This window comes from Vanellus vanellus (assembly GCF_965231255.1).
Source record: "Vanellus vanellus genome assembly, chromosome: 1".
Taxonomy (NCBI): domain Eukaryota; kingdom Metazoa; phylum Chordata; class Aves; order Charadriiformes; family Charadriidae; genus Vanellus; species Vanellus vanellus.
In genome coordinates this window covers 87,893,563-87,954,156 of record NC_138905.1, presented here as the reverse complement: position 1 = coordinate 87,954,156, position 60,594 = coordinate 87,893,563, and the positions used below count along the sequence as shown (strand labels likewise).

At 46.2% G+C, this 60,594-nt stretch overlaps 2 protein-coding genes across 3 annotated transcripts in view; one reads left to right on the top strand and one right to left on the bottom strand.

Annotated features, from left to right (window-relative positions):
* Window positions 1–11,876, bottom strand: part of ZYX (zyxin) — a 12,456-nt gene extending 580 nt beyond the window's left edge. Inside the window, exons 1-10 of one of the 2 annotated variants that reach the window (XM_082496853.1) lie at window positions 11,670–11,876; window positions 7,657–7,917; window positions 4,423–4,613; window positions 3,290–3,382; window positions 2,487–2,993; window positions 2,019–2,160; window positions 1,765–1,934; window positions 1,431–1,609; window positions 1,027–1,147; window positions 1–604 (exon numbers count right to left, since the gene is read on the bottom strand). The exon at window positions 1–604 is cut by the window's left edge and continues 580 nt beyond it. In XM_082496853.1, the coding sequence (XP_082352979.1) occupies window positions 494–604; window positions 1,027–1,147; window positions 1,431–1,609; window positions 1,765–1,934; window positions 2,019–2,160; window positions 2,487–2,993; window positions 3,290–3,382; window positions 4,423–4,613; window positions 7,657–7,917; window positions 11,670–11,844 (1,950 nt within the window). In that variant the 5' untranslated portion in view covers window positions 11,845–11,876 and the 3' untranslated portion in view covers window positions 1–493. The remainder of the gene's footprint in view (window positions 605–1,026; window positions 1,148–1,430; window positions 1,610–1,764; window positions 1,935–2,018; window positions 2,161–2,486; window positions 2,994–3,289; window positions 3,383–4,422; window positions 4,614–7,656; window positions 7,918–11,669) is intronic. The other variant, XM_082496854.1, reaches the window with a different exon arrangement.
* A 17,755-nt stretch (window positions 11,877–29,631) lies between these two features.
* FAM131B (family with sequence similarity 131 member B) lies at window positions 29,632–58,982 on the top strand (the record flags this gene model as incomplete). The annotated part of the gene is made up of 7 exons (XM_082496872.1): window positions 29,632–29,701; window positions 52,533–52,642; window positions 54,066–54,101; window positions 56,648–56,741; window positions 57,343–57,540; window positions 57,867–58,010; window positions 58,438–58,982. The coding sequence occupies exons 1-7, from the start codon at window positions 29,674–29,676 to the stop codon at window positions 58,980–58,982; spliced, it is 1,155 nt and encodes a 384-aa protein (XP_082352998.1). The 5' UTR covers window positions 29,632–29,673.
* Window positions 58,983–60,594: the final 1,612 nt, after the last annotated feature.

The window sequence follows — 60,594 nt, the reverse complement described above, 5'->3', positions numbered from 1 at the left end:
GAGTGAGGGAGGGGGCAGGGGAAGACATCCTGATAATGAGGTGGCACAAGAAAAAAAAAAATTAAAATCGAAGACAGAAGTGCCGAGATGGAGGCTTCCACCTTCTAAGGTCAAATCATCATTCTTGGCTCCGTGGAACAGAATGCTCAGCCCTTCCCAGCTCCCGCCACAAGGTTGTTCTTGCTACTTCCACCAGGCAGTGGTGGAGGTCTGGTCTTCCTCCTCCAGAGTACGGAGAGAACAGAGATTGTACACTCACCTTGATCATAGCCCCCAGCCTGGAATACGCTGTGGCCAGGAAGTGGTGACAGGAGAAGAGGTTCTTTCTTGGTGGGTGTGCAGAGTGAAGTCTAGGAGCGGTGAATCCTACATGAGTAAAGATCTGCTCTGGCACAGTCTCCATTGGTAGCAACCTGCCTTGTCAGGCAGAGGGGTAAGACAATGGCGGGGAGGGGAAGAGTACTGAGTGCAGGGTATGCCCACTCCAAGCTCCTCAGCGTGCCGTTTTGGCACGACTGGTGTGACATTTGATACACAGCACGTGCCCATCCAGTGGAAAGCACCCATTCTCGTCTGCTTCAATGGACAAGGGCTTCCCACAGTCCTGAACAGGGAAAGAAAAGAGGGAGGGAGCTCAATGACAGCCAACAGCAGGGTAAATTACATTCAAGGATGTAGGAAATGCCCCACTGGATCAGGATAGCGGCTCACAGCCCACTGCTCTTTTTCTGATGGTGCTTAATGGAACATACTATTTTGAGGGAAGAGCAAGCCCCTTCTGTGATCCCAGCATGTTCCCCCAGTATCCACAGCTGCCATATTAGGGATGTTAGAGACTACAACTCTGCAGTCCTTGTTCACGGACCTGTGGTCTGTGAATGCCTCATCTTTTTCTGAACCTGCTTCAAAAGTGCTCCAAATGCACTCAGAACCACCTTAGTGTTTGGTCAGGATAGACAACAAAAGTGCCCAGTTGCTGGTGATGGGCATGGGGGAGATGGAAGGAGTTGGGGCCACCAGGCTTACCTCACACTTGTAACATTTCATGTGGAAATTTTTCTCCAATGCCACCACACGCACTGTCTCATCCTTTCCAGGCTCTGGCATGATAGGCTCACTACAAACTGAGCAGCGTGGAGCATACTTCCTGCAACACACAAAAATACAGAGGAGACCATGACCACCATGGTGATATTCAATGCAAGTTCCTCGCTGCCATACAGTAGTATTAGCAGCAGAGGAATAATAAATCACAAAGAAGTTCAGGTGGAAAAAAGACCTTAATTGCTGCAAGGTACACTGCTGACTCACTTTTAACTTCACATCCAACAGATCACATGGGCAACCCAACCCCATATTGCAGCAAAATTAAACAGGTGTGAGGGAATCTGCCTTCTTTCAGACACCACACGCACATCCTCTCTCCATACCTGTGGTAGTCATCCACACAGTGAGGCTGGTTGGCCTGGTCCACAATAAAAGAGGTCCCCTCAAGAGGGGTATGGCACATCACGCAGGTGAAACACTGGGGATGGTATGAGTTACCAGTGGCCTTCAGCATCCGGTCTGTGATTGTCTGTTTGCAGACACTGCACTTTTCCAAGGTCCCCTGAGCCCAAAGGAAACAAGGAAGACACATTAATACAGTCCCCCACCCCTGGGAGGCTACACCACAGACAGGCAACACGGAAGGAGGAAGGGAAAGCAAGAGAGCATCCACAGCAAGCGCAGCTCTCTCTAGCAGCTTTCATCCTGGTGACTCACCGCATAACAGTCCTCACAGAAGGGCTTCTCATCCACATTGTAGAACTGCTGCCCCTGCAGTTGCTTCTCACATTTGAAGCAGGTGAAGCATTCCACATGGAAGAGGCAGTCCAGGGCCCTCACAGCTGGCTGGGTTCGTGATAGGGGCTTCCGGCAGAAGCCGCAGAGCTCTGTCAATGGAAGAAGAAAGGGATTAGGAGAGATGAAAACCCATCACAGTCTTAGTCCTACTGCTGTCCACTGATGGAACGCACCAGAAGTAGCAGCCTCTGCTGGGGGTGGATGCTCCATATCCTTCATTAGTTTCTGGGTCAACATCTCCAGCTCTTCTACCTCCTTCATGGTCAGACAGGAGTTTCCCCTAGGTGGATCTGCACTGGAGCCTGTGGGTCTATGCTGCATGAAGAGGAAACATTCAATCCCAAAGGACACGTACAGACAGACTCCTTCCCACCCTGTCCCTAATAAACCTACTTCTCTCACCTTTACTTCTCCTCTGTCTCTAGGGAGTGATCCGCCATCCCCCATGCTTGCTTCTTTTCACCTTTACATAAAGTCCTATTCCTCTCCACCACTGTTTCCAGTTATGTTTTTCTCTCAGATGGGTAACAGATTCCCCTAGCCTGGGACAGACCCTCCCTCCTCATCCTCCAACTTCACTCCCAGTGATGCTGTCCAAAGTGCCTGTCCAAAGGCACTGGTCCCACGGCTCTATCCCTTACCGTGTCTTTTGCAGCAGCAGGTTGTTCTGTGGGACATGGCTTCACCTGCACTTGAGGTCTTTCCTTCTGCTGGGCATAGGTGAAATTGGGAGGCTGTGGCCGCGAGGAAGGACCTGAAGGTGAAGGGGCTGTGAACTGAGTCTGAAGTGAGGTAGGATATCTTGTAGAGTTTGAGGGAGCCATGGGAACATTGGCACCTGATTTGGACCCAGACTTAGGAGAGCCAGCAACAGGGGGTGGGGTGAATTTAGGGGTAGGCTGAGCAGGAGGGAGAGAGGGGGGTTGAGGGATTGGTGCTTGAGGCTCCTTGCGTTGCTGTGGGGCTGCCCATGGGGTTGGGGAGGGGGCCAAATCCACTCCAGGGGGCTTGAAAGGTGAGCTTCCACTTGGCTTTGGAGTGAACTTGGAAGGAAAGGAATGAGGGGTATCTCTGGGTGCAGATGGTATTTCCACATGGGCTTTTGGGGCTGATGGTTTCTCCAGAGAACCTGTGGATGCTGGAGGTATCTGTAATGGGAAGCAGCAGAGAGAAACAGGCAGTTATCAGCAGGGTGGAAGAGAAAATATGCTGTCTATAGCAGTAAGTCAGCAGCTATCCCAGATCCACGATGCTAACAGTTCCCACACTGTTATATATTTAGCAGTCCTGATAAGTTTCAAGATCTACACTTTCTGGTCCTTCATGTACACTTCCGCACTATGGTTTATCCAGAATTTTTAATCTTCAGTAGCACCCTTCTCACTACCTCCGTTCAGCAAACCAGTCATCTCTTCTTCCACCTGCAACATTCTGGAGAGCTCACCCGGGATTTGAAGGGGTCATTCTTCTCCATGTCATCCAACATTACGGACAGTGAGTCAATCTCAAGATCAATGCTGCTCATCTTGCCACGTACCTATACCACCATCCATGAGGAAAGAGGGAGCAGAGCACGTTACAGGAACATCCAGAGAACCGGGTGTATCCCCTTACAATAGCACATTTTGATACTTTGGACTATGGTACAGATCCTCTCCTTGCTTTGAGTGGATAGGAAGTTGGTGAGGACGAACAAGACAGTCTTCAAGGTCTACAAACAGTGGGAAAATGCACAGCCCAAAGAAAGTCACAGACAGATTTTGGTGGGAAAAGACATCTGGTAGTCTGTAGTCCAACACCCTGCTCGCAGTAGGGCTGACTCTCAAGCTAGACCAGGTTGCTCAGGGCCTTGTCCAGGTGATTTCTGAACACCCCCAAGGACGCAGATTTCCCAGCCTCTCTGAGCACCTCTGCCAGTGTTGGGCCACCCTTGCAGGGGAACAGGTTTTTCTTCTGTCCAAAAGGAACTTCCCATGCCACAACTTGTGTCCATTGTCTCTTGTTCTCTTGCTGTGCCCCGGCAAGAAGAATCTGTCTTCTCTCCAGCCCTCCTTTAGGTATTGCAGGCTGCAGTTAGATCCCTGCCTTGGCCTCCTCTTCTGCAGGCTGAACAAACCCAGCTCTCACATCGCATGCTCCACACCCCAATGATGGCTATGACCCTTTGCTGGATTGCATCTAGTTCAGTATTCCTCTGGGGTTATTATACTAGGAAGCCCAACTGGAAAGAGTCCTCCGAGACGCAGCCTCACTAGCACCGGAGAGAGAAGAATAATCACTGTCCTTGTCCTGCTGACTACACTCTCACAAACGCAGCCCAGCGGGTGGTTGGCCTTTATTGCCGCAAGGGTGCATTGCTGGCTCACATTCAACTCACTGCCCACCAGGAACCCCAGGTTCTTCATCTGCAGAGATGCAACCTGACCAGTAGACCCTAACCTACGCTGGTCCGTGGGGCGGTAGCATTTTCTGCTTTCCCAGATCTCATGGCTTCCTGCTGCTGAGTTCAGAGAGTAGTGAGAAGCTGTCCCAACTCACAGAGAATCACAAGAAACTACTTCCCTTGACCTCACTCACCTGTGGGGCAGGTATCTTGTTCACAGGCCCTTCATCAAACATCGGTGGCGGAGGAGGAGGAGGAGAAGGAAAAACTTCTTCCGGGGCTGGTGGAAAAGGCTCTTCAAAGGGTGGTGGGGGTGGGGGAAAAGCACAGTTTGAGGAGAAACTTGCCTCCTCTCCAGGTGGGGGAGGAGGTGGTGGTGGCAGCTCTATGGGGAAGAATGAGAATAAAAGCAAGTTTGTATCATTTCTTACTCTTAGCCAGCAAAAACCCCAGAAGGAGTCTTGAAAGTACCATAGCAAGTAGTTCGTCGGTACCTAGGGGACCCCAGCACCCATCAAGGACAAAGGAACTCCGCGGGCTGGCTTTCACCTTGTCCAAAGGCATTTGCCATCGTATAAACTTTGCTCGGTAGCTACTGCAATTAGTCCCCGGAAATAGTTCTTGTATAATCAGGAAACATGTCTTACTATGCCCTTTCCCACTCCTCCTCTCATTCTTTGGTCCCTAGCACGTGCTTCTCTCGCCCGTAACTGTCTCAGACTGCTGAATAGAGAGCAGCATTAGAAGGAATGCCAGTGGACAACCCAATACCTTGAAGAAACTGCACTGTTACAAGAAAATAAGACGGCACCTCGCAGCTGGCTAGTAAGCACTACCAGAAATGAGCGTGGGAAAAAAAGCCAGTTGGATCAACTACCCCTTATTCGTATAGGGAACCTCTGAAGCTGCTTTATTTTTCTGGGAGAAGAAAACAGCTTTCCTTTAAGAGGCTAAAACGTCCTCACGCCCAATACAGATTAGTGCATGAAAAAACTTCCAGAACCCTTTTAAGCAGGCTGAAAAGCACCAGAGTGCCTCAGTCTCCTAGAAGAAAACCCCATATTCATACTTGCCAAAGATATGGAACAGGTAAAAAGACATTTTCTACTACAACACAGTCAAATAAATGTGAATCCTCTTCCCTTCACCATGTATGGGAGAAGTCCTCTTATCATCCAAGCAGCAAAGAACACTGAAGACAAGGAGGTGCAACTTCCACATCCCTTCTTCTGGACACCCGCCTCTCTTCCTAGCTAGCCCCAACCAGCAATAGGGTGAAAGAACAAGTTTTTCACTCCTGCTACACCACACGAAACTTTTAACGGCAGTAATTGAATCGTCTCATCTTTATATCCAGCTGTTGCCAACAGACTTAAAGACTTCTCATCTGTAACCAAAGGGAGATAACACTGCCCTTTCAGAAAGGGAAAGCTGAAATCTTATTAGCCAGTGGAATGCATAAACTGCACTGGCATGTAGCACCACTTCCAAGACTTATTGTGCCATAGAAATTCTGCTGGGAGGGGGGGAGTAGTACTTGGATGGTATTTTTTCTTTGAAACTACAGTTCGGGATCAAGTTTGTATACGCTTGCCTTTTATTTTTTTATCGAAATGATGAAGAATATTGCAGAAACAAAGCCCTGATCTGCTGTCACATTGTTTCAGGTGCACTAAAAGCCTGTTTTTGTTTGTGTGAATAATTCATAAAGAGTTCCCTACAAAGTTACTATACCAGATTGATAGAATGATCAATACTAAACATAATGTACCTACAGCAATACTAAGTTAGCCATCCTGTCATTTAAGACAAAGAGACCAATCGCTAGGGCTTTACATTATATTACTGTTTGTCTGGGGAACGTCTAGGAAAGGGAGAGGATTGAAGAGATGCATCAAAGAAGGATCAAATCAGATGCATTTCTCTCATGACTGAGTTTTAGTGGTTCATCTGTACTTCAGATGTTTTGCTGGCAGCCCTCACCCAATGGTGACGCGGCAGCTTAAGCCAAATGGTTCTTTTGCTGATCTTTCTGTCAAGTTAATTCCTCCATAATAAGCTTTATAAGGAAAGCAAAAGTGGAGGAAACAACACCCAATCCTCCACTTCCACTGTGTATTGAAAAATAATTTTTAACAACCATCTGTCTACTTTTGTACTTCAGGTAATGTATTTGTGTCAGTTTAAGACCTTTTGACAGATGGATCCCTAATTTACACAACTAGAGCAGAAAATCATAAAGCCTAAGATGGGACCTTGGATTACAGACACAAGATTCCAGCCAACAACATACGCGAAAAAGGTCAGACTTAACCGATACCGTTCTAGGGGACAGAAGCATCAACGTGCTGAGGTCCTTGTGACTCGAGAAATGGAAAAAAATTACTTAATAATTTGTCTCCTCTGAGGACAGGACCAAGCTTCCTGCCATCACATCAGCTGCCTACTAACTTAGCATGCTAACCTAGAAAACCAGTGTTGCACAGCCTATGCTAGACAGTGAAAGGGAAGAAATTTAAAACAGCAGTTATCATTGTCTGAACAAGGGTGTCCGGACTGAAGTGCACCCTGACAGAGTTTTGGGTTAATATGCAGCACCAAGCATTAGCAAGAGGTCCCTAGGGAAATTTCCAGTGGCCCCGTGCTGATTGATTCCAACTAGGGAGCCACACAACCAGGAACCTGCTGCTTCTTAGAGGACACAAAACCAACCACCCATCAGCAATTGAACAAAAAAACCATCCCACCACAGGAAATTAAAAAAAAAAAGAAAAGAAAAAAAAAAGAAAATAAAGCAAAAGAAAACCACACTAAAGTGAGAAGTCACCCTACACAGGAAAACACACCCAACCCAAACCACTAGCAAAAAGTATAAAAAAAAAAAAGTATAAAACAAGCCATCCAAACTCTAAGTCTCATTTCCTGTTTATGATAGCCTCCACCATTTTTTCATGCAATTATTTCTTCCTCTTCAGCAGCAAAGATGGCAATTGCAGAGTCTACAAGAAGGACCTCTACAGCCAGAGACAACCAATTTGAGCTGAGATAAATCAACAAGGAGAATAGCATGATTCCTCCCCATCACAGTCAACTTCCCTGCAACATATTTGCTTCCAGACACGCTGGCCAGAAACTGACTGCAGTTACGCAATTACGCACTCAGGGAATACTACGAAAAATCCATTGCATTCCTCCAGCACCAGTGCAACACAGCCTTCCTGGCTCCTTTCCTAATGGAGATACTATGGATTTTGAAATCCCTTTACAATCATTTTATCTCATTCTGGAACCTGCCAGCCTCTACGGCAAGAGTATCCATCACCTCCAGCAGTTACGCCCCTGTTCTCATGTTTAGCCCAAGTTACAGACCTCACACCCTGAGAATTTAGAAATGCATGTTCACATCTGCCACACCGGCCCTCACCTACCTTCTGCCAACAGGGACATGGGTGCTGATGGAATCTCCCCCACCTTCCCCATCTGAGCGCGTTGGGCGCCAGCTGCAGGAGGCGGGGGCAGCGACGGCTCTGATGCACCCCCAGCCTTGAAGGGGTTCACCTTGGGCTTAGGGGCGACCACCGGTGCAAACTTCTTCTGTGGGTTGTAGAAGGAAGGGGTAGAAATATTGATACTGACTGTGGACGTCATGCGGGTCCCTGGGGCGCCTGGGGAGGCCATCTTCTCAGTACCTGTCAAGAGAGAAGAGGGGAGAAACCTATATGAATTCAGCCTTGGGCCAGAGTGGGAATTAATAATAAAGAGGAACACGCGAAACAGAGGGATACAGGAATTTAAGTCTGGCCAGAGGTGCCCGAGCAGAGCACTTCCACGACCAGCCCAGGAGAAAGGAGGAACAGAACCTGGAACGAGCCGCTGCGCCGCATCGCCTGGGCTCGGCACAACACCGACCGCAGAGGGCTTCTTGCGACACAGAAATCCGAGCTCTTCCCCGCCCGAGAACTCCGCACGTAGGCGCGCTGGAGAGGGCGGCAGCCAGGCCACCACAGCCACCGCCGTCCCCCGCGGACACCAAACCCCACTCACCCTACGGGAGGCGCCCCCCCCCCCCCGCCCCGCTCTCCCAGAATTGGAATTACCATTCCCTCCCCCTCACCTACCCGATAACGCCGACCGGTTCCCCCCGACCTCAGCCTGGAACAGCGCCAGTAATGTCCCCCTTCACCCCCACCACACCCCAAAAACCCTCTCACCCCCCCCCACCCCCCAAAAAAAAACCCCCCACCCTTTACCTCCAGCCCCCCGCAGGAGCGCAGGCAGCTGCGGCAGAGCCACAACAAGGCGGGCGAGAAGCTCCCTGGGGGCACATCCCCGGGGCACAGCCACCCCCCCCCCGGCTGCTCTCCGGATCTCACCTCCCCTTTTTCCTCCCCTTCCTCCCCCCACTCCCCCGGTGAGGGTGACGGCGGCTCCCGCCGCCCCTCACCGGCTGCGCCGCCGCCCGCTCCGCCCCCGCCAGGCACCGCCGCCCCACGGACGCCGACGCCGCAGCCACCCCCGATGCAGCCGGGGCTCCCTCCGTCCGTCCGTCCGCCCGCCCCCCGGGGCAAGGCAGCCCCGGTCCTGCCCGGCGCAGGGGCAGACTGTGGGGTGGGGAAGCACCCCGCTTAGCGGCCCTGCAAACCCTCTCCCTCCCCCCCCCCCCCCTCTTTTCTACCACCAGGTTCGGACAGACCCGCCAAGTCGGCTGTTTTAGGAGCGGCGGGTCTCATGAGGTTTCCCCCCTCCCCCCCGAGTCCTGCGATCCGGGCCAGGAATCTCACCCGTGCTCGAAACCCCCGTGAAGCCAGCCAGAGGCTTTGTTGTGGAGCCTGGCATGCCGACAGCCCCCCTAACACCCCAGCACAATAGCGCTTCCGCCAGCGCAGGGACTCCGTGCCAGCGTTTCAAGCTGGCATGGCCAGATCAGCGCCCCTCCACACTGCCGGTCTCTCCCACACGGACAATAACAGCTGCTGGGACAGACAGCCCCGGTGCCACAAACATCCGCCCACCCTTAATTCACCCACGGCTGCTGCTGAGACCTGCGTGCCCCCCTGTTCTAAGCACTCTCACGATTCAGTGCAGTATGGCAAGATAGAGTAGTAACCTGCAAGAGCTTCTCCAAATGACAAGCATGCGACAGCATAGGCAAATTGAGTCCACGCTGCCACACTTTTGGTTCCCTTTGTGCAGGACTGATGTGTTGCACGCACTTTGACAACGTCTTCTGGGCTTTTCAAAAGAAGTAAGAGGCTGCAAGTGTAAGCAGCCAAAAAGCCGTGCTAAGCATCTCCCACGTGATGGGAAAGGGCCAAGACAGAAGAGTAATTAGCAAGGTCTGTCCCCAGTCCCTCAGACCTACTGTAGGGGTCAACAGACTTGTCAGTTGGAAGGGACTGACCAACTCCCTCCAGTCTGCAGCTTCCCAGTGAGCTACAGAAGCTCTTGAAAAGACCTCCAGCCTTCCTTTGAGGACTTCTGCCTCGTGCTCCACTGTTTCACTATGGTGTAATGAACCACCTGGTGGTTCACCAGAACTGGTTCTGGTTCCACCAGAACTGACAGCATTATGAGAAGAACACCACAGCAACGTCACTTCTGATCACGATCCATAGCAGGGTTAGTCAACACAGTCTTGGGACATCAGCTGCTTTCACAAAAAAAGCACTGGCTTTGCTACCAGCACCTGCTTTCTTCCTTAACCCAAAGCAGCCCATTTCCCGGTATGCTATGTCATGCTTAAGGCCCTTTCTGGTCAGAGCTGTATCCATCCAGCAGCTGCCCCTGCTCATCCTCACTTTTGTTTATTGGTCCACCTCCACACAGACCAAACAGGCTTCAAAAGGCTGGCCCTGGGGAGAGCCACCCCTCCCAGCCCTGCAGCAGCATCGTCAGTAGCATCTGAGCCTTACCAGAAACACAGTTTATGTGTGTCCTATGGCACTGTTCGTAAAAGCTGTTGGAGAGGGAGTGTCACACCAGCGGACCTCATCTTAAACCCTTCATGTCCTCACATTTTCCCTGAGGGGAGAGATTTTTCTGCCTGCTGTAACAGCATTTAAGATGACTCAAGTGGAGCTATGAAGAAAGATGTCCCCAAAGGATGCAGTCAGGATACTTGGTCTTCTTGGTCTTCAGGATACTTGGTCGCTTCATTGTTCCTCTCCAACAGAGAGCAACGAGAAGTAAGACAGAACCGAGTAACATCTCCCTCAGCAGCAGGGTCACCTCCCAGAGGGTCACACAGTGGGTCCACCACTTTTTATGCACCCAGACAACTTTCAGCCCTTTGACCACAAGACACCACTTTCAAAAACTCAGCTCCTTTCCTGGGGTAACAAAAAGAGGAGGAATCTAAGGAGGCAGAGAGCTGAGTGTTACTTTTCACCTCTGTTGGTAGGAAGCAGTTTGGCTCCAGCCGCACAGGGAGCCCCAGTAAAAGCTCGCCCAGCACTGGAGTCTGACACACCACATCTGTACTTCCCATATCTGCCAACTTCCTCCCAACCGAGGGAGGTCAGAAAGAGAACTAGAGCAAAAAAAATAAAAATAATACAGAATATGAAGTGAACAGATTAAACAGATTTAGGAGTTAGGCTTATTTTCATCCTCTCATACAGACTAATTCCAGAAAGTTCTCCCAGCCTAGCCCAAAGTTACAAAGCTTCACAGACAGCAAAGTCCTATCAGCTATGCAAGCTGCAAGGGAAAGCCTTAAAAAAAAAAAAAAAAAAAGGCTGGGGGAGGGGGACATTCAGAGCTACAAACTTCTCCCACATATGTTGGGGGAGGGAAGAGGAAAAACTCCCCAAAGCTATGCAAATATACTTAAAACGTTAGGAAGTTCTACGACTTTGCAAGACTCGCGTCTTCACTTTCTCAGGGCGCTGCCGGAGAGACAAAACCCTCGTAAATTAAATACGTTTCATGAGCAAAGAGCCCCAGATTCCTCTCTCTCTCGCACATCTGGAAAAGGGCTCCATAGGTGTCTCAACTCGTCCGTACGCACACAAAAGAGAGCCTGTCCCGGGTAACACCGGGCACCACCCCCTCTTCCCCCTTCCCCCTTTCCCCTCTCCCGGAGCCGTACAGCACCGTTCGAGCTGCCTCCATTTCACCGGGAGGGGACAAAACTCACCAGGCACACGCACAAGCAGACCTCTCTTCTGCGGAAGGTAACAAAAAAAACCCAAAAAACAAAACAAAACAAACAAACAAACAAAAAAAAACACCCAAAACCAACCCCCCCCAAAAAAAAACCAGGAGCGACGACCGTAAACCAATCCCAAAGAGCCCGAGAGGCTTTGTACGAGGCGAGCAGCCTCCCCGCACCCCCCGCGGGAGCGGCAGGAAACCCGCAACCCCGACACGGGCGATCCCCCCCCGATACGCTCAGCACCAGCCCCGCGGCTGCAGACAAAAGCCAAGAGAAAAGACTCACCTCTGGGGTGCGGGAAGGGGATGAAATGCCGCCCCCCCCCGGGGCTGGGTCTCAGCTCCTCTGCCCCCCGCACGGCCGCCGAAATGAAAGTTGGGGGGAGCTGCTGAGCCCCAGCGCTGCGCTCCCCTCCCAACTCGCGAAAAAAAGCCTCGCCCAGGCAAAGTTGTTTGACCATAAAAGGAGAGAGGCTGCGCGAACAGCTGAGCTCACTCGCTGGGGAATGTGGCAATGAGGTAAGGGGCGGGGAGGGGGGGGGGGGGGGGGGGGGGGGGGGGCGGGCATGGGGCAGCGGCGGGAGAGCCCCGGGCTCACGTCTTGTGTGCGCCCCCTCCGGCTTTATGGGGAATGGGGGGAGGGGGGGTGTTATTTCTCTTGCCTGCTGGGGATCACGAAGGAGAAATGTTTGTTGGGGGGTCCCCCCCTCCCTTCTCCATCCCCCTCCTGTGGCCTCGCAGAGTTGGTCCCTCGCCCGACCCGACTCGACCCGACCCCCTCAGGCGGCTGCCCCGGGCTGGGTGGCTGCTCCCACCCTCCGGGACCCCCGCTCCGCCCGCCTTCCCAAACTCCTGAGCTGCCCCCCCCCCCCCCCCCCCCCTCCAGCCCGTGACCCCGCTTCCAGGCACTGAGCTGGGCTTTTGGAAGGTATTTCGCAGCTCCGGTGAGTCAGGGTCCCTCCTGGCCTCTGACTTCCACGAAGCAGCTGCGAGAGCATCTGACTCACGCTCCCCCGGTCGCCCAGAAATTAAAGCAAACATCAGATGACTCCACCGTGCAGAAAAGCAACTTGTTCTCCTTGTACTGGCTGCAAGGCAAACACTGAACTGCTTTATATCAAACCGTAGCCCCTTGAATTGCTTTGTTGGATTGCCTGTGCTGCACACCGCTTTTATTTTTATCCCAGGTTCAGCCCTGCTCCAGAGCAGGGACAGCCTGACCCAGCACAACCGAGCATGTGATTTTTCATCCCCAGTCTTTTCTTCTTTTCCTTGCTTCTAAGCCTGTCAGGGAGGAGGGATACTGGTAAAGACAGAATTCCTGTGCTTTGCGCATTGTACTTTGGAATTTGGCCTTAATATTGGGGTTAATACCCCTACTGTTACAAAGTCCCTGGAGAATTACTGTATTGGGTAATGCTCAGGAGATCTGCGGCTTGTCGGCTCCTAAGACTTACCTATCAACACAGGCACCTTTCAGTACTGGTAATTTACTCACAGGTGGGTGTGAGTAAGCCACAAGCCACACCAGTTAGACTCCCAGTGCGCGCTACTGCAAAACGTTCCCATTAGAGAGCTATGCAAAGAGGTTCATCAAGGCTTAAGAAATCCAGTGTAAAGAAGTCTTTAATTTTACAAGCAAGGTTTGTACAAAGAGCTAACATCTTTTATTTAACCAGCTGATACGGTTGGAAAAATTGGGCCCTCCGTGAGGTTCTTCTTTTTTACATACTGTATGAAAATGTCACCCATAGCAATGTGTAGCACTGAGCATCTCACTCCTTAACGTAGCTGCAACTGTTGAACTATTGATCTATAGCTGTGAATTACTTAGGGATATACAGCTCTTGTACGGGTGCTAAATAATCCCAAAGTTACTGCCACTTTTGTAGGCATAGCATCAGCCCCGTTACTTCCCATGACTAATGCACAGAGTAATTACATAGAGTAAGGGAGGTATCTCTCCGCTGTGCTGTGTCTTCTAACACTGTCACTTTTCCAGTGCAGACAATCTTTTTCCTTCTTGTTCAGGTAAAGTTGTCAATTTAGAGCTACAAAGATTTCATTGTGGAATCAGTAACCAAATTCTGGAACATCACAGCACACCTAACACAATCAGCCTGACTTCTGCCACTGTTCCCGGGTCTAGCCCTGACTCCAGAGAAAACAAAGAATGTCTCCGACTGAGATTTAAAAAGTGCTGAGAGAATATGACAAAAATCTGCTCTGTAATACTTTCTGGTCATATGCCCATAAGTCCAGATGCTTTCATGTTTGATTGTCTCACCAATGTGGTGATGTTAAAAGCTCATGAAGGCTGATGAAGCAAAGTGGGAATAAGAAAAAGAAAAGCAGACCCTCTTAGGCATTTTGTATTAAGTCCTCACTATGAGGAAACAAATATGAAACAGAGAAGTGTTTAGCAGGTTGGAGTTAGAATTCTCAAATCAGCATACACAGGAAACTAATCTGATTTCGTGCTTGCCATATAGTGAATTTAAAGTTTTTGCTTTTGTAATCTTAAATGAACTAAATTCCCTATGTTAGTTCTGATTCCTCTGGAAAGAAAACAAGAATCACCTTATGCTAGCAACCTACCTTCATGCAATTCTTTGCTTTGGAGAGTAGATATTTTTCTGCTGCAAACGAAAATTAGTGCCTTGGGATGTACACAGTCAATCTCATCACTTGAAGCAAAATATTAGTCCTGAATAGGCGTTCAGCTATCTGGGTATAGATATGGATCAGCAGGTATACTCAGCTTCTTGTGCCAGACAACATGTTTGAGCTTGTAATTTCTAGAATTAGCAGCAGTCCTCTGCATAAATCACTTCAGCTGTCCCATGCCATGCAAAAAATGATCTGGTATTTTGGAGTATATTGTGGTGTGAATGCTACCCTGCACCATGGGTGAAATGACAGCCCACTACAAAGCAGATGTTGGAGGGATTTAAAATATGCAGTTCTAGCTGGGCGCTTCTTTGAGATGAGTGACAGGAAGCAAGCCCTGGTACTGGCTGCCAAATCAGAGCTTAGACATTCTTAGAGTTCAAGGAACCTACCTCAGAAAGACTAAGTTTTCATGGAGACATATGTAAAGAATCCCCACTGGTAATTCAGATGTGTAATGCAATGAGTAAATAAAGAATAATGCCATACGGAAGTGATGTGGCAAATTCATGTACTGCACTGAAATGAGGAGTATGCTAGCAGTAGTTAGGTGCCTGTAAAATGAAAATAAAAATAGATGTAAGAGAAGAAAAAGTACGTCCTTGAATGCAAAAGGAAGGATTATTTGCAAGAACACGAACAGGGAATGAAACTTGTCAGGCAGAAAACCTTACCTAGATTAAAGAGGGATCGGGTAGCTGCAGATGGGAATCTTTGTGTTAACAATAGGTTTAGGGTCAGAGGAAAGCAATCTGGATGCTGGACAGGATGCTTTAGTTGTGTTAATATTGTAAAACGTCTGCATCTGTATAATTTGCATCCATATCAACAGATCAATTAGTGCCATTTTATCTCGGTGTGAGTTAGTGAGTAATCAGTGATGCCATGTTTTTCCTCACCAATTAAAAGTTGTGACTCGTATCTGTGTTGCATTTCTGATACTTCTTTAATCATATAACTTCTGTTTAGTCTAACCACGTTTTATTGATTTATGCTAAGACGCTACTCATAAGCTTACCCTGTGCTGTTTTAAATGCTGTATCTGGGCCTACTGGGAGAGTTGGGAATATATAATGGGTCCACTCTGGTCCCCAGGCCAAGAGGTACAGACGAGGTTAGGCCCACATGGTCCAGGGCAGGGCCACCTGCAGCAAATGGTCCACATCCGTATGGACCAGCGGACGTAATGCACCCTGGTAGGAGCTCTCCTAGGATCTGTTATGTCCCCCCACAGCGCAGCCCTCTCCTGGTGTGTTCCTTCATGCCTCCCTCATGCAGGGTGTGCTACATCTGGCATAGGTTGACACCTGCCACAGCTTCTGCTCCCACTCTTTGTGGGGGCAGTGATGTACACAGAGCTGTCTTTCTCCAGACGAAAAAACAGTTCCAAGTTGGAGTGCCTCCAGTCCATTGTGGGATGTGTGTTGACAGCTGGGTGCCAAACAGAAAGAGGTGCACTAGGAACGGCAAGAGCCTCCAGCCCTTATGAGCCTCATCCTCCTGCATCTGTGAAACTGTCACCCAGTCAGGAATAGTATTTGCAAAGGTCACGATTCTGGAGAAGTCCCTGAACAACCAGCTGCTCAGGACAGATAACTAGTGTTGTTCTGCTGCTTCCCTTCAAAACTGAGTCTGCGGTGCGAAGCACACTTTGGAAGTGTCTCTCCCCAAGAAGGGGACCTGTTTAGCAGCTACAGAGAGCCTCCGTGATCTCTGAAAAGCGTCACTGCAGGTATTCAGATCCCACCATTAAAGTATTGCGTGGTACACACACACACATATGTACATACTTCAAAAGGCCATTCTAGCCATACATGTACAATTAGATTACCCTGACTGGAATGCGAGAATAGGCCATAAGCTGTGAACTAAAACACCCAAACCCTTGCTGTGCCAGGAAACACTTTTCAGTGAGGCAAATCAGCCATATACAAATGAGAGGGAGCGAAGTTATCTCTGTGGTATGACTTTGGTCATGCCAGCACGTGACAGGCCACCAGAATGGCCAGGCAGCCAGGGCAGCAGAGGTCTGGGGTGGTGTCTGTCCAGGCAAGAAGCTCCATTTCCAGCAGGGCTGGCAGGCCTTTCCTGGATGGAGCCATGGCAGGTGCTCCTGGGCAGGAGACGCAGCTCCCAGATGGGTTACCACTGCTGTTCCCTTGTCTCCTGCCACCAAGATTTCCTACTGCGCTGCTGCCTGTCCTCTGTCCACTTCTCGGGGGGGTGGCAGGGCTGCAACTCCATGACACGCTGTCATCCCCCTCACACCGCTCCCCATGCCTTCGGCTCACTGCTGCTGGGCTCTGCACCTGAGGGACAAGGGAAGCAAGAAGGCTGTCCAGGAGGGTGTCTCTTCCTCCAGATGGAATATGAGCTGTTCTGCAACTCTGGACAATGGTGAGCAGTCTGTGGAGGCCTGGAGAAGGCAGTGGGAAGCAGCTGAAGCACGGATGAGTGACTGGGGCATGCCCGTGTATGCGGCTGAGTATGGATGGCTGCCAGAGCCCGTTTTGCTCAGGAAGCAACCATTTCCACATTCCAAGCTACCCTTGCCATTTCCTCCACCATATGCCCCACCCCTTGCCACCAGCAAGACAAGCGGTGACATATTTGGCTGTTCTGTGCAAATATTGCTTGTCAGAGCTGACTGTCAAAGAAAAAGATCTGTCAGCCTGCTAATTAAAGAGTTCCTGTGTGTGGTGCAAGCCTCTGCCCACCCCTGAGTGCCATGCTCTTGTGGTGGAAGTCTCCTTTCTTCATTTCGTTACGTGGTGTAGTCTTGTAAGCGTGGCACAAACAAGTCATGCTCCTTCCTGCAAACGAATGCAACCAAATAGATGTAGGTACTCAACAAAGCTGTGTGCACACCTTGTCACATCCTGGGGAGAGTCTGGCAAAAAGCTGCAGGAATAATTTGAGTGTGTATAGGTATGTATGGGGGGAGGGTGTTGTGTCCTTGGGAAAGGGTTCTCCCCCCACATCCTCCCTTTGATAAAGTTGAGAGGCGAAAGCAGGTCCTCAAGAGCCTTGGTCTCATACTTAGCCTCCTCCTATGTCACATAATAGAGTAAATTCTGTAGTGGCTTCCCAGGGAAGCAGTTGGTGCAGCTGCTAGGTACTGGAGGGACCGAGATGCCGAGCTACAGTCTCAGTAACATTAACCTGGGGACATGATCCGGGTCACTCCAGTCCCCATGTGGCCCCTTTCTATCCCAGAGCTATTACTTTCTTGCATAAGAAGTGTGACAGCCAAATAAGCAGGGACAGGGTGTGGAGACTGCTAATTCTCTATTTTGTAGCGTGCCTACAAAGATGTGCCATGCATGTGCCAGGGCATGTTGGACTTGTGAGTACTTTAGGAATACATAAGGAGATTGTCCTGGTCAAGAAGAATGAGGCCTGGTGTAGTCCACACCTGCATTATCTACAGGGCGTGGATCCTGACGCAAACTACCCTCTCTTTTAAGCCTCGCAAAACCAAATAATTGGTTAACTCCAGATTGGAGTCTTGGCAAAACCCAGTATGTACGCAGTGTAGATGATCAAGGAACCAAGGGCCTGGAGCAAAGCAGCAAACAAACCAGACAGTATAGCCATATGGTCCAACAGTTTGCTTGCAAAAAATATTAGGTCAAATGTTATCTACAAACTGCACAGTAAACCACAATTTGAGCACAGTAAAACACAATTTGAGTAGAGCTTTAAAAGGTGAAGCCCCTCAAGCCCTTGCTTTCTAAAAGCAAGAGGTTTGGAGCTATATGAAGTTTTCTGTAGTTCTCATGTTTAGTATATGTGGCTACTGGTATCTCTGCTAGTTAACTTACTGCCAGTATGAGTAAGAGGATGACTACTGACCAGACAAAAAATCTTTGTTTCATGGAGCCACCAGGATAATTGGCAGGGCCTTGCAGCAGAGCCCCTGTCCTTTCAGTGCCAGCTAGGAGTCTGTGACAAGTGACAACTTATGGGAGAGAGCTGGTCTTCAAGCAGCGTATGATTTTCAATAGGTTGAAAATATAAGGGTGTGCCAGGCCTTCCTGAAGATTTGTGCTAAGTTAATTCTGTATCTAGCAAAGTGATCAAGCACTGTATGAAAGCCACTTGGCTATGGAGAATAGGGCAGTAGCAGTTACAGGCCGCCGTTGTCAGTGCTTTGTAGCTAGTCTAAGTGATACTAAGATCAGTAGCCACAGCTATTGTTCAAAATGCAGGAGAGGTCCTCAAAAAGCATTCCATCTCATGTTACCAAGTCATTGGCAATTTCCACATTGGGTTCTCCAGAGGTGTGCTGGGATGACAGAGGCATAGCCTTTCTGGATCAGTTGGCTACCACCACTTTACACCAGTGCAAAAGGCTTTTCCTCTATTAACTGTGAACCATCCCTGCCTGTCAGTAGTAGATGCTTGGGCAAGTGCTCAAGACATTGCATTAAAGAGCTCAGCTGTGGATGTGCATTTCTGGGGATGCATTTCCTTCAACCAAGGCATTCTCCACTTGCCTTGATGAAGGTCAATATGATGACCATGTCTCCTAGGTACTTGGCAAACCTGCTGACTCTTTGCACCCATGGCTCATGAAAAAAGTTATTTGGAACCTTTACCCTTATCCAAAACACTTTAGTTTACATGTAAACAACTTTAGGTATGCATTTGGCCAGTTGAAATTTACATGAAGATCATTTGTGCTCAGGCTTCATATGGAAATACACTTCTTCCCTGGGATTCTTGAATCCCAGGTGATGTCTGGATAGAGCTGGCTAGAAGTTGCAAGCAGCAGGTAGTGAAAGATGCCTGGAAACTAAACCAGCAGAATCTCATCAGGCTGCTAATGAAAACAGGGTGGGTCAGATTAAGAGAAGGCCCTATCAAATCATTTTCTGGAGTGACTGATGGTTTCAGAGAGAGTGTTAGAATTTGTGCCACCAAAAGGAATAAATGGGATATTTACAAAGCTATTTCTCTAGATCGGTGTTGCTTTTCCTGGGCCTCCCACCAACAGCTTTCTTACCAACACCTTGGTATGTAGCGTTCAATCTGATGAAAAGAATTGCTGGGTCCCACCAGCAATAATCCTTTTGCATCCTGTTTGTTTGAGCTTTATAGCCATGGTCTCCAAAACTCTGTCCTCCAAAGGTGGTCATGAAGCCTATAAGAATAGGCTTCATAGAAGAATATAAAAAAAAAAAAAGAGATTTGATAAAGAAGAAAGGATGTGTTTGTATTAAAAACATGATTTTGAAGCAAACCAGAAAAGATTGTGGATTTCTGGAAGGGTGTGGTAAATTTAAAGCAGTGCAAGAGCCATGTATTATATCCAATGTATGGGCAGGTAGTGCATGATGACATAACCACAGCATCCTCAGATGTAACACCCTGAAAGGGAAGGAGCCTTCTTAGTGAGTTCCAGACATCCACTTGCTTTGGCACACACCAGACACCCTGCATTTCTCCAATGCAGTAAAATAGCTCCAATTTTTTCCTGATCCAAGAAAGAGGTCCAAATTTGAATGTACATATGGGATATTGTCTGCATCCATTCCCTCCTAAGTTTCAAAAGGAGGCATTCCACAGGGGCTAGACTACACACTGCAAACAACTCATCTTTCGGAACGGGACAGAGAAGGGTAAAGGGTATGGATCAGTACTGAGAGGAATTCTTTGAAGAATATGGGTGAAAGTGTGGTCTGGTTGATGCAGTTCATTGCCTCTGTCTCCTCAGATGTGGTATCACTGCAGACAGGTATCAGCTCTTGGGTGCTAAAAGCTTAAATTCAACTTACTGAATTAGCTTGTGGTTAAGATTAGAGGGACACTGAATTGTAGACTCTTTCTGACTCTTCCATGTTCCATATTCTCAGGCTCCTGGCTTGGTTTTGAGGCTGAAATTACTCCCTCATTAGACTCAGAATTCATTTTGTCTTTCAGCTTACACTAATGAGAAGTCTACAGTATGCTGCATCCTGTCTGCTTTGCTCTCATACCAGACTATACCAAAGTCCTAGAGTCTCCATCCGTGTTTGCTCTTGACTCAAAAATTGTTGTTTTCCGAATCCCTGCACCTCCAAGCAAGGAATGGAATTTCAAGTTACATAGTTGGTGCCCTGTGCCTGAAGGATTCCACTCTCCTAAACATAGCAATTGTTTATCTGATTTGAGGGACCGTGAGACCAGAACTCCTCATCTACAATTGTTTCAACTCTTTCTTCCATCTGACAGTAAACTAAGGAAGAAGTAGTAAATATGAAAGGTTTATAAATGTTCTCTTACCTACTGCAGATTAAAATGAACTTTGGGGAGATAGACAGGAAGAGCAGCCTTCTGTGAGAGCAAAGAAAAACTAAGATTCCCCCAAAATGCAGAAGACATGCTCTTCCATTAACTGCACCTTATGTTTCAGGGCCTTACTGTATAAGAATGGGCCTACTACACGAGAGTGATAGAAATGGGAAACTTTTTGAAACATCGTGATGGCTGGTCGTAGTAGTATACTGTGAAAAAAAACCCATATATTCAATCAATGTATGTCTTGATTCCATTTTAAATTGCTTTTCTGTCACAAACATGGACAGTACAGGGTTGGGTGAAGATTAAAGATGCTAGGTAACGACAAGCCACTGCCCATCAGGTTCAACAGGGCCTTGAGCAACCTGATCTAGTGAAAGATGGCAGGGCAGCGTTGGCCTAGGTGATCTTTAAAGGTCCCTTCCAACCCAAACAATTCTATGAACAAGTACTTGCAGACATTAAAAACACTAGTGATTCACAGCAGGTGTACCCAACTGCAGTTGCTGGCCAGTCACAAAATCAACCAGGTTTAAGAAAAAACAGCACGACTGCCAGCAGAAAAGCACAGCATTGTTAAAGAAAGCCCTGGCCAGCAGGTATTATCAACCTGATGGTTGCTTTGTTCCAAGGCAGTAGCACTCCCTCATATGTGTGGGAAATGACAGGGTTACTGGTTGCTGGGCCACTTGCTGTCCAGACTGGTGGCTATTGTCTTTCCTGTACATGGACTTCAGGGCCTTTGCCTTAGCCCAGTACCAATACATATGCCTCCAGATACTGTGCTGTGCAACAATAAACATTATTATTCCAGGAGTTTCTAGTGGCCATCTCTTGAATTGCATTGGTGCCACAAGAACCAGGAAGTCTGGGGATTTCTTTTGAGGTTCAGCTATGATCACAGTGGGTTTGAGGACAGGATGCTCTCCTTTCCTGGCCTGCTTCTGGTAGGGGATGCCTGCTGGCCAGAAGCACCTGAGGGTATCACCAGGATGTCAAGGTCTGCAAGACAGTAAGAAAAAAAGGTAGCAAGGCAGCCCCTTTTGAGATCTTGTACCTCACATTTCATTAGAGAACACAGAAAGAAGCAAGGCCCAAAGGTGCTTATTAAGGAGGTTGTCAGCAGGTGAAAACATTTCACCTCAGAAGACTTGGAAACACAGATGGGAATGGAAGGTCACCTCCAAATAAGCACAGAGGCAAGCATTCTGGATCCTACCGTATTTCTTATGGAGTGCAGCACAGTACAGCAGGTAGATGTATTCAGATCCTCCAGCACAGGCCTGCCTTGATTCCAAAAATAGCCTGAGTCAATGTTGATTTGCCAGAGCCTACTCACAGCAGCTGTGTGCTCTATGTTATATGGCAGAGGGTACTTTCTGGAGATCTTTTAAATATGAGGCCCATTCTGTCAGTGCATAAGTGAACAGTTTAAGTCGATATTTTGCTTCTGGATACATTATACTATCATTGTTGCAGACATAAGAATTTGGCAGTGAGGACAGAATCGCTAGCTTTTAAAATAAAAAAAATAAAAAGTATTCAGACTTGATTTTAAGCTTTTGGGTATTTCCGTATGTTTTTATTAAGATTTGTGTAACTCCAAAACCATAATGCAGGAAAAAACCACCCTTATTATTAAAAGAGTTAATATCTACAGTTTCTGCAATCTTCTATTCCCCCATCTCCAATATATCAAAGGGAGAGTGAGGAGATGACAACTGATATTTTGTAAGGCTAAAAATATTGTGCCTTTTTACATAACACTGGGAATTTAAAAAGCACATTAACTGCTTGCAGATTATTTTTAAAAATGCAGTTTGAGCAACATCACTAGTATAGATTCAACTGACATTTAGGAGAAGTAGCTTCTGTATGTTTCACTGTTTGGAAACCAGACATTCAGTAGAGAATGAAGTAAACGTTTTAAAAAAGGCAAAATAAGACTCAGAGTGCATCAAAGATGCCTGCACCCTAATATACACCTCACATTTATGTCATTAGTGGTGTCTGTTTTCCTAGTGCATACCACGTACCCTTTTTGACCCTCCAAAGCAACCTCCTCAGACCTCCCTTCTCGGCACTATCTACCTGATGGTGAGAAACTCACTCATTTTCCCATTTTATGTGCCACTGGAAAAGCCCCAGGCTGTGGTAGAAGAAACCATAATTTCAGAGCACAGCTTAGTCTACCACCAGTCTCATTCCATGTGAGCAGGCATTTACTTGGTTCAGACACAAGGTAAGGACATACAACGATGCAGAACAGATTTATGAAAGATCACTTGAATGGTGTTGCTGAGTGGGTGAAGTCTGTGGCAGATGAAGCAGGCTAGACTTGCTAATTCTTTGATACCGAGCTGCAGTTCTAGAGGGCGATGGTTCAAATGGAAGGTGATGCTTGATTACATGCAGTAGGTCAGTGTGCTACAAAGGCATCAGCGAAACGCTAACAGAGCAAACTGCACCACCACAGTTCCAGATGGTAAATTCCTTTTCTATGTCTTCTGTAAAGTCTAGAAATGGGAACTGTATGAAAGATGAGATCTTATTTAATATATATAGCACAGAACATGACACTTCTGCATCACTCTGGATAAAGATCAAGTATGGATGAAGATGCTGAGAGAGTACTGCACTTGCTAAAAATCAGCAACGTTGTTCTGAAAAACCGCGAAGCTACAAATCCTTGTGAAAAACTAATGGAAGGCAAATATCAAGATAAGGTGACAAAAGAATGGCAAACATTGAGCATTGCACATTTATGTGTGTACCAATACACCAAACCTAGGTGTTATAAAGAAAGGTGATTGTATTTTAAGAGAATACTGCCAAATAAGCAAGGCCACACAACTGGGATCTTGCAGCAAAGTATGGGAGCACTGTCTGTTATTAGCTTACAGCTAGCCCCGTGCTCACCTGCTCTTTATGGGCTGGGATGACATACCTCTCCATTGTAGAAATTCTTAAAAAATGTCTCATAAATATATTAAAAAAAAAAAAATTCAACCTGTGTTGAAATGAGTGTGTTTTTAAGGTATCTGGCTAACATCAGAAGTATTTCATACCTCTGAGTAAGATCGTCCTTAATTTAGGATGCTCCATCAGTGTTCAGTTTCCAATAGATGATGCCAGGATATCCAAAGCGTGTGTCTCTACTTCGGCAGGACAGGCCAATTTGAGAATTCACCGTGCACGGTAAGTGGAGAAATAATGTTTCACTGCTCACCGTTACCTGTCTTCAGCAATATGGGACAAAATACCCAGGATGATTTTTTTAAAAAAATACATTATTGAGGGGGTGGATTTATTAGTTCTGTCTCAGCAGTGAACTAATATGCTCTCATAAAGTTTTTTATGACCTCTGGGTACACACAGAACAAGATCACATTTCTCGGATGTGAGCATAGGTAAGCATGAGTTTATATCTCAACATGTAATGCAAACATATCCTACTTCTATACCTCCACCTATTGTCCCTTCTAATCTTCAGTTGATTCACACAGCCACAAACATTTTCCCATCTTGAAAGGACTCAACCTTCCACTTATGTCAGGTAAGTTACACCACTTTCAGGATCTGAACTACATTGGCACTGCTTTTTTCATTCTTTGAGCCTCATAAAAAGCCTTTCTGTTTGTCTCCTGCACTGAAGGAGCTCTAAACAAGAAAGAACGGTATGAGTCATTTTGCTATCTCATTTACTTTTCGGTCCACATGAAAATCCTATCAGTGGCTAATACAGCTTGATGTAGAATTAACTCTTGTGGCATCTACTCCATTACTTCTATGAAGCAATTACAGAGATCTCTGCCAGAAGCAGCATTTACTGGGGAATCCATACTGCCAGTGGCAGGAGGCCAGCAGAGTAGCATATTGGAGCAACAGTCCCCAGAGGACGATTTCTGCCTCTATAGATCTGATACAGATACTATTTTTGTAAACATCTCCTACTCATGAACTTCATAGGCCTCTGTATATTTTCCACAGCTGAAGACACATCTTGCAAGAAGCATGTAGGAATTTTCTCTGCGTCTTTCTGCGATAGTAGTCAGTCAGGCCACAGGATTTTAAATAAGGATTTTTAAAAGGATCGGAGGAGGAGAAGGTGGTGAACAATCATTTCTCAGAGCCTTTTCATGGGAGAATAGACCTGGTTGCCAGTGAGACCTCTGGGGACAGGAACTAATCTTAGCATGAATGATAGACAGAAGAAAGACATTTTAAATTATTTGGTGGTTGGTGGCAATGTTTACTTGAAAGAGGAACATTAGGTGGCAAGATTTATATTGGTAATTTTTTTCATTTAAACTGGTTTAAATGGCAGCTACAGGAGACAACAGGGGCACATTACCTACTGTGATATAATCTGCATCCCTGATAATTAATTGATGAAAAGAATAAATTTAGTAAGCAGGTAGGGCAGTGACAATATCTCTGTGTTTTATAAGCAGTGTTTCTTAGGAAGAAGCTGTTCCAGCATTTATAATTTATAAGATATTTATATTTATATACAGCTATAGGGAACATATGGAAAATAGGTTTAATAGATTTATCAATGGCTTACAGAAAAGATAAACAATACTGAACGGGTGTCTCTTTAAAAGCAACCAGTTAACAATTTACAGCATAAGTCTGTCTTCAGGGTTACGGTGGAGGTGCCTCAGTGTGGATTTGGAACAAGCTGTTGAAAATCAGAGCTTATTCTGAAACTGCTTTGCCCTGTGCTATTACCAGCCCCTATACTGGGCACGAGGTCACTATCTTTAGCTCTCCTGGAAGTATGTTTTTCTCCCCCACCCATCCCTGCCCAGACTTAGAGTGACCACTTTGCCTGTGTACAGGGGTGAAGGGGTAATAAACTGCTGGAAGCATGGATCCTTGGCTGTTCCCAACTCACCTTGGCATTCAGCCCCAAAACCAGGCAGTACTTATCTAGGAGCACATGCTTAATGAATTGATTATGGCATCTCCATCAATTTCTCTGTTGCATTCATGGCAAAGGTGCAGAAGTGGGGGAGGAAAAAGGTCAAGAAAGCCCTTCCACCAGCAGCATCCACCTCGTTTGGGCAGCCCTGAAGCTCTGCTCTGCAAACTGAAGTTCCTAATGCAGTGACCTACAGCCCGTGACAGCTCTTCCTTCTCTCTTGCCCAGCATCTGTCTCACAAGAGGGTCTGTTGAGGAGGAAGTCTACAGCTCGGCAAGAAACAGAGGGGCACATAATTTCACTCATCATACAAATAATTTAGGAGGCTGCAAGTGGCTGTCTCCTGTTGCTGCTTCCTTCTGAGATACCCAGCTATGTAAAGAATCTATCCGCGTTTCTCTCTCTACTTAAATGTCTCCATCTCCTAACCCTGCATGAAAACTTCCATTTACAAAGATCTTTCAGAGCAACATTTAAATCAGCACTATACAAAACATGTTTTGTACACAGTTTCCTACATGAAATTATAGCCTCATTGTTTAAGCAAGTACCTGCAGTACTTAGAGAAAATATTCAGAGCCTGTCAGAAAGTGTATTTCAAAGAAAACGAAACAATTTATGTTTTGTCATTTACCTCCTGTTTCTTGCAGCAGCAGTGGGAATACCATTGCTCACGAAGAGCAAGGACAGAAACTGTGGGGGACACTTAGATTTGTGCTCTGTTTTAGTCCCTTGTTAAAAGATTCGGTCCTGTCACTTCCCTCCTACATGATAATTTTCATGAAGTCATATTCTCATGAAATTGTGTATTTCTTCAGACTGTAAAATAGCTACCTTTAGTTTTCTTACTACCTATAGTTTTCTTACGCTACTGCATGATAGATGTTCTACTTTAACCAAATTTAGGAAGTAGAAGTTAGGTATTGGCTTATTGAAAACTAGAAATCGTTCACTGATGATGAGCTCCCCGTTGCAGGGAAACTACTGTATGGAAGAGCCAAGCAGCTGTGTGAAAACTGAGAGCTGATAGTCTGACAGTCTCCCCAACTTCAAATGAGAATGAAATTTGCTTTAAATATGTAGATTTATGTACACAAGATCCATAATGAATAAATGTATGAGTAAGAACCAAAAGGTGGTGAAGAGTCTATCCTTTGATTAAATCAACTCTGTTAAAAATGGCAGACAAAGCATGGCTGTAGGTGCCAAGACAGGTAGTGCTTCCAGCAGCTAAGTGATATTGATTCCAAATAAAAAAAGGAGAGAGCTTGTGGCATCAGGACACGTGAGACAGCCACGAGACAGGCCAATAATTCTGTGGAGTGAATGAATGGACACCCAGGTATAATCCCCCTCCTTTCTAGTCCTCTTTCTCTGCTGTGCACGGCTGACACTTGCCTGGCAGCAGCACGGATGCCTGCCAGATCCCCATGTAAGCTACCACCTCGCTAAAGCAGCGTAAGACAAAACCATCAAGAACTGGAAAGCTGCTTTTCAGGCACAGTAGGTGCTAGGACTTGCTCCCCTGCCTGTGGAATCGCACCCCGAGGCAGACGTCAGAACAGACTGATGTAGGTGATATTGTAGCTTAATGAAAGGAAAGCCAAATGTGAGCTTGCTAGGACCTGCGGTATAACTTTGAGCTTGACACAAAGCGATAGACAAGCTAAAGCATCACGCAGGGGGGATAAAGTACGAGTCAATGTGACTTACCTGAAATCTTCAGTGAAAAGGAAACCAGGGCAGAGATCACTCACCGTGCGGAAAGGAGGTTCACGGAGGAACAGTTTTAGATTGGGTGGGTGGGTGAGGGGGAGAAGTGGATTAAAATGAAACCAGAGTCTCTCTGACCAGAGGAAAAGAAACTGCCCACAGCTGTGTCAGTAATACATCTTCTCAGGCGAGGATGAGATACAAATGCTGTTTGGTGGGCTTTGGAGTGAAACTCCTGAGGACAGCTGTCCTGATCAATCTGCCTACACCCTACTGTCAATGACAACAGTTGGCTGGGCAGCCACTAACTTACGAAACCTTTATCTGAGATAGGCCCTGTGTTATCTTAATACACCACTCTTCCCATTCCCATTTGCTTTTGTTTCCCCTCTCCTTGCGTATAGACCTGGAAGTCAATATGGATGCTGAAACACCTCTGGTTAACTTAAAGTTCCATCAGATCTATGGTTTCTCATAATGTTTGTAATTTAGGTTTCAAGAGTGCAGATGCATCAGGAAAAATACCTTTAGTGAGTCATTCAAAAGGACTACATGAAAACTGATAGGTTTGGAAGTATATGTGGGAGGAGGAAGGAGGAGTAAAATAGGGAAAAAGTTCTAGCTGTGGAAAAACTTCATCCTCAGCAGAGTTCTAATATGCTGCATCCAATGATAAGCATTATAGCACCAGAGGAGACTCTCGCTGGCCTCAGGCACCCAGACAAGAGGAGGCTATGATCTCTTACGCTTCAGCAGTGTCATAGTCACCATACTCAGTAAACCTTCCACACCATGAAGGCGGGAAAAGATAGAATAGCAGCTTATATTCAGACATCACTATCTTTTATTTCTGCCCGTGTCCTTCCTATGTAAATTTCAGTTTGTAAACTGACTGCGAGTAGACTTCCTGCTTATTGTTCCAGAGGCTCAGGCAAAATATGTTCTATGTGAAGTCTTTTTTTTCTAATTTTTTTTTTCTCTTCCTTAGGCTGACTGTAAGCTGTGAATGGGAAAACAAATGAACTTACTTATTCCCATTACTGCTGTTAATCAGGGATATTCAGCTGTTTTGAGCAACTTCTCAGCAACGCTGATAGAAACTGAATTTTCCAGGCCTGAGGATGAGAACAAAACGGCTCATTTGGGACCACCGGAATTCAATTTGCTGTTACTAGAGATGGGGTGGAAGGAAGCCGGCGAGATCAGCGAGGCTTTTGGGGTTGGGGTGAAGGAAGCAGAAAGCGAGAGGGAGAAATCCCGAGCATTTCCGAGAGCGAAGGTGGAAGGCGCAGGCCGGGGGAAGAGCCCGCGGTGCTGGGGGGAGCAGGCCAGGAAGGCGCTGCCTGTTGCTGCCGCTGTCAGGTGAGGCAGAATTTGGGCTACGGAGGGCGCAGACCTAACAGCATCTTCCCCACTTTGCGGAGATCACCACCTCGCTGCCATGTCAGCGGGGAGGACGTGGGAAGGCCCTCCGCGACCTCCCACGGGGACGAGCTTCCTTCTTTCACCGGTTTTGCGGGGCGGGTGGGGAGAGGGCAGTCTCGCAGGAAGCCCCCATCTTCCCCGGGGCTCCGGAAGGGGCAGAGCAGACAGGGGACCACCGTCCGTCCTGCGGGCCCAGCCCGTTACCAGGGCCGCAGCCGCCCGCCCCTCGGCGGCTCCCGCAGTCCCCGCAGGGCTGCGGCCGGGCCGGGCCGCTCCACTCTGCTCCGCGGGGGCCGGGCCGGGCCGCCCCGGCTCCACCGAGCAGCGCAGAACGAAGGAGCGCGCCGGGCCCTCCCGGGGGAGGCGGCCGGGCGGCCGCTAGGGGGCTGCCGGTAATTGAGCCGGCAAGTGTAGTTACCGGGAAACTGCGCCGGCCGCCGCCCCCGCCGCCTCCTCCTTCTCCTCCTTCTCCTCCATCCCCAGCGCCACCGCACCCCTCACTTCTTCTTCCGGGGACCCTCCCGCCTCCCCCCGTCCTCACCTGCTCACCCTCTCCCCCCCCCCCCCCCCGGCCTGCGGCACCACCCGCCGCTCACCTGTGCCGGCCCCCCGCCCCGCTCCCCTCCCCCGGCGGGCGGGAAGGAGGGGGCCCCGTCCCGCCCGTGTCCCCCCCCACCCCCGGGCGCCGCCCGCACCTGTCCGCCCGCTGGGCGGGCCCTCGCCTCCGCCCCGCCGCCGCCGCCGCCAGCCCCGTCCCGCGCTCCCCGAGGGCGGAGGGCCCCGGTCCGGCCCGGCCCGGCCCTGCCCTGCCTCCCCGGGCCGCGGAGACCGGCAGCCAATCGGAGCGGTGCTGCCGGGGCCGGAGCTGTTTACCCAATCTCAGCCCGCCTCCCCGTCGGGGAGCCGCCGAACGGGGGGGAGCGGGCGGAGGAGTGGCGGGGGGGGGGGGGGGGGGGGTTGGGGGGGGCACGGCACGGTGGAGGCAGGGACGCGGCCGTGGCGAGGGAGCCGCAAGGGGAGCGGGAACAAAGCGCGAAGGCGCGGCGGGGGCAGATGACGAGCCCGGCCCGCGGGCTCCCCTCCCGCCTGCGTCGCCCCGGCGAGGGCACCCCGCGCTCGTACCTGACCATGACCCCCCGCCGGTCCCGGCTGGGCCACCCCGGCGTTTCCCGCTGAAGGCGACCGGCTCCTTTCCGACCCTCCCCCGCTCCCTTCCTCCTCCGCCTCCTCGCTGCTGAGGCTGCCGCCTCCCCCCGGAGCCCTGCCGGAGTGATGGGCTGCATCGGATCCCGCACTGTGGGTAAGGCGTTGGCGGGGACGGCGACAGAGGATGCTGGGGCAGCCGCGGCCCCCGCCCGGAGAGCGGCACGACGGCCCCGGGCACGGCGGCGTGACCGGTGGCCCCTCGGCAGACCCCCTTTTCCCGGCCGCCCAGGGCCCGTCCAGCGCCATTAGCTGCGCGCCACCGTCCCCCCACCTCCCCCTGCCCCGGTCCCCCGTGGCGCGGCGCGGCGCGGCGCGGAGCGGAGCCCTGGCCGCTGGCCTAGGTGCTGGCGGCGGGGACGTGGGGAGCGGGGCTGCGGGGCACGCCCGGGGCTTGCGGGGGGGGGAGGGAGGGGAACGACGACGACACACGACACGGGACGACACCACACGTCTCCCCGTGTCACGCGTGGCGGAAGGTCGCGGAACATGTGGGTCAGTGCGGTGCCTCCGGAGCAGGGGGTGGGTGCGGGGCGTGCCTCCCCAGCGCGGGATCGGGCGGCCGGCGGCTGCGTCCTTCGCTCGGCAGCGGGTTATTGTTACCCGAGAATGCATAACGTTGCGTGATCTGCACGTCTTCTCCCTCTCCCCCTTCCCCCTGCGTAGACTCCAATGGAGAACGGCAGGCAAAACTGCCTCCCTTCCCTCTCGCAGAGCCATTGCGAGGGGGGACAGAGTGGGAGGAATCGCATCTTTCCACTCAGCCACGCACATCCTATGGCACAGGATCCCAAGCCTTTAGGCTATGTAACCTACCTCTCCCCTCCTACACACATGCGGATACCAAGAGATCCCTTGATCCCCCAGCGCAGGTCTCTACAGGTAAAAACGGCATCCTGTGGCACACTTTCCTCCCCGCAGGAAAATTTCTTTCTCTGCAAACCACATGTACAGGCATCAGTTACATGGGGACGTGTCATTCAAGCCACCAAAACAATCTCTGAGAGAAAAACACGGCTCATCTGGTAGTGCATGTCTCTCCCTCACGCCTTTCCACAAAGCTCACGGGCACCGTGACGTCTGTGGGAAAAGGAAACCTCTGAGGGCAAGGGAGTTGAACCACCACTCCAGAATAAATATGAGGGACCGTGTCAAAGCCTGGTGCTGTGAAAATTCTTGGCTCAATGGGAAAGCCCTTTGTGAGCACTTCCAGGGAACCATCTACTCCCGCAGCAGCAAACTTTAAACTACAGACTCCAGTTTCTGCTTTGGGATTTACTTCCCACGTCTAGCCTATGTTTCTTACCAGTCTCAAATGTCCTCGTGACCTAAAGAAATCTCTTACGTCTTCTGTAATGTCCACATGGCAAAGACCACTGCAATATTTCCCTAAGATGCTTCAAGCTCACCTGGATCTATGTCTCTACAGCATATAGAAACATGTATTGCCTCCCTCTCCTGCCTCTTCTATACCCTCCACACATACACACTGTCAAGGGCATTATTATCCTGTTGGCTGGCAAATTATCTATGCCTGTTTTATCAATGTGTGTCAGAACTAGCAGCATTAATTCTTGGCCCCTCTTGCCCACAACACTGTTCAAATAAAGAACAAACACACATCTAGTAACATCCCCTTTCCACTCCAAAATGCGGTTAAGCTGTCATACTTAACCTCACAGGTATTTGTTCCTATGCATGGCAGCATTTTTATGATCTGTGACCTGGAATCTGTATTACAAAAAAGCCTTGTATAACTGAGCTATTGCAAGTATCATTCTCATATATATCTAAAAGAAAAAAAATATTTTTTTATATATATTTATAAATGCCAAACAGATATGTGGGCATAGATGAAAATATAACAGTGCATCTGTGCATTAAAATGATGATGGGGTAATGATAATTGAAAATTCACTTTGTCTGCAAATTGCACTCCTTAAATATAGACCTTAATGGTACAGATACTGGACTTTCCATACTATAGTGACTTTTGGTTTATGCAATATATGCTTATTCTGGCTGGCGAGAGCACAGTGGACATTAGGGACCTATTTATACAGTTAACAGGAATTTTTCTTGACCTCATGTTATGGGGGTATGTGTTAAAGGGGATTGCATAACTGTGATTCTAATTTCCATGGGAGTCAGATATGAATGTAGTAATAGTGCCTGATGCCAGCTTCATGTGAAACTTTTACCCTGTTTTTCTTCAGTAGGGGCTTCATCTGTTTCAAGTCCTAAAGGTTGGACTGGGTGAAGGTGGGATCCTTGAGTTTTAATTGGGCTCCCCCACCTGAGGAGATTTGTTCAGAACAATTCTTATTTGGCAGCCTAGATTTCTCACTCCAGCCTTCCTGGAGTTATGGGGAGGATTCTTCCAACCTATTTTGGGAAATCAGTGCTTTTAAGTGCTAGATCCGAGCTCTAGGATGTGGTTGGAAGCTAACACCCTAGCATGAGTAGAGGTTTGTGTTCTTGCTATATAGAGTTATCTGGTTAGATTTTTGCAGAATTAGTTCAGTGTACAGGCTCTGTATTGCATTTCCAAGACCAGGTAGGTCCTAGAGATGGAAGAAGGGTGGTATGCTTGTATTGGTTTTACCTTGGAATCTGCATGTAGCAGATTTTGAACTCAGAATTTGAGAGGTTTTAATTAGTGATAGAAAGCTTGTAATCAGTCACATTTAGTTTATTCACCACACAAGGGCCGGTGCAGGATTGTGCCCTGAGCTTGCTCCGGGCCTTTTTCCATTCCAGTTTTACGCAAGCCACATGATTTCTCTATCTCCCGCAGGGACATTTTACTATGATCTAGTTAGATGTCATAGTTTGCACATGTTTAGTGATGTGCAACTTTACGTTTTCTTTCCTAAATATGAGTTTTGTGGTTATTTCTCCCTGGAGAAAAGTAATTGAGAGGGTCATAACAGAGCAGCCTCATATGTGTGAAATTGAAATGGAGTCATATAACATCCTTCAGTCTTATAGAGGACACCAGAAATCATAATGGCAATGATCAGGTTAGGATTTCCTAGGGTATGAAGAAAGCTGAAACTTGATCTTAAAAGCCCAAACTGATACCCAATCACCTTCTCCACAGATGCACCCACTCACACCTCAATGTCATATGTGTGTGTTGTGTTACGTGGCGTGATAGCAATTACACAGTGAGCATTGCAGCTGGCTTCTGCCTCTGATAATAGCTACAAGTCAGGTCTGTGTGTTGGTGATAATTACCCCATCATAGTTCCCAGAGAGCTGCTTAGTGAGTCTCATCATAGCTGGGACTCAGTTTCCGTCAATGTAAAGGAGTTTTTTACTGAGGTTGCTGGACAGTTAAGGCTGCAAAATTCAGCTGGGAACTTGTAGCTATTTGAGTGCCAACTCAATGCAAAGATCAGCTTGATTACCGTCAGTAACTGAATTAGCCAAATTTAAGATTTCAGGCCTGCGTAGATGTCTGAATGCGTTGCAAGTGTACCTTTGACCACGGCTCCTAATACTGGCTGTTCTGACTAGTGTGACAAGATCTCTCTTAATTCCTTGAATGGATTTAAATGAATAGAAAGCTCAAGCCTATTGAGCTCAGGATTGCTCTCTGTTTCTTCCAGTGATGTCTCTGATTTCTCTCATGGCTTTGCACAGAAGCCTACAGCAAACATGTTTTGTGAAGTGACATAAAATGGTGGTTCCAAGTAATTAAAAACTAGTAGTACTTCTGCAGTTTGGAGGAAGAGAAGCTGGAGATGCTCACACTGGATATCAGGAAAAACTTTCTGGTCGTGAGGAGTGTCAAGCATTGGGAGGGTTGTGCAGAGAGTGTTGTGCAACCCAGAGAGGTTGTGTAGTGTTGTCTGAGATTTTCAAGACCAGGCTGGATAAAGCCCTGAGTAACCTGGTCTAACCTCATGGCTGACTCTGCCCTGAGCAGGAGCTTGGACCACAAGAGGTGCCTTCCAACCTGAATTATCCTGTGATCCTATGCTTAGGATCTAAAGCCTGGAATGGTTGCCTTTCTGAGTCAGGTTAGACCCGTTGCTTTACTACTGTTCTGCCAGAGGACCCCATGTTTTCTACATGTTGTTAGTACTTGCTTATACCTTCCCCCCATCACATTCCTTTAACTACTGAGGGTACCATGTGCCACAAACTCCCTCACCATAATGACCCCAGCTATCAGCTGAAGTCCTCTCCATGTTGTTTTTTTTTGTTTGTTTTTTTTTTTTTTTCTGGCAATTTTGCAAGAAACAGCTCAAGTGATAGCTGGTTTAGGCTCATGCACAGAGTATCGTGCAGAATGGAAAAGGCAGTGCTTTTCATTTATCAATCTCTGGGTCAAATCTGACCTCCCAGAGCCAGCTAGCTGGCTAACTGGACTCCCCTCTACAAAGAATGGTCAGTGTACTGTCAGAGAGAGGAGCGCATACTTTCTATGTTGCTTTCTGCCTGGATGTGCTATACTAAGCATAAACGAATGGCTCACAGCATCCACAGGAGAAATGGAGCCAAAGACCACCCACTTCTAATCCAGCCACTTTAGATTCAGCAGAGTGGGAGCAGGATAGGAGACTGACAGGAAAGGGGGTAATCAGTGAACATCCCCTTAATTTTTCTCCTTACTCATCCTCCCCCAGATCTGAAGGTGTGTGGAGTGAGGTCTGGCATGGCAAGTGTAGCCTGTGAGCTTCGAGTGTGGAGAAAGTGAGACATCCGGTCTGCATGCATCATATCAAGGGGCCCAGTGTCCAGTTTCTCCTTCCTTCACCATCAACATATAAGCGAGTCAGTTAAAAGAAAGAGAGAGAGAGAAGCTTAGGAGAGGAAATGGTAATGCAGAAGGAAACTGAGCGATGGCATTCATTTACTTGCATGCACACAGGTGGAAGGAGCATGGAGTTCTGTGCAGAAACCTCCACTTCATAGGCAATGTGGGTAAAATAGTGGGAATACATGAAGAAAGGCATCCAGGTATCTTGTTCCTCTCTTACCTGGGGGAGGGACCAGCAGAACAGAGGGACAAAGGGACACTTTTCGTTCCAGATCAGACTGCTTTGTGCCTGTTCTCACTTCGATGCTCCTACTTCTTCCCAGTCTGGCCTTTCTTCTTTTGAGCAGTTCTCAATCTGATCACTTAAAAAAAATCAACTAAAGAGCTCTGGGATAAGAACTTATTTCTGTCAGTAAGGGTCTGAACAGAGACTATCTCCCAGACATAGCAGCTGGTTGTCATGAAGTGTGTACAAACTGATCATCTCTGAGTCCCCTCTCTCATCAGGGTTACTGGAATAGGCTGGTGGGTTTGAAGTCATGTGGAGAGGGCTAACAAATAGGATGCTTGCATAAGCCTAGCTTTATAAGGAAACCATACTAAAAAAAACGTGCAAAGTAAGTGTATCAGCAACGGTCATTAGTATAAGAAAACAGTCTTTGGCCTGTTGCTGATTGACCTAGGACTTTTTTTTTTTTTCTTTTTTGTGGACATCACAACAGATGTGATTTTGAGGAACAGAACTGAAGGACAACATACTGACTTTGTGAACTCTTTTCAGCAGGAATATGAGAGAATTACGAGAGAAATTACAAAGGAGCTGATGGTAAAATGGAAGTAATGAGTAGTATTTCATTGGCATGATAGAGCTGGGAGTCTGACCTCTATGGACTGATGTGTATTGAAGCAGAAAAAGTGAGCTAATCAATAAATATTTTAGGCCTGTTTCCTTGGGGGGAAGTAGGCGAAAAATAGTTTTCAGCTCATTTAATAAGGATATACACTCCAACAGCACACAACCATGATTTTAGACTGATATTTACAACAACCAATTCAAGATAAATTGCACTGAAGAGTTTTTAAGCAGTTGGATAACCGGTCAAAGCTTTGTTTTTCAATAAGTCTTGAAATAGTGAGGAAGATCTGGAATTGAAAAGTTGGGGTTTTAGCGCTACTTTAAAAGTTCTGTGAGATGACCTAGGTACTTAATTTTGTCAGTCTGATATAATTCCCAATAAAATATTAGAAGGTCAATATGCCAGTGAGAATGGGCAAAACAGACCCTGTTAAGCTAACTTCATTTCATGACTTTTATGAGACTCCCTGCAGTCAAGTACTTCTATGATAGAAGTACCTTTACCTGTGGTCATGGTAATGGATTTAAAATACTAGGTTGGTAAAAGATAAAAACACTAATCAGTTAGCAACCATCTTAGTACCACATGGTTCTTTGACTAGTAATATATGAATACGATACATTTTAAGTGCATCAAAATTCAATAGATAGCAAAATAGTAATAAAGAAAGAACCATTGTTGAAAAGCTTGTGTTTCTTATGTGATCCCACAATTCTCAATATAGTCATCAGTACCATATGATTTTAACATATTGCTCAAAAGCCTGAGGGAAATCTAAAATACTGATAAACTTGGTAGAATCTACAAAGACTGGAAGAACTGCTAAAAATGAAAATACTAATGAAAAGGGCAAATCACTGATACGGAACAGTCTGATTCATTTGGAGTACTGCGTCTTGACAGACAGTGTGTGTTTCAATCTAACCAAATATGAGTTGATATATCTAATGACAGAGTGTGAACAGTATTTACAGGACCAGAGCTCAATGTTAGAGAGCAGTCACACTGAAAAAGATTATAGATATCTGAACAGATAATAAGTAGATCAACAGCTACTATTGTGATGCTGCAGCCGACGAAGCTAATGTGGTGCTTTGATCTATTAAGAGCTGAGCATCGAACAGGAGGAGAGAAGGTTGTATTTTCTCTGCATTTGGCACTTGTGAAAAAAATTGTTTTTCATCTACTTTGTCTAATTCTATTATTATCACTTTGAGAAGTACCACAAAACTGAAGATTGGCCAGAAAATAAACATGGAACCATGAATAAAAACTTACAGCAGTGACTCAATGACAGTGTCTAAGTGTTTGAGTAAAGAAAAAAACCTCAAAACCATCTAACTCTTCAACCTAGCAGAAAACAGTTGAGATGTGATGGAAGGATGGCATATACTTTCAGATTGGAAATGAGGCAAAAAAACAAATGGTAAAAATACTTAACGACTGGAATAATTTACTAAGAGTTCTACTAAGTCCTCTGTCACCTCAACACATAAAAATCAAGATTTTTTAAAAAAATAATGCTGTAGTTCCACAGGAAGTATGACTAACAAAGGGAATACCTTTAGCCTTTCTTATTTTAAGGAGGTCAGATTAGAGGATTCGGATTTTTCTTTGTGAGTTTAAGACACAAGTTCTCAACTCCAGGAGTATACTAGACAATTAAAGGAAACATAGTTTCTATATCCTGGGAAGATGTGGTTGTGTCCACAGATGCTGATCACACATGGCTTATGGAGAAGGTTTCAGTGCACATTTTCTTAGAATCATAGAATGATAGAATTGCTGAGGTTGGAAGGGACCTTTAAGATCATCAAGTCCAACCATTACCCTACCCTGACAAAAACCACTTCTAAACCATGTCCCTAAGTGCCACATCTACCCTTTTTTTAAACACTTCCAGGGATGGTGAATCCACCACCTCCCTGGGCAGCCTATTCCAATGTTTAATAACCCTTTCTTAATTAAACCGGAGAAAACAGTTTGGTCATCCAAATGGCCAGCATGTAGATTGATGTTTCATGTGGGAAAAGTAGTTTCAGGGGTTATACTACTGACCATTTATGATCACTGGCCAGGATGGTGACAGGAAGCTGTGACAGCCAGAGGAAGATCAAAGAGGCTGTGAAGGTGGGAAACTCAGTATTAACGGGGACTTCAGTTAACCTTACGTGTAGACTGGCAAATTAAATGTTTACTTCAGGAGCCATTCAAAGAGCCCATGAAAGACAAGTAACTTGCCTTGTGCGATGATTAGGAGGACTTAGTGTGTGATGTTACTGCTAAAAAGGCTTCAGGTGACTCAGAGCAATTAAGACCATAGTAGAATACCACCACCCCCAAACCTCAAAAAAAACCAAAGAACAATTTTGTATCTGTTCATGGAGGACGAAGTTGTGGAAGTTTATCCTGTGGAACTTTTCCTTGTTGGGGATGTCTCAGGAGATCAGCTTCAAACTGAAGCCTCAGTAAGTGAGGCAGGTAGACAAAAGAGTAACAAGTCATCAGATGGTATTCATGCAAGACTTCTGGAGAAATTTGAGCTGACCTACTGATTATGATTTGTAACGCCTTACAATTACTTCAGTACAAGAAGATTGGGAGGTGGTTAATGTGATGCCAGTTTTTAAAATTATTTTGAGATCTGGGGAACTATAGGCTAGTAAACAAGATACGTCTAGCAGGCAAGCTCATAAACATCGCTCTAAAGAACAGAATCAGTGCCTGCATGGACAAATAACACACACTGAGAAAGAGTTAACACTACTGCTGTTAAGGAATGTCACACATCCCTTACTACTATAAGTAGTAGAAAGGGTCAACAAGTATATTGACAAAGGAGATCCAATGGCTATAGTCTACTTGGTTTTGCAAGGCGCATTTGTAAAGGTCAGTCATCCCAGGCTGTTGAAGATGTAAATCTGCTGCTGGATCAGTGGGAAGTTTCTGAAATTATTAAGTAGCCTGGTAAAGATAGGACACAGGGATTAACAAGAAATGGCCAGTTTTCACAGGGATATTTTTTCAGTTTTGTGCATATCCATGGTTGATATGAAAAAGGGGGGTAATTAATGAGGTAACAAAATATGATAATGATAGTACTTATTTGAGGGAGCAAAAAAAAAGCTGTGTGCAGAGAATTGCAAAAGGATTTTACAATATCGAATGACTAGGTATTAAAATTATGGGTTAAATTTGATGTAGATAAATGTAAAATGCACACAGGAAAAGCAATTCTAGTGTTACATTTGCAGTGATGGAAGTACTGAGTTTACTGTTTTCATGCAAGAATGAGATCTTGGGGTTATAATGGATAGCTTAATTCTCAGTACCAGTAAAAATGCCAATCAAATGTTAGTAATTAGAAAAAGAATAGAGAATAAAATGAGAAACAGCATTATACTATACATAATCTGCTACCAGGGCATGTAGTGATAGGACGAGAGGTAATGGCTTCAAACTGGAAAAGGGTAGATTTAGAATAGATATTAGGAAAAAAAATTTCACTATGAGGGTGGTGAGGCACTGGAACATGTGGCCCAGGGAAGCTGTGGAGGCCCCATCCCTGGAAGTGTCCAAGGCCAGGTTGGATGGGGCTTTTAGCAATATGGTCTAGTGGGATGTGTCCCTGCCCGTGGCAGGGGGGCTGGAACTAGATGATCTTCAAAGTCCCTTCCAACCTAAACCATTCTATGATTCTATGATAAATCCATACTATGCCCATATTTTGAATATCATGTGTTGTCCTTGATTGTCCATTTCAGAAATGACATAATCAAACTGGAAAAGATTCAGAAAAGGGCAGCAAAGACAATCAAGGGTATGGTGTGGCGTATATGTGAGGAGCCATTTAAACAGTTAGGGATTTCTCAAGTATGGAAAAGAGATGATTAGGGAAAGTTACAACAGATATCAGAGAAAATTAATGATTTTATAGATAGGAGCATCATGGAGAAAATGAAGAGGGAAGAATATTTCATTATTTCTTTCAAAACAGAATCTAGACATCAAATGAAACTAGCAAGTGACAGGTTTCAAACAAACAAAAGCCAGCACTTCTTCATGTAACACAGAGTTAAATTGTGGAACTCCTTGACATAGGATGCTTTTCTTTGGTTTAAAAAGTGAACACATGAATAGAAGAAAACTCCTTTAAAGATGAATAAATAGAGGCAATATCTCTGTCTCAGGAACTACTTGAGGTGTAAATTGCAGGAGGCTAGGGCAAGTATTCTGGGAAAATGTCACTACTGTTTCCCCTGTTCTTTCCTACACATCCACTCCCGCTTTAGGGACAAGCTGATACCCATCCCAAATGAATACTAAATGCCTACTTTTCCACCGCCCCCAAAAAGAAAAAGAGAGTGAAGAAAAGAAACAAGGAAAAAAAAAAAGAAAAGCACTGGGGTTGGGGAGGGGGTGAGGACAAGAAAAAAATAAGAAAAGAGAACAAGGTAAAGAAGGCTAAAACCAGGAAAACAGGGAACCAGAGAGAAACAGTGAGCAGAGCACCTGTGTATTTCCATGGTATCCAGCGACTGGTGGATACTGCCTAGCCATGCCCTGCCCAGAACAAAGGACTAGAGATAGCACTGCTAGTTGCTGAGATCTTCGGTTTTCCTCCTCCTGGAGCTGCAGATAGCCAGCTTGGTGGGAAATGGGGAAGGTGATAAAGAAGGCTCAGAGTTTAGTAGGTCTTGGAATAGGAACTGTACAAGTTAAGATGTGAGAAGTGCAGCCAGACCCTCGGTAACTAGTTCTGGAGGGGTCAGAAGACTAGCATGCTTGATGTACAGAAGTGCCAGTCTCCCTCTCATTGCATAAGAGACATGAGTCAGAGGGTCCTGTGAACATACTTGCGCCTTCTGCCCGATGGAGGATTTTTCCAGCTGATGTTCCCAGTGGTCCATGGAATTAGCTCAGAGTAGAAACTGGCCACCAGGGTTCCTCATCCTCTCCTGACAATGAGTGGTCCTACAACCACATATTGTGATCGGGTGTAAGGGGGAGGAAGTTGAGCAATCATTGCGTGAGTGTGTGGAGGTGTTCTCAAGGGAGGTCATCTGTCTGTTCAAAGTTTACTGAAGTGGTGTGTAAATTGGACAGAGAGTCAAGGCCTCAGAAGTATCTCCATGGAGCTAGGTGTTGGAAGGGACTACCCTCCTGTGGCACTTACCTGAAGTAGGAGATGGTGGTATAATCTGGGTGTTCTACATTGTACACCAGGCAAGCAGTGTGGGGTTGACCCAGACTCACTGACCATAGATCCAGTGGTCCCCAGTTTTATTGATGCTACAGGGACGATCCTTCTATGCAGTGATGAGGTTTCTGCCAGCACTTGGAGGTGAGCTTTATTCAGCTGGGGCTCAACAGGGAGATTCCCCCTTGCTGGTGATCATGAGGGAGTTGATTGATCCAGAGAGCTTCCAGGTTCTGAGGAAGGCCTTGTAAAACACCAGTTTTACAACACAGACCAAGAAGGTCTTGCAAGAGACCTGTTGGGTCACTGGTGTAGAATGACAGACATCTCAGAGGTGGTGGGGGAAGGCACATGCCAGCACAATCCAGGCTGGACTGTCTGAACCATAAAAGACCATCCTGAAGCCCAGTACTTTCTCTTGGAGGTTGTTCAGTGTTGCAGTAATAGGGCTGTCATGGTTTAGGCCAAATCCACCACTGGGGACCCGAGGGACCCCAGACGGGACCGACAGATGCTCCCCTCTACTCCTCTACAAAGAGAGAGGCAGAGGAGGAAAAAGAGACTTACGAGTTTAGAAGAAACTAAACTACTTTAATGAAATATTAATAATAAAATAAAAAGAAATAATGAAAAATATATACAAAACCGTATCAAGCTCCCGAGATGACAATCACGTCACCGGCTGGCACTGGGGCAGTCCCAGGCTGGACTCAGTGACGGACGGGAACTGGATTCTGGATCTGGAGTCAGGATTGGGATCACAGGCAGACAGAGTCCTCCTCAGACGTCGGCCATTGAAGGAAGAGCCCGTGACCCTTTGATCCCTCAGCTTTTATACTGAGCATGAGGCAGATGGGATGGAATACCCTGTTGGTCAGTTTTGGGTCACCTGTCCTGTCCGCTCCTCCCTCCAAGTGGGACCCCACTATGCTTTTCCGCTTCCGACCCTCCAACGTGGCGAATAACAAAGTTGGTTGGCCTTGGCTGTTATGACAATAAGTGTAAGCAGGAGCCTCTCTGCATACCATGCCTGGGCATCAGCTATAAACAATTGGTCTTATCACTCTGAGAGAGTGAACACTGTCTGCACAATATGCAGTTAATTTCAATTGTTAGAAGAGGCCCAGCTAAGAAGCGAAGTTACTGAACAAAATTGGTTCTGTTTTACCTCAAACCAGGACAAGGGCACAGGGTGTTGACACAGTATTGAAGCATGGTCAGCACTCATTGGTTGATGACGACCAGAATCCTCACTGAAGGAAAAGTTGCTGCATCATTTCTGCCCACTTCTGCAGCTATTTAGACACCTTGACCTCACTCCTATCCCAGCTGGTAGCCAGAAAGTGGCTGGTACCACAGAGGTGGGCTCTCAGAGCAAGAGGCATGTGCCTTACTGGTGTGGAAGTGCAACCGGGAGGTTGCTAGCTGCCTGCTTAGCATCTATTTCCAAACACGTGGTGAGACCTCTTGACCCAGTTGACTTGGGCAGAGGAAGATGCTATGTATGTGACTTGGTTGACTCATGTGTGCCAGGTCTTCTGGGTACCAGAGTGTGAGGAGGCATGTCAGCGGGTTTAAACCCGCATGACTACACACAACTTTAGTTCTGTGAGCAGCAAGCCCATCACGCACTAACAGACAATACAGAGGAAGGATTCTATGCTGATGGAGTGGCGATGGCTGGTATAGGGCAGCCCTGACTCACTCCCCTTCTGAAGCAGAGGACCCTGTTGAGCTTGACCAAGCACTCTGCAGTTGTACACAGCTGCTGGAGAAATCCCACGAAGCCGGAGTTGAAACTGAATGCCTTCAGGGTCCCCATAAAATAGCCATTACCTATTCTGTTTAAACACTTTATCCTGGTTGGGGCACCAGGAGGAGAAGGAGAGCTAATGACAGACTGTCTCTTTGTGGTCTTAGATCATATGCAGTTTCATGCTCTGGACTGGAGTCTTGTGGCTCTGGTCTGGGTGGACCACGTACACCAGCACAGACTTTAGCTACATTATAGCTTTTGCTGCAGTCTGTGCTGAGGAGAAATACTGTGCAGCAGTCCCTCCTTTGCAGAGGTCTCTTTTTTTGGGAGAACAACTCTCATGCCTCTCTCTCATGAGAAGCAAAGCTCTTCACTCCTAAGAGGCTCAGCCTGGTAGCCTTGGAGAGCCTGGAGTTTTGTTACTGGCCATGTGGTGGAGAGTTTTTGAGATCTCAGCCACAGTAGGAAGGAGCTCCAGAAAGCAGTCAATTCAGAAGCGTCCCAGGCTCAGCAAGGGAAACCTTGAATGTCCCTTGATGAGTAGTGGACGTACAAGAAGATTTCTTTTGTTGAATGGTAAGGGACTCTGCAGCTCTCCATGCTGTGTCTTGCTCCCACTGTCTAGATGAAGACTCGCTGGCAAAGGGACTTGTCCTTTGCAGCCCTGCAGGAATGGGCTGATGGGAAATACCAGCTTCTTTGGGGCAATGGTGGGAGGATAATGAGGAGAGTAGCATTGGGAAGAGGGCTGAAACAGAAGTTAGCATCATCTCTACACTCAGCATGTGGAGGGGCTTGAGGCGAATGAAGAGCCCCTCAACGAGAGCCCTTTACCTGTTGCCTCCTATGTAGTGGCTTTTGTTGTAGTGGCTTTTGTTGCCAGGAAGAAAACGTACTATGGCTTGGAGGCCATTGTCATGGCCTAGGGGATCACTGCCTTTGGTTTTTGGGGATGGTGGTAAGAGGGAGGCAGCAGGCTCAGTGCCTCCTGGCTGGCTCTGACCGTTGCTGCTGTTCCAAAACCAGATTCTTGATGGGGACTGTGGCCAAGGGCATAATGGCTGTGATGGACAAAGATGTAGCCACCTGGTTGTATACTCTGGGGCTGCCATACTGCCACCCCACAGCTGAAGGGGGTGACAGATAAGGAGCGTGGAGCCTGGAACTGACAGGCTGCCACTGCCCCCATGCACTGGTGTTTTGAGCAGGTTCTTGTTCTGCTGCTTGCTCCAATACGTCCTGCTGACTGGGGAATGGTAGTGGGCCCAGAGATGCAGTAGTGGCGTCCCATCTTGGCCTGTTGACATCACCTTGGCGGCAGTGCTACCCCCAACAAGAGGGACTGAGAGTGTCCCCGGGGTCAGGGACCCCCATTCCTCCCTCTGTCCCAGCATGTCCACACAGGCAGGGCAATAGGGATGGTCATGTGGGATGTTTTCTGGGTGTTTTTCTGTGACAATGCTTGGGAGAGGGTCCAGGGGGGTGCAGGGGGCCTGGAAGAGGGGAAGAGGCCGAGGCTGCACAGGGCAGGGCATGGAGTAGGGCTGACCAGGGACAGTCAGGGGAAGGAAAACAAGATGAAAAATGTGTGGAAGCTCTGAGCACAACAGGGCCTGGGAGGACTATGGAGTGAATTTGAGAGCCTGCGGAAAAGGAAAGGTGGGGGACCATCTGTACGTGTTTTTTGTATGTATAGCAACATCAGGGAGAGGGAAGAAAAGGGTAAAAAGGGGGAGTAAGGTAGCAGGAAGGGTCCATGCTGTTCCCTCCCCAAGTCCTTCAGTGTGTTGCAGAACCTGAGGACATCAGGAGGTGATGGAACCATGGCCCCTCTTTCACCAGGTGGATATGGGGGACAGGCGGGGCCCTCAGAGCCCTTGGGCTCCTGCTTTGTGCAGGGTTACGTTCCAGCTGCAAGTGGGGATGGAAGTGTCAGCAGCAGCTGTGGTGGCAGTAGTTCTGGAGGCAACAGTGGTAGTGACACCTTTCTTTTCCTGCCCCAGGGTGCAGGGAAGGGAGTTCAGGCAGAAAGGTGCATTGTGATCTGCTGATTTGACTCCTGAGGAGTATTTGGGATGGTTCTTCTTCCTCACTGGTAGAGATGAAACTATGGGACATAGATGTCAGAACTAATGGCATTCTTATGCTCTAGGACAGTGCCCATGTAACGTGCTGGCCACAGAGATTAAAATTTAAACACATATGGAGAGCAGCATATGAAATTGCCTGCTGCGTATTACTTCTGTAATGTTGGCTATAGGCCAGCAAAAAAGGGCTGCTACCTTGGTTCATATTGACGTTTTCATACTTACTGTGCTGAATGAGGCCCCTGGGGACACATTCTCTGCACTTCAGAGAGGCAATGAAGAATGAGGATAAACCCATCACTGCTGTTCATGCTGGCTGATACTTGTTCTGCAAATGAGACAGGGCTTTGAGATTTTTTAAAAAATTGTGTTAATTGGATGTGTTTCATTTTTCAGTACCTCCTTAGCTTAGATGACATGACCGTTTCTTCGAACAGAACTGCCTGTGTCTAACATTAGGCTCTGCGTTCATCTCTTTTTAGTTGCGAGGACGTGGTATGCAGTAGCCTTTAGTATTGGTTTGAAAGTGTTTCTAGTCTAGAAGAAAAATGTTGGTGTTGGAGCTTTGTTCATTAATTCTATTTCCTAAACAGCTCTAAAAAGGGACCTACCTGCAGAAGGAGGCAGAATGGTCTAGAAAAGAATTTAGATTACCCAAATCCAAAGCAAAGATCCTGAGAACTGCCCGTCTGATTCCTAATCTGACAGACATATCAGAGCTGTAGGTGTTTTCATTTTTGATCAAAAATTTCAGACATCTGTTTCGTGGAGACATTTCTCTGCCTTGATGAGCACCAAACTGTTCAGCCCTATCTCATCCACGAAAACAGACTTTTCTGTTCATCTTCCACAAATGATTCTGTTGGTAGGTGCCAAGAGCAGCTAACTAATTCCTATGTTTCCTCATGAAGTACAAGCCAGAATACTTACACAGTTATGTGACTAGCTCAGGTTGATTGATTTCTCAGCTTTACCTGGGAGAATTTGAACACTTCCATCTGAGGTTCACCTCAGGGACAGTTCACCTGACAGAGGTTTATTCCTTTCCTTGATATTGACCTTTTGGATAGCTTTGAATGGCTCTCTGTAAAGCATGCAGGGAAGAAAAAGGTTTCTATGATTATGCTATCCATCCATCTGTCAGTCCTTCTCAGTAGCTTCAACTGCTTTTATTTCAACGAGATTTGACAGGACATGATGATGATATGTTTGACAAAGACACTACACTCCCACAAGTGTAATGAAAATTGATATCAGGGAAAGAACAATTTAAAGACTGGTCATAATTACTGCAACTACTCTAAATATTGGCCTTTACCAAAATTAACATTGGCTACCAATATTGAATGATAATTGTTCTACTCTCTGCTGGAAAGTAAAATTTGGGAAACAGAAGAAAGTCTGCTAAGAGTGGATAATAGCGGTGCTGGAAATTCACTGTTTAATGAATATGTTTCTTTTGATGTTAACTGGCATGACACATCAGAAAGCAATTGACACAAATACATATTTGATATTGGTGTACATCTTCACCAGCATTGGGTCAGGAAGGAAAAAGCAGAATTTAAGACTGTAAAACTGTGTTAGTCTACTTAGTGTGGAAAAAAATAGAGAAGAAAAATTAGAGATTATGTTTAGCATCCAGCATGGAAGGTACAACAAAATAGATTATTAAAGGCTTTTGCATAGATGCAGACGCCCGATTCAAGCATGTACCTTGTTAAATGAACAAAATGCATGCACAGGTACCAAATATAGTATCAACAAATACACAGTGGTAATAGGAATTGAGAAAATGTCAAGAGGAAACCCAAGGAGAATGGAATTGTTAGATTAAGTAGTAATTCAAAAAAAGGTGAATTTACTATGATCACAGAAATGCAAAGAAACTGAAAGTATGTCCAGCTAAGAAATTCTGTCTCCATGACGAAGTCAAGGATCTGGCAAAATGAGCTTCTGAAATAGGAAAAAAATAGTACTATTAGATCAACAAGGTAGGATATAGTCATCCAGATGGCTTCTTGGCTATTCCAGTGCATTTATCAAAATGGTCATTATTTCATATTGCTTGGGAATGTACACACATTTTCTAATTTCTGAGAGTGCAAAGTTACAATACTCAAAAAAAAAAAAAAAAAAGGTGGGGAAAAGGGTGTTTTCTTTCCCCCATCTTTTTTCCTCTTCAAATGTTTTTCATCTTTATTATTTAGAAAGGACCAACTTAAAAATAAATCTTGATTTTTACCTCAACAGTACTGTAACAGAAAGAGGGATGATACTTTTCCCCCAAAGTCTTAGAGGACTTGAGTTGGAACATTACTTCAGTTGTGATGGAGACATCTTTTTCTGATGAGTTTTTGTCAGAGTTTTTTTTTATCAAATTTGTGTTAAAAATAGAAAGCAACCATGATCTGCAAACAGTATGGCTTAATGTATTTATGTATTTCAACTGCTTTGGTTTTATCTCACTGCTTCATGTCATTAGCTTCCTACTTGTTCTTCAGTTGTCTAGAAGACTCAGAGCCTTCCAGAGCAAGGATGGAATATATGATGTTAAACCCCCCCCAAACAAATAATAACATTGTTTAAAAAAATCAAGGAATCTTTAAAAAAGTTTAATGAAAATGAAAACCTTCTATATCCTTTCCATACACACCATACAGAAACAATGACAAGGAAGTTGGAAACCCAGTTATCTTTCAGCTTTCATCATCTCATTTCAGAACATTTCAATGAGAAATTCAGTAGCATGTGTTTGTAAAAATTCCACTTTAAAATTAGCTTTATGACCCACTCATGTTTTAAAATGCTTATCAGCTCTATATGGAGATGAGAAAATACTGTTCTGTAAGAGGTGATTGATGATAAATTACAAATGCGATAGCCATGATGATTAGCAGAAGCTGGAATGGAAGATAGATAAGAGAAAAGAAATTATATTGGAGGAGAAATGTACCACTACAAAAGAAAAAAAGATTACTAATTGAAGGGAGAAAGAGGTTGACAGGAGGTTGGATAAAAACAATACTAAATTATAATGTACTGCTTTCAGTTTCTCTTTTCTCACTTAACTGTCCATACTTCTTTCTGTTTTTCCATATTTCTTTCCTTCCATCTGTCAGAGTAGAACTTGATCTGCTCTTGCTATTTCTAGCGGAAGAGAAAAAGACCCACTAACCTTTATCCAACTTCCAATAAGAGGAAGTAACATTGCCCCAGGCCCAACTCCAATTAGAACCCAGAGATTTCCTTTTCAGCCACAGTGTGTGATGTTGTAACTCTTCAGCAGATATTACTGCATTTAAAGGCATTTAACAGATACTGAAGAGTTATTTCTTTCGTTCTTAGTACCTGTGAAGCTGTTTAGACCAAGAATTATTCAGTCTTTATGACTACAGTGCATGCAAGATCACATGTTACTCATTCTCTTTCCTTGTCTAGGTAGATGAGAGATTTCAACTGGAGACAAACAGTAGTAAATAAATTTTGTAGGTCTTTAGTTCTACTGTTATGGAACGGATGTAGACTTTGAGACAAATAATTGTTTCATGTTAAAGTTCTTCAACCGTTTGATGGCACCATCTGCCAGAGTAATATTAATATTTTCCACAGCCTAACACTTCATGGAAAGCATGAGTGGGCTAGCAGAATTGAGGGCAAAGGTTGAGTGTCATTTGCCAAACTTTGGGGCTGCCAAGTTGTATGCACCGAGCACCAGACTCCCTGAGGTTGGTCTCTGTCTTTGGCTGGGGAGGGGTCTCTGCAGTGCATTTGCAGAGCAGTGCTGGAGCCTGCTTTGCACTGCGTGCCAGGATGTCTGTCTGGACTTACAGAAGGGCCACCGCACTACGCTCAGAAACAGCTGAGAGTGCAGGAGAAAGACCTAGGGTAAATGAAGATGAAACGGGCATGAGACTGCTGCCTGTACTGAAGGCTTCTGTACAGCTGCCTTCTGCTCCAGAATGGTGGCATCTCTCCTGCCTTTCCAGCATCACTGGCTTGATCAGCCCTGTGGCATGAATGCCTTGGCCTTCCCCTTCTAGTGTGAAGGGTCACAGATGGAGGGAAGGAGCAGGGGCTGCCTCTACAGAAAGAGGCAACTGGGCCCCAACGTGCAGGGGCAGGCTCCCACTCTGCTCTTAACTCCAGTTTCATCCTCCCACTGACCCCTGTTGGACCCTCAGCTCACCCTGATCACACAATCAATCCCTCCACTCCTTTCCGTACTTGCCCTCTCTAGATTTGCACTTCCAGGCAGTGCCCCTTTACCCCTTCCCTGTTCAAGGGAGACTGAATACAAATGTATTTGATTCTAAACCACAACCAAACCTTAATGCTGATGCACTTGGCGCTGACCATTGGGCTTTTCAGAGTTCTATCTGGCACTTTCCTTTGGTAGAGATATTTCCAGCCCCTAGGAGGTTTGCTTGGACCCCAAATCTGATCTCCAGCCACGCTGGAGTTCATGGGCAACCCACGAACTGGCCCGCTGAGGCCTTGCCCCTTCTGGCTTGAAGCCAAGCACATCCCAAACCTCCCTCTCTCGCTTTGCCGAACTCAAGGTGTCCAGTGCGATAGGTGGTAGGGCCTTCTGCTACAGCTCTGTGAAGCAAAACATAAATAAAAGAAACTGCTGCCAAATGGTGAGGCCAAAAGGTAATCAAAGGTTGGGTAGAAGGTAGCGGTGATGTGCCTGGGCTTTATGCAGTCATAAACGAAATGTTTGCTGGGGGTGGGCAGCCAGCAGCTGTACGCCCCAGCCAGAGGGAGTGAGGTGCCTGTCTCATCTAGGCCTGCCATGACAGGATTTAGAGACAGCCTTGGCAGCCCAGCCCCGGGAGCCTGCCGGGGCCTGGGAGTGGAGATGTCTCCAGACCTGCTGGGGAGCTCTGGTCCACACCTTCAAGTGCCCTTATGGTGCTAGCAGGGCTGAATCCAGCAGACCAACAGAGGTGGGGCTGCTGCAGCTCCCTGCCCCCAGGTGCAGCCAGTAGCCAGGCTGAGCTTGTACTCCCAGTATGCGTACACATAAACATATGCAACACACATGTATATATACATATGTCTATGCACATATATGCCAGCCACACAGATCAGCACAGACAGACACACTTGGCACTCACACAAACAACACCAACAGCCTCCTCCTACTCCCATCTCTGGTTGATCACGATGGAGATCCACTATGTGCAGCATGGATACCTCCTGAAGGAGGGCTACTCAGTCTGCCCGGTAGCTGCTCCTGGATCCCAGTCTCCCCAGTTGCTGGCACCTGGACATAGCAACCCCCGAGGCCACAGCCACACTGCAGTTACTGGTACAGACCCCTCACTCACAGATACATACACACACACAGAGTTCTGTGACAGGTCGCCCAATTCCTCTGGTAGCCAACTCACCCTGTGCTCTCACCCTCAGGGGCACATATCTGGCACCCAGATCACTTCCCCTTCATCTTGGCTAGTGATCACGCACTCATTCACATGCCCTCGCTCGCTCCGGTCTTTCCAGTTCCTGGCACTTAGACCTCCATCACAAAGCACATGCACCCAGAACAGAGTCTGGCATCCTTCATGCCAGAAAATAGTTAGAAATGGAATTTAACAAGAAGACGGGACAGACGGCACAAAATAAGTGCAAGGCATGGCCAGACAACCATACTGATCAACAACCTGTTTACATGCTACTGGCCCCTTTTATACTTTTATCTATTTTCTCACATTTGTTGCTGCCCAAACCACCTAGATCCCTCCCTTTCCCTGCCATTGGTTCTTCCCCTAAACATCACAAATATCTAGTGCAATTCCCAAATGCTCTTTTCCTGCATCCTGTTAACGGGTCCCATACCCATAGGCAGTAACTGTCCCCCTCAGTTATGAAGCTGCTTCTGAAAGCCTGCCCCCCTGACTAGTCTTGATGGGCTTTCCTCTGGACCCTGGGGCTGAGGCTCTCCTGGCACAGTCCTGGGAGGGGCCTGGGCAGGGTGTCCCTTCTTGTGAGTCCATAATTTGGGTTCTCACCTGCCATTGTGCCCCTGTACTTCTCAGGGCTTATGAAAATGGGCCTTTGGTGGGCTGGTGGCTCCTGGGATGGGCCTGAAAGCAGCCCAGTAGGGTGCTGTTTGGGTTCCACCTCCTGCTGTCCTCTCCCTGTGCTCCTTTGTGAGTGTGCAGATGAGCTTTTGTCACACAGCCTAACATTACGCCCTGCAAAGGGGGATCCTGCAGAAGGGAGCCAAATGATCCCATCAGAATTTAACACAAATTCAGCTCTACACTCATAGCTCATTAATTAATCGTGGTTACTAGCAATCACAGCTAGAAATAAATAGTTGAGCACAGTAAGGCCAAATGTGTGCATGTGCTTGTCAAGAAAATCAGTCAAGAGGATCACAACCTCGGAAAGTGGCCTTTGTCGTGCTCATCATAGCCATGTCCTGCCTCCTCCTGAAGTCTGTCTGTGTCTGACCTCTATGCTCACCTTTGTAGCATACAGTAGAGGAACCTCCTTTTTCTTTTAAGCAACTTTACTCAGCCTAGTCAGAGGTATATGGGGGATGCTATTAAAGCACTTGGTTCTAATTATCCTGATGAACAGAAACATACGTGTGTGTGAAGGGGAAAATATACCTTCGTTCTTTCAGGAAGAGAGGTCTTTTGCACAGCAGAAAATGATGAGATGTGAAGGTGTGGTGGACACCAACTCAAATAGCATTTGCTTTCTGCGGGTTTTCATCTTGCCATGTTTAGTCTTTTTAAGGGACCAAATCTTTTTTTGCATTTTGAATTCTAGCTGATGAGTGCCTCAGGCTTCCCACCCATAAATGCCTACATGCCTCCTGCAGGCCTGCATAGGGTGGAGCAGAGCATCTCATTTCTACCTGGGAAGTGCAGTGATGAACCAGTGTAAACATGCCAGAGCTGCCAGAACAAGCAAGGGGGTTTGCATATGTCTGTAGAGGAGAAATTTGCTATAAAGAGTAAATAAAAAGCTAAAAGCTAATGAAAATAGAATGATTTGCATTCAATGGCATGCATTTCAAATAGACTACAGGTTGCTGAATTGATCCCAGAAACAGATTATAATTTTGGGAGCTATATTCCTTGCCAGGTTCCACAAGGCTCAGGTTTAAACACAGTACAACCTTTCCTCCATGAATGGCAGCAAATAAGTTTTAATGGAGTTTGAGCTTGGCACAAAGACTGAAGGCACTACCTGGACAGAGCAGTCCCACAGAGCAGTCGTGGTTACTATTTGAAGTGTGCCACTTTGCATTAGTTTCACTATTATTATGATTTAATCTTATTTAATAATCTTATTTTTAATCTTTATTAATTCTATTTTATAATTTCTGTTTTATGTGTTACTATTTAATTTTACGTGATCCTTTCAGTGGTATTAAAATACATCTAAAATCAAACAGCACAGACTCTGCTTTTGAATGGGTGACAATCCCAGAAAGCTGTGCAAAGTGCTTAGGGATCGGAGTGAACAAAGAGCTGAATGTGAGAATCTGCTGCAAGGTTATGGCACAATGGGTTAATGTGATGAGAAGCAGCAAGTAAGTTTTAACTTTATTAGCAGAATGGATGAGAGCAGTCTTGCATTGATGTGTATGCTTTTATGGCCGTGTTTTGAAGAACTGGAAAATTTGAGATGTCTTTTGAAAAGAGACACAGATTTATTAAGGGGGCTGGAAAAATGCTGTACAGTAAGAAACACGAAGATCTTAGTCTGTTTAGTTTGTCAAGAAGAAAACCAAATGTGTGAACAACTTTCCTGAAATGTAATGGCAGGTGTTAAAGATGTCTTAATCTTGCTGAGAACAGCAAAGCAAGTGCACCGGCAGCTTTAAGCTGATGTCAGACCAATTCAAATGAGAAAGGAGAAATGGCTTTTTAAGTGGTGGTGGTTAATATTGGAGCAGGTTATCAAAAGAATTGGTTCTTTCTGTCTCACATCATGACTAGATGCTTTTTTTTTCTGGTGAGCTGTGCTTTAGCCAAGCATACGTTATGCTTGAGAAAAACATAAATGACTGGTCTTCATATGGAGATAACTGTGTGAAATATAATAGTTGATGATGTACAGGTAGTCTGATTAAAGTAGGAAGGTCTGATTAAAGTTGGAAGGTCTGATTTAAGGCTGTGGTGGCCTTAAACTCAATGATTCTCCTGTGTGCTGAGCTGACTTGGCTTTAGACTGCTAGAACAAATTGTAGCGGCATTCAGAAGCCTGACTAGATGTGTTCCCACAGGAAACGAGGTGATTGCGGTAGACTGGAAGGGGCTGAAAGATGTGGACCAAATCAATATGGACAGCACCAGTTCGCTGCATGGCAGCAGCTTCCATCGACCTTCCACTGAGGTGAGTGCCTGTCCCAGATGCACCCAGGGGGATTAGAAACTTTCAATTCTTTCTGAGTTCAGAAATGGGTGTTGTGCATCACTAGGGTATCATCTGGGAAATGACCAGAATGCCACTGTGCACCTGAGAATCAGGCTTTCATATCTGTGCAGCTTGGCTTGAATTGAATAGAGTTGAGGCACTCCCTTCAGAATATCCATATTGCGTAAGAATTTGCAAATGAAAGTGCTTTTAACGACTGGAACAGAACATGGATAAAACTGTGGCAGTTCTGAGAAGCCTGTAGGTCTGCATTCCTTGAATAATGGATTCATTGAAATGTCCAACACTATGTCTGCCCCAGCTTCTGCAGCACAGCCATAAAATCTTTTGAAGAAACACATTTGTCTCCATTTTGAATTTTAGGGATGCATTTATTAGTAACTCACTGCCAATTGATTTCCCATGCAGTACCTCAAGGACTGGTTCATTTGCTCTTCTGAGTTATTGCAGCTTCTGCAATCTTAGGTACCTGAATTTTCAGGTCTATAAGGTTCAGGGTATGCAGTCATGATTAATAAAAAGGTTAAGGCTATTTTAAATGCTTAATATTTGAGAAATCACAAATAACATACAATTTGAAAAACCTTCCAAAGTGCTAATGTATAGGTATTTTTATTTCCTTATTATACCTTGCTGGCTTGGAATGTAAATCCAAGAAACTTTGAGTTTCACGGAATCCTGGCAGAAATTGTGGGGCCCAACCTTATATGGAAAATTCAGTTAAATCAAATGCAGATCTAAAAGTCAATGAGCATAAACTATACCTCAGTGAACATTTTGATTTATGTGAATGGATAGCATAGGTGTAACTGATTCATCTATATTTTCCTGAGTGTCCCCATCCCAAAATCAAAATGTGGAGATGTGAGCCCTTCCAGCTGAAGGAGATGCACTATGCATTGGTACTGTAATGGCTGATACGGGCAATGGATCTGATTTGCAAGGGGGAAGTGGACAAACTGAAAGACTACAAAGGAAAAGAATTTCAGCAGAAAATAATTGTAACAATTGTAAAAAATGTAACTTGGTATATTATACTCGAAATACAGAGGTAGTGTAGCTCCTCCTTGTGTCAGCTTCAAAGGGATGCAACTCCAACGCAGGGGTGCCAGCATCACAACATTTAGTAAAGAAGAGCTGTTAGAAGGGGAGCCTTATGAAAAGGTGTTTCTTTTTCCCTCTCTTACTCTCTATATCATGCTATTTGCTTCAAACACCGTGATGTTTACAGACACCATAATGAGCAGCAGCTTGAAAGATACAAATTTTTTTAATACATCAGATACTGGCTGTTGATTATGGCAAACTACTAGAGAGGTGCATGGTTGTTTGCAACTTGTGTGTTACACACTAACATGATGTCCTTCTTTGCTTTCTTTAGCAAACACGGACAGATTTCTCCTGGGATGGTATCAATGTGAGTATGCACCACACCACTGTTCAAATTCCTAGTCGTAGCAAGACCAGGACTTGTCTGCCATTGGATACAGTGGAGACCAGAATGGAAACATGTCTTTAGTGCCACTGAAATTGTGGGAATTGTCTAAGATTCAGGGGATGGTGATGAATTTTCGTTTACCTCTGGTCTTTTGCTGTCTGGCAGGTATTTAGATCTGCAGGTGGCTATTAAATTGCTTTTGTCTTTTTTTGGGACAAATGTGTGTTGTTTCATATGTTCTCTTTTTGAGATTTCTGGGCACTGCTAGACAAAAAGGTGTCTGTCCAGCATGTTTAAAAAATCAGAAGTCTTTGATTAGAGCATCATTTCATCTTCTCCAGGAATTTGGGAGAAATGTATCCTTCATTTGCAGTTGCATACAGAAGTAAAAGAATTCTTAATGTCCCTTGGGGGAGATGATCAGCACCGGTTAACTTCAGTTAACAAGTGGAAGAAGAAAAAAGCGAACACTTTATAACCACATTAAAAAATGCCATGAAAAAATATGACTTTATTTTTTTCTTTTTCACTAATGCAAAACCAGCATCCTGAAAAGTGAATAATGCATGTTAGTGCTAACAAATTATTTTTTCTGCTCTGGAGGCTTAAGAAATATGTTCACGTAAATTGGCTTTGATGGTTTTGTACACTTGGAAAGGCAGGATAAGAAGCTGCATGATTGGTAGTATAAGCATTTTCAAATTCCAGATACTTTCAGAACTTTTAAATGGTGGTCATTTTCTGGTTCTCTGTGGTTTAAAAGCACTTGCACCACTGAATATCAAGGGGACTTATATTTTTATTGAACCCTCACCCTACTGGCATCTCTTTCATTGTGGCACTTATGGCTTGGGACCTTTTGCCTAGGCTCAGTTAGAGAAACAAATTGGAAAATTATGGTGCATGCAGCAACTGTCTGGAAGAAATTTGTGAGGTTTTCCCTCCCTGCACTTCTGTCTAGCTGAAAGAAAGGTACACAAAGTGATGTCTCCTTAAAGACAGTACTTACTTGCAGTTTCCCATTTTCCATCCCATTCTGAATCCGTGGAGCTCTTTCATAATGCAGCTCTTTCTCTTTCTCAGTGTAATTCTTCTGTGGTATCAAAGTTGGCTCATGAATTTCCTTCCCTTCCCATTCATTCCTGCCTTTGTGTCATAGCTTTCCAACCTCGTAGTGGCAGAGACCTTCCGCAGTTTACTTTCTTTTCTGGATGGTTTCCATGAGGTGGGTCACAGCACAGCCTCCAGGCTGCCTTGAAACAAATGGGTGGATACCAAACAGCAGCACCCAGGCAAGAATGACCAGTGGGGGCATAGATGGACATTCCTCTACAAGCTTCATCACCAAAGAAAATGCATCATGGAACAAGGGCTGTGTTCTCGGCTAAACCTTTCACTTTTTACTGTTCTTCCCCTGCTTTCTGATTTCTTCAGCCCACATGTTACACACAGACATTCCCGGCTCCAAAATTACAGGATGCCTTAGCTGCTGCATTTACACTCAATTTCCAGAGAAACTCGTCTCTCATATTTCGACAATTGACTGGGATTATATGCAGATCAACATCTTTACAATGCCTTCTTTTGCCTCCAACTGTTTGACTGTCTAGTTATTGCTCCTCTCACATTTCATGAGATTTGTGCCTGTGACCAAGTGCTTGCTTCGTGTCAGGATTTAAAATTTCCAGTGTCATGGTCACTACTTTTGAGTAGCTTTGTGTTTGAAACATGCTGGACTTGATTTTCAGAGAAAAGCATGGTTGTTTGCATGCATGAAGAGCAGAAGCAATGCTTTTTTAGCCTGTGTGAAAATTAAGCCTGATATGCAATGCTTGGCATCTCTGAAGAAGCCTGATGAATTCATCTTGAGAGATTGTGTTTTATGATGATATTTGTGACTGCTGCCTGTCCCAATAGTTTCCTGTCCTTGCTGTTCAGGGACTGAGGATGAACATAGAGAATAAAGGGAATTATGCAGAACTGTAGACCTCATTTCTTTACAGGTAGTTGTAGGTGCTTGAAACAGGACACAACGCTGATACAGTCATGTTCATTTTATTTAGACCATTTGAGAAGAAATTAAAACAAAAAGTAATGTATAAAAATTAATATCTGTAGTATGATGCATATATGATGCATTTCTGTGTCTTGCCTATGACGTTATCAGCTCCCCATTGTAAGCTCCCTGAATTGTCCATCAGCCATGTCCTGCATCTTTAACAAAGAGTTGGGAAACGGTGCAGCATGTCTATGGAGGACTGGCAGCAGCCAAAGGGAGGCTTCTCACAGCCTGCTTCTGCCTCTCCCACTGACCTTGCCTCACTTAGTCCCAACACTATGCAGTATCCAGTCCTGGTTAAATAGCCTCTCATTTTTCCTTCCCTTCTTTTGTTCTTTTTCTTGTTGCTTGCTTCTGCTCCTCATCTTCCCCCTACCTTCTGGAATCCTTATACTGATTTCTCACTTCAATTCACTTCCTTTTCCCCTTCCTGTATATCATTTCTTCATATTCTCTCTCTTTTCAGCTCTCCATGGAAGATACGACCTCCATACTCCCCAAGCTGAAACGCAACTCCAATGCTTATGGGATTGGGGCTTTGGCTAAATCATCTTTCTCTGGTGAGGTCCTCAAAATTTGGGTTTATCCTTGGCAGTTTCTCTCCGCAGGCCTTTGTGCCTCTTCCCATATCTCTCTGTTGCTCTCCCAACTGCTCCTTTCTGACTCTTGCCTTTTCAAGGCCTTCGAGGAGTCTCTACCACCATGGTTCTAGATACAGAAATCTCTTGGTTATTGGCCTTTCAAAAAACAGGTTTATCTTACTCCTGTTGGCTTCTTATGATGCACCCCAGCACAGACATCTTCAATTGCTTCCCCTCAAACAGTCTTGGATTTAACCCCATTTTCTATTTCTTAGTTTGTTCACTTCCAGCTTCATCCTTCATGCCCAGCTCTGCCCTAAATGGATTCTAGGCAAGGAAGGAAATGGTCTTTCATATTTGGGGTTTCCCCTTTCCCCTGTTCTAAGAGCCAGTCCAAGGAAAGATGGAGAAACTCTCCTGGAGAGTGGTATGGTGAAAGTTGGGAGACACCCAACCCCAGGCCTGAACCCTGTCAGGAAGGAGGAGAGCAGCTCCACTTTCAAAAGAGGTAAACAGCATGGCAGACAACCCTGGAGCTGTGTAATAGCCCCTCCTTGTTTTCTAATGTCTGGCCCCTTAGGGATATCTCGCAGCATGAAGGACCATGTCACAAAGCCGACGGCTATGGGCCAAGGCCGTGTGGCTCACATGATTGAATGGCAAGGCTGGGGGAAAGGTAACAGCCAGCAGCAGCAGCACACGCATGAGACAGCACGCAAAGACGCTGATGCCTACTCAGACCTGAGCGATGGTGAAAAGGAAGCCCGGTTCCTTGCAGGTAGCGCTAACTTTTTGGCATGTGGATTGGATTGGTTGGGATGTCCCAGAGCAGAATCCCTGAGAGAGCAAAGTGCAGGAACCTGAAAAACATGCTCAGGAGAGCCTGTGGGTGGTTGAGATGGCAGAAGGAGATGAGAGACTGCGGTTGGAGTATTGCCTATGGAATGCAAAGTGGAGAGGGTGAGGGCCAACTGTGGGTGGTGGGTGTTTCTGAGAAAGGACAAGAGTGGGACAGTGTGACCAAGAAATGAGGTCAAAGAAGGGGGTGATAAGTGGAGACTTTCACACATCCCTGCTTCCCCTTCCTTGTCTCCTTTGGCACAGGTGTGATGGAGCAATTTGCTATTTCTGAGGCAACTCTCATGGCCTGGTCCTCCATGGATGGTGAGGATGTGAGTGTAAACTCAAATCAGGAGAACCCAGCAGGCAACTACTCTGAGAACTATCAGGAGCTAATGGAGAGCCAAGGTGAGCTGCAGTGCCTCTTGCTTATCTTGAAACACCCCTTTCCTGCTCTTGTTGTCTTGTTGTTCTCTGTTCCTCTATCCTGTTTTATTCTGTAGCCTCAGTTTGCGAGACTGGGATCTAGCAGAGGCATCACCTATTTGTGGAGCTGTCCAAGGAGTCTAATCTTAACAGGGAGGCTCCAAATCCCAGTTCGTTTGCCCTTTTCAGGAATAACTGTGGAAAGCTGCCAGCTTTTACAGTGAATTGTGGGTATAATCAAGTTCATCTACCCACTGCCTAGAACTACCTCTTCTCTTTTCCTCTAAAGGATTTATCTATCCTGTACAGTGCAGAGCTATGCACAGGCACACAAGCTATCTGTCTGAATGAGCCAGCTTGGCCCAAAGAGAGTGTCTAACTGTGTGTTGTTTCCCTCCTTTACTTGCAGAGCATATGGCCCAGACGCAGTATGACAGCTGGCCTCATTCCTACGTCTCGCAGGGCATGTATTGCTTAGGTTCATCTGATGCCTGGGAGACCAGTGACCAGTCCCTCATTGCTTCCCCAGCAACTGGCTCTTACTTAGGCCAGAATTTTGATGAGTCCCAGACAAACCTTCAGGAAAGCATTTTGATTCAGAGCAGCTTTCTCCAGCAGCAACAGCTGCAGCAACAGCGACAGGAGCAGAACTTCATCCAGAGCACGGGGCTGGTCCACGTGTGGCCCCTGCAGACTGCTCAGGGTGTGGGTGGTGCTGAGTCCAGCACATACATGGAGGACCACATTGAGGATGAAGGGAACCCAAGACTGGACAAAGCTCCTCTCCTAAACAAGAAGCCCTCTCCAGAGGAGGATGATGCAGTGTGCCGGGACCTGGAATCACTGTCTCCTCGAGAGGAGATGGAACATGCTGCACTGAGCCGCAAAGTCTCAGATGTCACCTCCTCTGGGGTGCAGTCCTTTGATGAGGAAGAGGGAGAAACAAACAACTGATGCTTTCTGTGAAGTTCTCATCACTGCTGAACAAAGAGAGGGGTGGCAAGGAATGAAATGACAGGGATTCTTCTCTCCAGCTCCCCATACTTCTGAGCAGACACAGCTTCCATTCCTGACATTTAATTATTTTTTTAAACAAAAGGAAAATCTCAAAGTGATTGACACATGAAGACCTCTTCTCCCTCTCCACCATGGACACATGGTTTTGATTTTCATTGCTCTGGGCGACACGTGTGAGGTGCTTGGAGAGATCTGGATTGGTAAATCATTTCTAAATCTTTTTAATACAAAGTCTTGGCTGTGGATACAAACTCTTCTGGTACTGGGGATGTGGCCGATGAGCCAGGCTTGGTATAGGGAGCAGCTATGTGGCTAGAATCCATCTTGGCAGAATGGATGTTGCTCTGTGGACATGGTCCCCTTTGATAGAATATATGAATATAAACTGGGTTAAAATGAAGATATGGCTTTACAAATATAGATTGCACTAGTATTGTGATTATGGCTAATACAGAGGATAAGGCTGTATTCAATACAGACTGTACTAAGTTGAAAGATTCGCTGTGGGACCAGATCCTCAATGCACCTTGATGTGAAATTGTAGGCCCGATGGATACAAACTGCGCTCCATGGGCACGGGCTGTGCTGCCGTACGGATGGTGTGGCTCTGTGGGCATGGCTCTGCTGCAGCAAGGAAGAATGGATGCAGATATGAATCTAACCCTGCTCTCAGCTATTCATGCTTTGGTCTCTTTCTAATCTTTCATGTATTTGTTTCTCTCTTTGACATTTCTACCTTCCCAGGAGCTGGCAAGAGTGGTGTGTCCTTTTGACCTTGGGCACTGGATGCCAGTGGAAAGGACATTTTCAGCTACAGAGACAGTCGTAAAAAGCTGACTCTTGCAGGGGGCTTGAGAACATGTCCATCTTGGTGCTGCTGCTGTATCCTTCTGTCTTTTCCCTTGCCAGCAGTATGGGGAGACCCAGAGAGTAGGCAGCTGATCCAGGAACAGTGTGTACAGCTATGAGATCACAGATATCCAGTTTACATTGGAGTTTTCATTTTTGGGTTTTTTTTAACCTTTTTATATTGCTGGGTAAGTGTTCCTAACAAAGCAGTTAATAGTGGGAAAGGCCTGTACTCCAGTCGTCACGTAACAGAAATACTGCACCTTTCCCATTTCTGCCACTCCTTCTGCAGTGCCAAATGTAGCTGGAGGAAAAGGGATGAGAGGAAGTTTTCTCCTCCTATTTGTTTCTTCTTCCTGCCTATATCTTCTTCTTTTGTTTTCCTACCCCCAAGCAATGTAAATAATGCTCAGTACTTGGTCTGTTTGTTTTTCCCTCCCATCTCTTTGTTAGGAGTGGACAAAGCTGATTTCAGGAGTTTTCCCTATTTGTATGGATTCTATATTTTTTTTGTTAAAAAAAATATGGTTCATTGACTAGGGGGAATTTGGTCTCTTGCAATTCCTCAACATGTTTCTACTGACCTCCTTTTGGGGGGGAGGGGTTTTGAAAGGAAATGGAACAAACTGTCTCCTTTCAAGCTCTCACCAGAAAATAAACAGGGGCAAAGCAAAAGAAAAAATTGTACAAGGCTATCGAT